Below are 70207 nucleotides of genomic sequence, written 5' to 3' on the forward strand. Positions count from 1 at the left end.
AGCGGTTGCTCTGAGGGGTGGGGGAGAGGCAGCCCCTCCCCTTAATTAAAAAACAACACAAGCCCATGGGGCGAACTGCCCCCACTTCCCTCTGTCCGCCCATAGCGTACATTCTTACCTCGCCCGTCTCCTTTCTCAGACCTGCTGCGTACGTTTGTTTCTCTCACGCCTCCGTTTTATCCTCTCAACAGCCCTGTGAGGTAGGCCAGGCTCCGAGGAGCTCACGGTGGCGCGCGCGAGTCGTCCGTTTTATTTTTCACAACATCCCCCCTGTGAGGTGGGTTAGGGCGAGAGAGAGAGAAGGACTCCAAGCGATGCTCGCAACAGCCCTGTGAGGTAGGCCCTGCTCTGAGGGTCTCGTGGTGGTGTGCGTGAGTCTTCTTATTTTCACATCTCCCCCGTGCAGTAGGCTAGCGTGAGAGAGGAGGACTCCAAGTGAGTCTTGCAACAGCCCTGTGAAGTAACTTTAGGCTGAGAAAGACTGGCCTGAAGTCCCGTCCCCCCGCAGTATGGGGAGTTGGCCTTGTGAAGGGCTTCCCCCCACCCCTCCACAAGTGCTTTAATATATTCCCCATATTAGGATCTTAAGATCAGACCCCTGGTCCATCTAGTCCAGTGTCCTCTCGCACACAGCGGCTGGCCAGTTGCTCTGGAAGGCCAACAGACAGGACATAGAAGCCAAAACATCCCCCTGATATTGCCTCCTAGGCATTAGCATTCACAGGTTGACTGGCTCTGGAGGTGGAGGTTCTCCTTCCATTTATCCTTATTTGTTTAAAACGTTTATTTAACAGCCTTTCGGCTTTCTGGAATGCAAGGTGGCTTACAATATAAACAGAACAAAACTCATTAAAATACATTAAAAACCATGAATTAAAATCACAACTTACGACTACCAGTAAGTAGAAAAACTAACCAAACCTATGGGTCTATGTCTGTAGAGACCTGGCAAGCTAGGGAACTGTATAACAATACTATTTTGTATGATTATTTCCATGATAAACAGTCTTGGAGCACCTGAAAGACTCAGGTTATTGGGACATTGGTTTTGGTAGATTTGGAGTCCACCATATGTGTGTAGTGTTATTCTAGTAGATATGTGTACACATGGATGCAGTTGGTAGATGGTGTACCTGTCAATGGAGGGTAAGGCTTATGTCATGAACTTTGTATGGACCTTTCCAGCCCATCTAACAAAGTGGTTCTGGCTTACAAAAAGCATATGCGCAATGAGCGTGTTAGTGTTTGAGGTATAAGATTGTTTATGTAGTAAGCTTGAATGTTTGAAGTGTGTGTGCTGGGGACAGGGGTGCATGTTCATTCTGTATAGAGCACTACATCAAACATACCATCTGTGAGTGGAAGACGTTGGCACTGTTGTTGCTGATGGTGTCCAGTGAAGTCTCCGGAACCACAGAGGGGAAATGGTTAAGTTTCTGTGGGGAAAGTTTGAGGCTTCGGTGGCTTGCATACCTTGTTAGTTTCCCAGGATGCCAGGCCAGCCATTTTAATCCTACTAGCTAATCACATATCCACTTGCTTTCCTCCTTCTGTTCACCTGCATCATTTTTTCTGCAGACCTTGAGCAAGACTTTGAAAACCTGAATATTAATAATGGACTTAACTATGCAAAGAGAAAATATAGCAAATCTTTTATGTTTGCAGAATTCTTTTAAACTGTAACGGGTGAATATGCTTAGAAGTCCCATATTAGAAAAGTCCATTTTCAGATATACAGTTAATCCAGTTTAGTCTCCTGACTGTCTCAATATTATATCACCTGTTTGAGAAATACAGGATACGTTTCAGTCTTGCAAGGAGTCCCCATAAGCTACTATCTCTCAACAAAATGTATTAGTCTACCTGCCCATGCATACTTGTGCAGCACATGACCATTTGAAGAGACAGCAAGAGCCCTATCATCTGTCACTTCCCAAAATCATGCCTGGAGGCGATTCTTACTCATGGGTGGCTGTTCCAAAGCCAGGGTTGGAGCCTTAAGTAATACTTAAATAGTGGCAAAGGAGTACTTACTAGGAGTGATCTGACAAGGTGAAATATTCCCTCCTGTAATTAGGGTGCATTTGATTAAGTAAAACAGAGATGGTGGGGTTTTCCCCCCTCCGGGGTTTGATTTAGAGTCTCACTGAAATCAGTGGCTTTAAGTGGGCATAACTTTATGTAGGATTGGGCTGTCTCATAAGATTAGGGAATGTTATGGTTTAAGATTATACCTGGCCCATTTCCCCCTACTGTCTTCCTCAGATTAATAGGGTCCGCCCTTCCCTTACAATTTGGCAGTGTTTATCTCCCCCATTGTACCAGTAAGCTGTCTGTTGTGTTTGATGAATGTTAAAGGAATGTGTTCATGTATTTTGGCCAAGGAAACTTCCCTTCTGTTTTTATGAAGCTTCCTGCCTGTTATGTTTCTCAGAGGGTCATTAAAGAAGTAAATGAAGACCATGCCTACAGAACAGTTGGTATGGGATCATTAAATGACTGTCGTTGCAGAGATGCAGCAGAATGCATGGCTCTGCTCATTGCATCCTTGCTCAAGTCCATTGGTTGGGGCTTGCCTCCTTCCAGTTGGGAAGTATGCTCAGAGCAGTGACTTGTGCATAAAAATCCCTTGGCTATCAGATGTTTGGGCAATACTGGCCTAAAGCACCCGCAGTCTTGATACTGATCCTTGAGATCCAGGTAATTGCTAAACGAAAGGCAAGATATTAATTGCTCCGTCTGGAGTACTCTCTGAAACAAAACTTTGTTTTTGGTCTTTCTTTCTTTTTTAAAATGGACTGCAACTCTCAGTTTTCGGATCCCTCCTTGCTGATGAATAAACCACTGCCACAGTTGCTTGCCAGATGCTTCCTGTCTGCTTTAGTCTGAGATGGGTTAAGTTAAAAGTTTAGTACAAGCTGGAATACACAAAATGGGTGATGGTGTGTAGAAAAAAAAGTTAATGTTGCCTGTGGGCACATAAGTGGGAATTGTGGCCTGGCCGGGAATGATTTATGTCAACTGCTAGCTGCTAAACAGGCATGATTAGATTGGACAAAGACATTGGCTCAGGTTATACCCACAGCGGCTGGAGAAATAAATCTGTTTCTGGGCTGTATTCCTTCAGCCTGCAGGCACATGGAATGGTTTTGTACGTTGGCTGTTGTTTATCTGAACAAGGCCGGTGTGGCCATATTACAGGAACGAATGGACACGCTTGTATCTGACATTCCACTGAGCTGCATGCCTTCCACCCCTCGTGTGAGGCTTCATCCTGGAAGGACAGTTGGGAGCCTGTGTGCAGCCATCAATGAGTGCTGCATAAATCTCTTGCGAGAGGCAAATGCAGAGCTGAGGTGGAGGTCGTTGTGCTTGCTGTGCTGCAGAGCCTGGCTTTTATGGGCTCGGAGCCTGGCAAAAATTAGAACTTCAGTTCCCAGCCTGCGAGGTTCAGCAGTCGCTCTCTGCCCCTCGGCCTCGCGGTGCTGATGTTACAAGCTTTTTGGTTTCGGAATGAGTCATGAGTCATTGGAGCTCACTCCTCCTCTAATGTTAAATGTTTTGCAAAGTAACAGCTGAAGCAGGAGGGCCTCAAAGTGTGTGGGTGGAAGAACGCTGGCTAGAATAGTTCCCTAATTGATGCTCTGGGCAGCCATTTCTTCAGAAAGGGAAAATTGAAGCAGCGAGGTCCTGTAAGTGTGCTGATGTGTCAGGCAGCTCCTGGCAACTCAATCCTAACCTTTCTACATCACCTCATCCTTTTCCCCCTGCAGTGAGAATTTACACTGGAAATACTGATGGTGTAATTCACACCAAGCCTTGGTGCCTCCCTGCTAGGGTTGCCAGCTCAGGGATGGGAAATACCTGGAGATTTGGGGGGTGGAGACAGGGGAGGGCAGGGAAGGATCTCAGTGGAGTTCAAGGCCATAGAGTCACCCTCCAAAGCAGCCATCTTCTCTTCTCCAGGGGAAATTAATCTTGGTAATTCGGAGATCAAGTGTAACAGCGGGAGGTCTACAGGTGCCACCCGGAGGCTGGCAACTCTATTCCCTGCCCCTAATCTTTCCTGTAAGATTTCCCAGTTCAGTTTACCCATCGGCATGTCTATGTGAAGAAGTGAGCTGTGATTTACGAAAATTCATACTGGGATAAAGGCTATTAGTCTTCCTTGTTTTATTTTGCTTCGGCTACCCCTTTGCAGCACCTCATCAGCCAGGCTGCCTGGTGGTGGGACTGGCTGGACTCCAGCAGGGTCTTCTTCACGCCCATTTCTGAAGCTGTGAGAGTTAAGTCAGGGGGAGCATCCTAATGTGGAACTCTGCTGTAGACTCCCCCCCCCCAGTGCCGGATTTACTTATAAGCTAAACAAGCTATAGCTTAGGGCCCCACTCTCTTGCCCCCCCCCCCAAATTTTTTTAAAGGAAATAATAATTATTTCAGTATTAATATACTTAATTGTATTTCAGTTCAACAATTACTTTGATAAAATACATATTTTGTTATGTGCAAATAGCTTTAGATACCTTTTAGGTCCATAAATTACCATATAGCATATATTCAACACAAAAAACAGCGACAATGGACAGCTGGACATATAAAGGGCCCCATTACCTTCAATAGCTTAGGGCCTCATCAAACCTAAATCCGGCCCTGCCCCCCCACCCCATGATTCCTTGAAATATCCCTCCCTCACAAATGCTAATTTTTTCATACAATGTACTTGTAATTCAGCATCCTTGGGTAACAGCCAGTGCTTGCTTTAAAAGTAATAGCTTTTGCTTTCATGGGGTTTCTTTTTCCATTTCACATTCCATTTAAGATTCCATTGTTTACTTTCAAATGTACTAGTTCTCTAATGCTTTTTATATTTTATCTATGATTACTATTGTTACACTCTTCCTCCTCAGTATTGTGGTCTGTTAAATCCTGCATTGTTCACTGATTCTTTTCCTCTCTAGGAAACAGAAAGTGCTTCAGGACGAATTTACTTCAACTAGTTTAATTGCTTTTGGCTGCTGCCTCTTCTGTTTTTTTTAGTTAGAGTTTTCTCCCCTGTTGATTTGATTGGGTAGGACCAGTCTACTTTTACATGTCCTGTACAGCACTTTTTAAAGGCACTTCCTTAAAATTGCTTTCTGAATCCAGCCAAAGCTCCATTCAAACTCATTTCTGTATGTGGCAAGCCGGGAGGACAGAAGGAAGGAGAGAGCCGCCTCTGGTTGTTTCCAGCATTCGGTGCACATTTGAGCAGGCTATGAGACAGGCAGCAGGAGACACTGATTTGCCATTCTGTCATACACAATCTTGTAAAAGAAGAAGATAATAACGCTTAGCATTTATATTGCTCTTTAGAGCATTCAAAGCACTCAGTGAAGTTTCTCAGTCATTTTTTCAACAGTGCTATAAAGGTAGGGTAATAGCATTACCCCAATTATGCCTGTCGGAGAACAGTTTGCTTGAGTGGCTACGTAACTCTGCCCCACCTCCAGCTTATTTCTTTTTGACTGTCTCTCAGTGGGAGGGAAATGTGAATGAGGTTCATGCTTTGCAGAACACCATGACACGGGAGGAGGAGAATGGGCTCAGCTTTCGGGGGCTAGAATTACTGACTGAACTTCTCTCATCGCCTGTGAAAGCTTTAAGGTGCCGCAAGACTGACTCTGCACCTGCATTGTGTGAGATAGAAACCATCTGGAATTCCTTGCTTTGGCAGCAAGGACAGCAACCTTTGAATTTGGATTTTTGTAAAGAAGCTTTTCAAGATGAAGAAAACATCAATTTCTTGTAGTGGGTAGAAGGAAAGGGACCTCCTGTGAGCGATATTATTTTCACAAGACAGTTTGAAATAGTGGAGGAGGAGCGCTCTCCTTCAGGTGAGAACGGAGGCCTTGTTAGACTGAAGTTCCTGTTGTGGCAGCCATTAACTTGACTGTAGGAACAGGCAGTTGAATGAGTTGGTTTCACTTCTGAGGCCTGACTTCCCTTCTGCATGTTTACAGAAGGCATGTCTGAAAATATCTGAGGCTGTTGAGCGGCAGTTAGAAAAAGCTCAGTGTTAAACCCAGATTAGATCTGTTTGCTTTGCAGCTTGCACAGGGGAAGAGGTGAGCTTACCTGCCCAGAGATCATTGTTTGTGTCAGGAACTAGGATGTGGGTGTGCTTAACAGGAATAGGGCTGGCGGCAGGACTGGGCAGAAGCAGCCCTTCAGTTGGGGGCCGGGGCTTGGTGAAAAGTTGCAGAACAGCCTTGAGCACCAGAAAGATAATCAAGGTGAGGGCTTGGAGCAATATATGCAGCAGGTTCAGGTGTGATGGGCAAAGGTACATTGGAAGGTGAAAGCTGCTGAGCAGAAAAATGTAAGGCAGGAACTAGGAACAGGAAGACAGATGCAGATGATTCCCGTAAAGTTGGGGCTGGCACTCGGCTGCTCCTAGGCTGAATCTGGTCAGTGCAGGGCTGTGTGTATTAATGTCTCTTGGAGCTTTTTTATAACTTTCCAGCTAGGCTTTTTTTGCCAACAGGACTGGAGCTCAGTATAGAAAGGGGGTGCATGGGTAGCAATGGGATGGATGAAGGAGGTAACTGCCAGTCAACCACATAGATCCTCTAGTGCTTCCGGTCAAAATCTGGAAACCGTCGAGGACTCTTAGGAGGTTCCTAGTCTCAGCTAGTTCTCGGAAGCCATCCTTACACTGGTAGAATTTAAGAAGATGCAGGGGAAAGTTGTAGCAGGAGCCGCACTCTGAGCCACTGGAGTACCAGCCAGGTGTGTGACCCTCTTCCCAGCCTAGAGGTAGTCTTTTTCGTTTACAGCCTGCCTTTCTTCCAGGCAGCTCAAAGGTTCCCAGGGGATCTCAGATCCAGGCTCTGATCTTACTCAGCCTACCATTCACACTATGTCATCTTCTCAGAAGACCCTGTGGAGTTTCACACCCCCTTTTTTGAATGGCAAGAACATCAGTAGTCCAGAGAGCAATCTTCAAACCACAGAACAGAGATCAATCTTCAAAAAGAAGATGCGGCAACTACAGACATTTATTTACAACGACAAACCAGTTAGGGTGCTAATTACTAATGACCAATTGGAAAGCATATTCTTCCCTTGGGGTTGAGCTGTTTATTAGTTAAGAGTCCTGCATAAAGCCTGTGAATGTTAATTGTAGGAGGAGGTGGGTTTTGCAGAGTGGTTGAGGAATGCCTGTGCCTTGCCTTCTGCTGATGGACAGTGTGTTTGTCATGGTTAAAAAACATTACCCAGGCCTGGATGGTCAGGCTAGAGTGATCCCGTCAGATCTCAGAAGCTCAGCAGGGTTGGCCTTGGTTAGTAACTCGATGAGAGACCACCAAGGAATGCCAGGGGCGTGGCGCAGAGGCAGACAATGGCAAGTCTCTTGCCTTGAAAACCCTACCGGGTTGCCATAATTTGGCTGCGACTTGATGGCACTTGACACACAAAAAACAAACATTGCTTTCTGATGTATATTAAGGTGAAAGTATCTCTAAACCTCAGAAAGATGGCTTTCTACAAACTTTTGTGCTTTTAATTTGATTCAAGCATGAGAAAGTTGCCCATGCAGCCTAATTTAGCTGTATGCAGCAATAGCTTGTGGCTAGTTCTATCCAAGCCTTTGTGATGCCTGCAGAACAAGAAACACAGGACAGGAGAGAAGATATTTTACTTGAACCAGCTAGTGTAGAAATCTATGTTGCTGGGTTTGAAGTTGCACAAGTCTTGTCTTTAGGTAGCATGTTCTAAATAATAAAAGTGGGGTGTTTGATGCTTTAGTCAACTGTGTTGGTCTTCAACACCCAGAAAGTTGTGAATGCTATCTATCTAGTACATTTTTATCCCAACCTTCCTCCTAGAAGCTCAAAGCACCATGGTTTGCTCTTCCTTATTTTATCTTTGCAATAAACCTACGAGGTAGGTTGGGCTGAGAGAGAGAGTGACTGACCCAGGGTAACCCAGAAAACTTCAGGGCAATGTGGAGATTTGAACTCAGATCCCCTTTATAGTAGGTCAACACTCTAACCACTACACCACACTGGTTGTCTGCCTTCCCTTTGTCTGGAAGGATGTTGAGCCGAAGGGCCCGTTCTAATGTTTCTTTTCATGTCTTCCAGTGCCTTCGTGAAGCTAGGAAATGGCGGTGATGGGGATCACATGCCAAAGTGCTCCAGCCCCAACCGTTGGGCACCCGAAGGAGCTGGCCATGGGTCAAGGGCCTCAGGAGACAGTGATCAAGAAAAAGAGCAGCGTTTGCAAAGTCGACAGCCTGGAGAAGAAAGTGCTCCAGGGGCCATGGAAGATCTTGAGTGATGTGATTGCCAAAGGAACAGCCAAGGAAGACAGCGGGGAAGGAAGCTTGGCCTCAGTCTCCATCATTGCCCAAGCAGAGTGTAAGCATGGAATGGCAGCTGAGTGGCATTAAAACCAGTCTCTTTTTAGAACGGCAAAGGAACAGAGCTGGTTTTCTCACTTCAGAAGTTTGCCAGAGGAGTTGGGGTCCCGTAGCACAGCTGTTGGCCAAACTGAAGGGAAAGCACGCTGGATAAATTAGTTCAGTAGACCAACTGCCCCATGAATGCTATTGCCTTTCACCCCATCCTCCTCACCACCTTGGCTGTTCCTCCCTCTGTGTAGTTGAGAAGCCCCAAGCACATAGAGTAAATGCACTGAATGGTGCAACCAGAGTTGCCTTTAGGCATACCTGAGAACTGTGACAGCTCTGTATTGTGCTCCTGTCTGCAGGTTGCAAATGGCTTTTAAAATGCTCTCAGATTCAGGTGAAGCAGCCTGCCACATAGTTTGGGTGAGTGTGCTGTTCAGGAGGAAATGAGTCCGACCCTGCCCCCCTCCCGAGCATGCAGAACCATTTGATAATTCTCTGGATTCTATATAATCTTTTTTCACTGATGAACATAACATCTTCAAGTGTTTGTTGTGCAGTACATTGGTAGCCTTTGAGATTTACAATAAGACAAGAGTCCTGACAACACCTGCTACAGCAGTTTGAAAATAAGCTTACTCCACATTCATAAGAACAGAAGAAAGGCCCTGCTGGATCGGACCAGTGGTCCATCTGGTCTGGCATCTTGTCTCACACAGTGAGCAACCAGGCCTTCCCCTGAAGCTGCCTCCTAGCACTTGTATTCAAGAGGTTTGCTGCCTCTGAATTTGAAGGTTCCCTTTAGTCACCATGGCTGGTAGCAGCTGATAGACGCGTCCTCCAAGAATCTTTCTAATCCCGTTTTAAAGCTGTCTATGCTTGTAGCCATCACTACGTTCTCTGGCAGTGAATTCCACATTTTAATCACTCACTATGATTAAATTCCAGTTATGGAATGCTTTGTTTACATTCATTCTGGTTCCTCATTTTCATTATTTCATTAAAACTGTGGTTTGAGTTTGTTTTGTTTGCAGAATACTTGCAGGTCTTTTTGTGTGTGTGTGTGTGTGGGGGGGGTCTCTTAGGAGTCCAATCCTGGTTTTTTTTAGTAGTGACAATAATTTGTGTGATGACGTGGTGTGATTACATGGTGGTGTTATTACTTTCTTACTCTGTTCCCATATTGTTTTCTTTCCTGTAGGTGAGAACAGCCAAGAGTTCAGCCCCACTTTTTCCGGGAGGCCTTTTATTGCTTGTAAACGATACAGGTAACAAGCAGGTCTGGGCTATCCGGCGGATTGTTTCAGGAGGTTCCCACATTTCAGTTATGCCTCTTTTGTAGCTTTGTATGCACACAGAGGCAGGCATGGGGCCTGGCTTTTCTGGCCTGCTCCCTCCTAGGTCTCAGGACTAGGGAGGCTAATTGATCTGGTCTTAAAAGGTCTGTAGCTCTGGTTGAAGACCTCCCGGGGCACCATGAGGGGCAGTTGGCTGTAGCCCAGGCTGCCTGGGTTCTGTAGCCGCCCCACTCCGTGGCATGGACAAAAGGAGGGTCAACAGGTAGCCTGGAGCCCTTAGATTCTTCCTCTTGGGGTTCCAGCAGGCAGGTTCCCTCTGCTTGAAGCTGGCTCTGTACTGGGGTGTGCTGTCACACTGTTCCTCTGCTGCCATCACAAGGGAGTGTGGAGCTGTGCTGTGGCAGGGCATGTGGCAGCTGCAAGGTCTGGGAAGGGCCTCTAAAGGTGTGCTAGAGGCCTCCACGCTTCCCAGGCAAGTTAATGTGGGAAGAATACCCTGAGGGTAGGGCTTTTCAAAATGGTGGTTCTGATTGATGGAAAGGAAGAAAAAGATGGGGGGGGGGGGAATTCAAGGTCATGGTCTGGAGTGGAAAACATACCTTGACTCCAAGAAGCCGCTCTATAGAGTCCTTCTACCCATTCATTTTGTACCTGAGTTCCAACAGTAAAATATAAAAATATAGGGCTTTGTTTCCAGTTCTGTTTCATAAAGTGTTTCTCCCCCACCTGTGCTTGTCAACCCTGATGTTTACTGTGGGGCTTCCTTTATGAATTGATCCCTTTCAATCAGGTCTCACAAAGAGAAGTGATGACATGGCTGGCAACAAAGAATGGGGAAAGACTTCAGCCTCTTTTGTAGACATGACAGTGGAGCTGAAAGGAAGGCTCTGCCGTTATCAGAACGAAACCTTTGGCTCCAGCCTGTTATGGACTTTATAAAATGGAATTTAGATTAATTTTCAGCCCCTAAGCTTCCTTTTCCTGTGATTTTGTTTTTCAGTGATGCTGTTCTGGTATATTCTGCCTTGTAGTTTAAGTTCAGCTGCAGAGGGGATGCTCTTTTGTTGTTGTTGGGCCTTTTAAGATTAAATACCTGAGTAAACTCTTCTTTGTCAGCCGATCTTGCAGTCTCGATCAGATCCCTAACAATGTGGCCCATGCAACGGAGGGGAAAATGGCTCCAGCCTATCGGAGGGCCATGCATCGTGGCAAAGCACGGAAGAATCGGAAGAAGAAAAAGGCCCGCCTTTTGACACCCGCTGCCCCGACTCAGAATCCAAGAACTCCAGAGCAAGAGAGCTGCGTGCCTGTCCCAGTGCAGGTGTGGTGTCCTTGTTGCTTCCTATATGTCTTAAGTCTAGAATACAGATTCTCTCGTCTTTGGGCCAAGCTTGACATTACAGTTTTAACAGATTGAGTCTGGGCTCCCCGACCCGACTTTCAGATTGTCACATCAGCAGCTAGGAACTAATTTTCCCAATGTGCAGATCAGGATCACAACATGGGGGCAGGAGGGGCGCCATTCCTCCCTCCCCATGTTTTTTTGCTGAGCTGAAATGGCCCGGGGGTGTGTGTGTCTGGTTTTCCTTTTAGGGGTTGCACTGTAACCCTGCTGTATATGTGCCCCCCCCCCCACCTCACCCATGAGGCAAAGAGCACCTTCCTGGGTCCATTTTTGGTCAACAAAACCATGCGGGGATGGGGGTGAAAATTCGTAATGTCTAATTTGGCCCTGAATGGTTGCAGGCAACGCAACGGCTCCCTGCACCCCCACTACTGCCCTGGGGTCTTTTGCCAGCCCTGGATGTTTCCATGGCTCAGTATGATGAGGTATATGGGCGTTAGACGCATCAACAGAGCAGGCGGTGGCTCGGATAAGCGGTCCTTTCCATGGATGGAAGGGATTTCTATCTGCAAAGCATGACTTGCTCGCTTCCCCCCCACACTGTGGCACCAAATACTGCTCTTGGGAGATGGGGTAGGGCTCCCTGAAACAACTTGGGGGGTGAGGAATTGGAAGCCTGTTGTGGAAAGAAGCAGCTGGTGAAAATCATCCACTCTGTCTGCAGAAATTCTCCAACCTGGTTTTTTTCAGCTGCCTTCTTCATTGTGTGCTTGTCCAATGGCTGGCAGCAAGTCTCAGACACACTTACTTGGGTGTAAATTTTCATGAGATCAAGGGTAGGGTTAGAGAAGTCTTGGGGATCTGCTTTGCTGATTTCCTTAAAAAAGGGGGGGCATCTGGCACTTGGGAAGTAGTAATGCGCATTCAGTCTAGTGCACAGCTGGCTTAAATTTTTTGGGGGTGGGGGGACTTTCTCCATCCCTGTCAGTGGGGTTGTGTTTTGAGGAAGAGTTTTCTGCTCGGCAACCTCTTTCCCTTTTCTCTTAGGAGGATGACTCCCAGCTGGGCACCTTCTTCAGCAGCAGTTCGTGGCGTTCGGAGTCATGCAAGGATTTGGCCTGTGACCGCGACCCTTCTGAGAAGCCCAGCCACGTCCTCCCTCCTGGCAAGCAGCACTTGCTGAAGGAACGTGGCAAGCTAGAACTGTACAAGCTGATCAGCCCCGCTCAGTGCCTGGACCACGTCTGGAAGTGCCACGCTCAGGACAATTTAGTCCGTCTGACAGAGACCCTGGGCTTGAGTTATGGCAAGTTGCCCCCATCTTTTCGTGACCGTGGTGACTGGCTTCCTGCCTTGAGACTTGGCCCTCTGGGGACATATCTCTTTGATGACCTTTTGCGTGCCGACAGTGAGCGTCACCTGTCTTGTCTGAGCTTGGAGCAGAGCTCCAAATGCAACTGGCAGTCCTCAAAAGCCAATTCAGACAAGCTGTCTGTAGAGGAATTCCTGGTGGACGCGTTGAAGGAGAGCGTCATTCATGGAGAGCCGAGAAACTTGGCTGGCTTGGCCAAGACTTGGAAAGGAGGTGGATCAGGTTCCAAGGAGATAGATGGGAATGAAGGTGTGCTGCTTATAGAGGTGAGTTTCTGGAACCAGGTACTAGTGCTGCCAACTATGTACTCCTTGGAGCAAGTTACGCAGCTCGGTATGGAAAGTAGAGACATACACCTGTAAATTCCCTGGGGCCAGTTTTACATGGTTACTTCAAACTCACTTGTATTACTTAGTGCAACTTTCTTGAACAACAGCAGTTCAGACAAGCAGTGCCGCTTGCGCGTGTGGCTCCTTCCCTGGCTAGAAAGTAAACGACCACCACCCAAAAACCTCAAATACAAAAGCATCTGGTATGTTTAAGCAAAATCTGGTGTTCTTTTTTTTATGTGCTAGATTTCATCAGACAAGGTGTATGTGTTGGGAGGGGGCCGGCAGATTCATACATGCTACTTCCTTTGTGTTCAGCCTCCAGTGGGTGTAGTCGAAGAAGAGCTGTTGTACACAATATGTCTGTATTCTCTCCTTTATTTTATGAAGCTCTTCGCTTGTCTTAACTGCTGCAGAGAGAGGCAAAATAAGTGCTCTTTTATCAAGAAACAGACCTCAGTTCTTGTATGGTTCATTCACATGTGAATGTTACTATAACACAACTGTTTGGTGGGGTTTTTTGTTTTTTGCTTTTTCTTGCCTACTTTTTCTCCAGAAGCCAAGTAAGAGCTATGTTTATGTGATTATACTGTTTTTATGCCCCCCCCCCACACACAGTTTTTCCATATGGACCCAGGGGTGCTTAGAAAAATGAAAACCAGTCAGTTAACTAATACACATAAGCAGTAACAGAAGGACAAAATCTCCTTTGAGAACTTAGCCAGTTATAGAAAAGGTCATCTTGAAAACAGCCTTGCATAATTCCTGGAAACACGGCAAAGCAGAAGCCATTCTAATGTCTTCCGGGAGGCTGTGGCGTAATGAAGGAGCTGCAATAGAGAGAGACTGTGAACAAGCGGAGGCCAGTCTTAACCGCCAGTGTGAGGGGAGAGCTAGCAGACTCTGACTGGAAAGGTGGAGAAGCCACACGGGTTCATATGGGAAGAGGAGGTTCTCCAAGTCCTAGGTCAAAAAGGGCTTTAGAGGTAAACACTGGTGCCTTGAGTTGAACCCAGCACCTTATTGGCAGCCAATGCAGTGGTCTTAGCTCTGGCTAACTCCAGTCAACAGATGTGCTACCGCATTTTACTCCAATCACTGTCTTTGGATTGTTTTCAGGGGCAGCCACCTGCAGAGTGTGTTACAGTAGTCTAGGCTTGAGAGATTACAGTAGCACGAATCAGTATAGGCCGGTCAGCTTTTTTATCCAAAACAGTAGAGCAGGGATGGGGAACCTCAGGCCCGGGGGCCGTATGCGGCCCCCGAGGACATTTTCTGCGGCCCTCGGGAGCTCTGGGGCCGGGTGTGTGTGGGGGGGAGGCGTGGAGGTTGGGGCCTGGTCGCTTGGGGCCGGCTTGCACAGGTGTGTGTGTGTGGGGGGGGAAGGCTTTTCTTCTTTTTCTGTCACTCTCCTTTCTCTCCCTCTTTTTCTGTCTTTGTCTCTCTCCCTCCATCCTTTTCTTTCTTTCTCCCCCTCCCTCCATTTCTTTCTCCCTTTCTCCCTCTTTTCCCCTCCCTCCCTTTTCCTCTTTCTCTGTTTTCTTTCCTTCCTCCCTTCCTTCCCTGTGGATTGGCTGCCTCCTGGCGCCTCATTTGCTCAGGCCTACCGCTGGCTGCCCTCCCGCCTGGAAGGGGGGAGGACGAGGGAGCAGGGGCGCCCTCCAGGCCTTCTCTGTGTGGTCTTCCCTGGGGTTGCCAACCTCAAGGTGGTGGCTGGAGACCTGGAAACCGTAGTCTCTCCCCCCCCGCCGGAGATCTACACCTGGTTATGGCCCCCGAATAATGTTGTAAATGCGCAAATGGCCCTTAGCAGGAAAAAGGCTCCCCACCCCTGCAGTAGAGCAAATATCCATGCAAGAGGAAGCCACTCTTGGCAAATGACCTGCTGAGGGTGGGGCCGCACAACCATTTGCACCTTTTTTACACTTAGTGGGGAAAGGAGAAGGACGGTGCTCTTGGGTATATAAATAGTGCAGCAACAGTAAGCTGTATCCTCTTGAACAGCTGAAACATGATCACCTTTTTACTGTTCGGAGGCCAGAGCCTTTTGAAGCCAGCCTTCAAAAAGCTGCCTCCTGTGTCACAGGAGTTAAATGAAAATTGAAATTTGCAAGATGGAAAAAGAGTGTCGGGGGGTGGCCCATGGTGGATCTGCCTTTGGAGGCGGGAGATGGGACTAAGTGGTTTCTATCCCAGGGGTCCCCAGCCTTTTTGAGCTTGTGGGCAACTGTGGGGTTTTGGGACAGTGTGATGGGTGCAGCCACAAAATGGCTGCCAGAAGAGGTGGAGCCATCCACAAAATGGCTGCCATAGCTTACCTTCTTTCACACAGTGCAGATCCTTGTGCTTTGGTGGAAACTTCTGCCAAAGCAACATTTTAAAAAATCTGCACAACCAATCAGAAGCCTTGCTAGGTCTTGCCCGCTTTCTGAAAACACTTGGTGGGCGCCAGGAAAGGTGTTTGTGGGTGCCATGGGCACCATATTGAGGACCCCTGTTCTAGTGTATATCAGCAGATGATATGTGCTTAGATTTCATGTATAAAAACCCCTATAATGGGACCTTTTCTTCCCCCCACCCCCAAAGCTGATTTTATACCTTCAAGGGAAGCCCCACATTAAGTGTGTACTCCAGTTTAGAGGTTACCGTTGCCTGGATTAATGTAGCAAGATCAGAGTGTGAAAGGGGAAGTAACTTACATACCCAATGGAGGAAAACTCGCAGCAACCACTCTGATCTGTTGTTTCAAAAGCAAGGCTGTCCAGGAGCACCCTTAAGCTCTTCACTCAGCTGGATAGGAATAGTTTCCCCCAGTGTGTGTGTAAAGTGCCGTCAAGTCGCAGCCGACTTATGGCAACCCCTTTTGGGAGTTTTCATGGCAAGAGACTAACAGAGGTGGTTTGCCAGTGCCTTCCTCTGCACAGCAACCCTGGTATTCACCGGTGGTCTCCCATCCAAATACTAACCAGGCCTGACCCTGCTTAGCTTCTGAGATCTGAAGAGATCAGGCTAGCCTGGGCCATCCAGGTCAGGGCATCCCTTCCAATAAAGTTGCATAAATCCATCCCCCATCCCAATTGACTCCTGCATTTCCTACTGGCATCACCTTTATCTTGTGTGGCTTCTGTCGTGGCATGTTCCTGCTCATCCATTGGACCTCAGCACCCAGATGGAGAGAGCCCTGCTTCTAGAAGCCCCTCTAGAGAAGGTCTGGGCTGAATGTCGTCAGCATACTGATGACACTCCGCTCCGAAGCTTCTTTTGCTTTGTGCTTGTTTCAAATCTTGTTTTTCTTTTCCCACCAGAAACTCAAAGCAGTGGACTATGAGTACCGTGAAGAGGTTCACTGGTCCAAGTGCCACGGTTTGCTTGGCATGGGATCTTTTGGAGAGGTGTACAAAGTCGAGGACAAGCAGACAGGGTTTCAGTGTGCAGCCAAAAAGGTAGGCAAATGTGTTTGCGCTGGAGCGTTTGTACCTGAGGCCAAAGGGAGAGTGAAATCGAAAGGGGGAACCGGAAGTCCTCCCCTTTTCTTTGGAACTGCTGAGGGCCGGGCTGTTGCTGGCTCTGAGTTTGCTGGAACTTGTTTGCTACTGATCTCAAGGTCAAGACAGAAGGCGTTGCTGTGGATGTGCCAAACAGTGAAACCTCTGCCTTGTGTGGGCGGTGGGTGCAGCAGGTTATGTGCTGGAAGGAATGCTACTCTGGAAAGTCCAAAACAATGGCCTGTGGGGTGTGTTTTCTGTCTGCCTTTCTGTCTGTCTGCCTGCCTGCCTGCCTTCCTTCCATGCACTTTGTAGCACCAAATGGGATATTTTGATTATTGGAGATAACCTTTGAAATATTAAAATGTTCACTAATAGTGGCAGAAGATGATGCAGGCTGCTGTCTGTTTGGCACTGTGGTGATGGGACGTTCTTGGTTGATCTGTTTGTATTCAGCACTTCCTTCGAGGCACCCATGATGTCGCTGGGTGGTTGCCTGCCCAGTTATTGTCCAGGTTCCAGCCTGCTTAGAAATGGAAACAGGAATGTTCAGAGCATGATTATTAATGGCATCTATGCCACTTGAATTTGGAGAAACAGATTGACAAGACAGAGAGACTGAAATTGTGTTTCACTGGTGTGCCAGTATGTGGAGTTACTCCTAGTAACCTGAAGTCTTTATTCACTGTTCTGTCCCCAGATGCATTCTTCCACGCTCTGTATGCTCCTCCATTTCTTCCAGTTTCATGCTCTGAGCCAAGCAAACTTTGATGGGGGCAGGCATCCAAGTGACTCATATTTTCCTCATCTTCAGCAGACTGTGCTTGGCTGGTTTCTGTCTAGCTCTTCTCTTGTTCCTAGCAAACCTGCCATGGTAAATAAAAAAGAGACAGTCATACACAGGGTGAATTTTCAAATGTCTGTGTTGAAGGAGCCACGGTAATTTAATTTGGCCTAATGAGTTAGCTTGTGGGGTGTTTCCTGCAACTCACTGTCTTGGTGACTACATTTTATACTGAAGGCCTGCAAGGAGAGGTTGGACTGGCCTGTTGAAACCAGATTCTCACCGCTCCCCACCCCCAAAAAAGCACTTCTTACCGAGTTTGGTCGTCTAGGCTCCTTTTGATGTCTTCCAAAGGTTTGTATTCCTTCCTTTCTGCCCAGTCAGAGCTACCAAGGTGGCTCAGTTAGGGTTCTTTTTAGGCCCACTACCCACCATTACGTCAGATCCTGATTGTTCTGTTTTCTGCTTGGACCTGTGTCCTTCAGTTCTCCTCACTCTCAGCTGGCTTCTTGGCTTTCCCAGCATGCTTTTCTTCCCATTGCATCTGTTCTGCTTGATGTGTGAGCATTTTTGACCATCTCTTTCCACTAGCCACTTCTTTTTTTCCTTCTCCGCCTAGCTTTTCCTCCAGCATCTGACTCTTGTGTCTCTTCTCCCCCTTGGGATTTCTTTCTCATCTGCTTTGACTGGTGTCTCTGCCCATTAGCTTCCCTCTGAGCATCTCAGTGTGCCAGACCTTGGAGTCTCTGCCCACCCACAAAGCTCCTTGTCTTCCTGGACCCTGCATTAAGGGTTGTTGTGGTTTTTGTCTCCTTCAGAGAAGCGGTTCTGGACAGAGGTTTGGACTATGTCAGGGGGCGGCAAACTCATTAGTCAACAGAGCCAAATATGTAAGCTCCTGACCCTTCGAACCAGAAATCACCACAGAGTCATATAGAATCCAAGCAGATGGCTTTTACTGGTCAAAAAGGCAATACAGTGCATACAGGGAACTATGGCAGCTATGAGAGTCTCACTAGCTGAACGATAATATAAAGCAGTAAATGGCGGGAGATTACAAAGCATCAGCAACGCATAAACAGAGTACACTTTCCCAGGAGTAGCATTCCCAGGCCTTGGTATGTGTGGTCGACCTTGAGGCTAGACAGTACAGCACAGACACAGAAACAATACTGAAACCGAGATAGCAGCCTGGCATCCTGCTCCCCTTAAGGCCCCCTCCCAGTCTGTAAGGGGGCTGGTCTTGCCGGGTAGGCAGTGTGAAAGGTATTGACGAGTTTGGGGGCGGAGACATCTCGTGCGCGAACCCATTCGTCGTAGGCAGGGGGGAAGTGTTTCCAACGGACTAAGTACTGTAGGTTTCCATGGTGAATACGAGAGTCAAGGATTTTGGAGACCTCGAAGTGCTCCTCCCCCCCCACCATAATGGGCTGTTCGGGAGGCGGATCGGGATGCCATTGTGGAGAAGCAGTATGGGGCTTCAGGAGGCTAATGTGGAAAACGGGATGCACACGCCTCAGGGTTTTGGGGAGAGCTAGCTCCACTGTGACAGGATTGATGATCCGTGTGATGGGGAATGGGCCAATGAATTTAGCATTGAGCTTAGGGCACGGACGGGTGGAACGTAGATTTTTAGTGGAAAGGTAGACCATTTTACCCACTCGCAGGTCACCCCCGGGGGAACGATGTTTGTCGGCTTGTGCTTTGTATTTGCGCTTGGCTCGATCGAGATTGCTAACGAGCCAGGGCCAGGTGGTACGGAGGGTGTGTGCCCAGGAGGCAACGTCAGGGTCTCCCTCCCCCTCCCCATTATTTCCGGGAGTAACAGGACTAAAATCCTGTCCATACACTGCATAGAATGGGCTAAAACCTGTAGATTGATGTACAGCATTATTGTAGGCATATTCTGCAAAAGGTAATAGTTCCACCCAGTTATCTTGGTGGTAGTTGACATAACAGCGTAAATAACATTCAAGTACAGCATTAACACGTTCAGTTTGACCATCTGTTTGAGGATGGTATGCAGTAGACAATCCCTGTTCTATCCCCACCAACTTGAGAAATGCTTTCCAAAACTTAGAAACAAAACCACTGCCGCGGTCACAGATTATTTTGCGCGGAAACGAATGTAACCTGAAGATATGTGTCACGAAGAGGCGGGCCAATTTTTGAGCAGAGGGGATCCCTGCGCATGGGACTAAATGGATTTGTTTGGAAAACAAATCAGTAACAACCCATAAGACAGTTTTTCCCCCGCTGAGAGGGAGATCAGTCATAAAGTCCATAGCAATCACTTCCCATGGTCTGTTGGGTATTTCCAGAGGTTGCAGTAGACCTGGGGGTTTGCCCTGTGATCGTTTCATTGTGGCGCAAACAGGACAGCTGCGAATAAAAGAATCAACATCGGACCGCATTCCCCCCCACCAAAATTGTCTGCGCAATAAGTGGAGAGTCTTTAGGAATCCAAAGTGTCCAGCTGTTTTTACTCCATGAGCTAAGTGCAAAACGTCTTTTCGGAGTGCTTTGGGTACATATAATTTTGAGTCTTTGTACCAAGAGCCCCCCTGTTCTATTACACCAGGGGGTAGGGAGTGATTAGATCGTTCTAAAAGGCAGTGGTCCCGAAGGGTATTCAACAAGGATTCGGGGATGGGAACCTTGGCGGGTACCCCCTCCCCCGCTACAGTGGTCTTAGGAACTGTTATGGGGGTAGTGCTTACGTGCGGTGGTGCGCAGATTGCAGGCGGCAGGGCAGCCGGTGGGGTTGGAGGGGTGGAATCGGTTCGTTGGTGTTGTGGGGGCGGCTGGGTAGCTGATCGGGTTGGAGGAGCTGGGGAGCTGGATCTGGGGTGCTGTTGCTGAGATCGAGTTTGTACGGCCAGTACAGGAAGGGCTCCCCTTTGCGTAGGGGTGAACAGAGAGTCGGTTGGCCTCTCAAGTTTTATCGGGTATTGCGGCAACCGGGAGAGGGCATCTGCGAGAACGTTTTGTTTCCCAGGAACATGCTTTAGGACGAAACGAAACTGAGCGAAGAATTCCGCCCAACGTTGTTGTTTCGCTGATAGTTTATGGGACCCCGTGAGGGCAGCTAGATTCTTGTGATCGGTCCAAACCTCGAAGGGGATTTTGGACCCTTCTAAGAATTGTCTCCATAGAGTCAATGCATGGTGAACGGCCGCTGCCTCTTTCTCCCAAATGGGCCAGTTCAATTGTGCGTGCGCAAATTTTCTCGAAAAGTACGCGCAAGGGTGAAGGAGACCATCCGGACCTTTCTGGAGGAGGGCCCCTCCCATAGCTACATCGGAGGCATCGACTTGCACAATAAACATTTGGTTTGGGTCCGGGTGCTGTAGTACGGGTTCGGATGTGAAGAGGCGTTTGAGGGCTACAAACGCGGCTTGGCATTGATCAGTCCACAGGATTTTTGCGGAGGGTGAGGTAGCCGCGTTTGCTTTCCCTTTGGTTTTTAGGAGATCAGTGATGGGTAGGGCCACTTGGGCGAAGTTAGGGATGAACCCTCGATAAAAGTTCGCAAACCCCAGAAACTGTTGTACTTGTTTGCGGTTGGTGGGGGGAGTCCAATCGAGAACGGCTTGGACTTTGACAGGGTCCATGCGAAGACCTTGGTGGGAGATTACGTATCCTAAAAATGTGAGCTGGTTTTGATGAAACTCGCATTTAGCCAGTTTTGCAAAGAGTTGGTGGTCGCGCAGGCGCTGCAGAACCTCTCGGACCAGAATTACATGCTCTTCCATGGTTTTTGAATAAATAAGAATGTCATCTAAATAAACCACCACCCCGCGATACAGTAAGTCATGAAGGATTTCGTTGATAAGACCCCCGGGGCCCCTTTTAACCCGAACGGCATTACGAGGAATTCATACATTCCGAAACAGCTAGAGAAGGCAGTGAGGTGCTCATCCCCTTCTCGGATGCGGACTCGGTAGTAAGCTTCTACCAAGTCTAACTTGGAGAATACCCGGCCCTCCTGTAACTGTCCCAAAATATCAGAAATTAATGGGATAGGATAGGCGTTGGTTTGGGTAATCGCATTGAGTTTTCTGAAGTCAATGCATAGACGAAGGTCGCCCTCCTTCTTTCGGACGAAAAACGCGGGGGCCGAGTTCGGGGCATTCGATGGGCGAATGAACCCTCTGGCGAGGTTTTTGTCTAGGAAGTCCCGGAGGACAGTGCGCTCGGAAGCGCTCATAGGGTAAATTTTGCTTTTGGTTAAAGTGCAGTCCTTGACCACCTCAATTGCACAGTCCGAGATCCGGTGGGGGGGCAAGGCATCACATTCTTTAAGGTCGAAGACATCCGCAAAGTCCCGATATACGTTAGGTAGGATTGGAGGTGCTGGAACCTCGGAGGTTAATGCTGGGACGGGTGGATATAACAGCGCGAAGTTCTGCCGGTGTTGGTCGCACATGGGACTAGCGAAGGAGATAGTGTTTGTTTCCCAGTTAATACTGGGACAATGTCCTTTAATCCAGTTAATACCCAAGACTACTTCAAATCGGATAGGGGCTATAGTGAAGTCTATTTGCTCCCAGTGGGAGCCAATTCCCATTGCCACCCCTATGGTGCGGTGATCGACTGGACCTCCCTGGAAATGGCTCCCGTCCATTTGGGCGAATTGGACAGGGGCGGGTAAAGCCTCAGATTCGGCTTTGAGTGCAGCAAAGGTGGCTTCGCTTATGAGAGTGCGACAGCAACCGGAGTCGATGAGTGCTTTAACGGGTAGTTGGGGGCCACCGTTAAGGTGTTGTAAAACTGCATCCACGTAGACGGTGGAGTCCACTTCTTTGATCTTGGTAGGAGCATTCGGTTTAGCAGGAGGATCTGCAGAGGTCTGTGGAGACGCTCCACTCACCACAGACCGGAGCCGTTTTTTGACAAGTCGAGGGGAGATTCCAGGTTTAAGGCTGGAGAATGCCATGGGTTTTCCTCATCCGAAGAGGGAAAGTTGTCCCCCAATGGGGCACTTGTAATCCGAGACCCGGCGGGGTCGTTTGTAGTAGGCAGGGAGGCTGGGTCTCCAGCATGGAGTGCAGAGGGTGTGGGTCTTCCCGGAGCTGCGCTGCGGGTGGCCGCGGTGCCTCTGCGTGGTGGACGACCTCTGGCTCGGGTTATCGTGTTGGGACGAAATAATTCAGGGCGGTGCGGGCAAACAGCTGCAAAGTGGCCCATTTCTCCGCAAGTAAGACAGGCGCCTCTCTGAAATCGGGCTTCACGTTCCTGAGGCGGACGTGGAGGATTTCGTGGAACGGGAGGTGGTGCCTTGGATTGGGGCTTTTGGGTGCCTTTTTCCTTGTGCTTTTGACGGACTAGGGAAATAAAGCGTCGGCGGCTTTCCACTTCCTCGGCCAATAGAATCCAATCTTCAAGGGTATTGGGATCACCCCGCATGTACGACCAGTTCAGAACATCAGGGTGTAAGGCTTCCCTGAAATGGTGAATCAAGGTGGCTTCGGGCCAACCCACAATTTTACTTGCCAGCCGTTGAAATTCATCGGCAAATTCTCGAACTGGAGCAGAGCCTTGTCTTAGTTGTAAGAGTTCCGATTTGGCTCGTTCCCCCAGAAAGGGGTCTTCAAACCTCCTTCTCAGAGCAGTCATGAAGTTGTTGAGGGAACGTATAGCACGAGAGCGGGTGTCGAACTGGAGAACCATCCAGTCAGCTGCTTTACCTGTGAGAAGGGAAGCTACATAGCGCACCCGGCTATCCTCCGTGGGGAAAAGTTGTCCTTGTTCTCGCATATAACTGTCCACTTGATGCAAGAAACAAGGCAGAGTCTCGAGAGATCCGTCGTACGTAGTTTTCAATTTGAGTTGCTTCCAAGGACCGGGCGCAGGTTGACCCGGTTGCACGGGTGGTCCGGGTGGAGGAACAACGGGAGCTCCGGGAGGCAGGAGTGGAGCGGGCACATTAGCGGGTGGCTGGGCGGGCACCCCCTGACCCGGTATCGGAACGGGCTGAGCCTGGGCTATCAGGGTTTGCTGTAATTGCCTGTTATCCTGAAGCATACGCTCCATTAGCTCTTGGAGTTGATCAACACGGTCTGAGAGCTCTCGATTCTGGGCTCGTAAGAGGTGAACATCCTCGCTTGGGCCCCCAGTAAGATGAGGTTTACTGGTCCGGAAGCTCGTGGCCCATTGAGAGCTGTCTCCATATAGATCTTCGTCCTCAGACTCCCCTGAGTCTCGGCGTCGGTCAGCCAGGCGGCGTGCGCGTTGGGTCGTGCGCGACGGGACAAACGCCGGGGAAAAAGACAGACCTGATAGCCCCTGTACAGTGTCCTTGGGGCGAGTACCCATTTTCGCCCGATCCCTATCCCTTGCTGCTGCCGCCTTAGCTGCTTCAGCAGCTTCTTTATCTTTGGCGACCTTAGCCGCTTCGGCGGCTTCCTTATCCGCAAGAACTTTGGCGTTCTCAAGTCTCAGGGCAGCCTCCGCCGTAACGCGCGGTAAAAGTTCCGTTTCCGGGAGTGTGAGTATGGGGTCGGGTTCCCCGCCCAGCAATGGTTGTATTCGAACCGCCAGTGCTGGCGCATCGGCTCCAAAAGTCGAGGTCAAAGATTGAGCCAAGGTGGCTACCGGGGTGTCCTTTGTACATTCCACAAGGAGAAGAGCGGTGCGAATAGCGATCCGCTTGGCTTCAGCTTGACAGCTGGGCGCATCAGGTATTAGGGAAAAACCCTCTGGCGGGGCTCCTGCTATGGCGGAACTAGAGGAAAGAGTCTCTTGAGAAATTAAATTGTCCAAAAGTCCAGTTAGTACTTGTAAATCCTCAGTTGCCAACCGGGCATCGTCCAGTAATTGATCCAAGTCTTGAAGATCTAAACGAGTATCAGTATCTTCCGACGTCAACATCCAGAGAATCCCTTTTAGAGATCGCCACTGTTCCTGTACCAGTCCCCTCAAGCGGCAAACCTCTAGGGTAGTCCTAAAAAGTTCAGCGACTATGTCCTGTAACAGGGTGGGATCCTTCCGAGAGGAATCCAGGGTAGTAGGTCACTCGGAGAGCCTCCCAGCTCCCATCCAAGTGGCAGGCGAACCCCCCTGGGCTCCAGCCTGACTAGGAGTACAATGAAGAAGGTGAAAGGGGATAGCTGCCGCTGAGCCACGGCCCCTCCCCATGGCCCTCCAGGGTCTCAGGCAGGGTTCTTTCCCATCACCTTCTTGCCCGGTCCCTTTAACTGGAACAGCCGGGGGTTGAAGCCGGCGCTTCCCGCTGCCTGGCCAAACGCGCCCGGCCGGAGCACTACCCAGGCCAGCGGGCCACCGTGCGAACTCCGCTGAAACTTGGAGCCGGGCTGGGTGTCCGGCCGGGGCTCCGCTAGACCCCCCCTGCCCCCAGGGCTCTCGGCACCGCTCCAGCGCCGCACAGCCCCGACTTCCTGCGCCCCTTGGCTAAATTTAGACCGGGGGGCACCACCGAGGGGCCTGTCCGGCGCCCCCTCCAGCCCAGCCAGCGGCCATGCGCCCTGGCACGTCCCCGCTGGCGCTGCCCTCCTGAGCTCGGCCCGGCGGTTCCGGGGCTCACCGTGCTTGCCGTAGTAGTTCTCCTCGCTGCCACCTCCTCCTCCTCAACGCCTCGGCCGCCGCCGCCAGCCAAAACTAGCGGGAAAAATCCCGCCCGCTGATTGGCTGCCGCCGCCCGCCTTGGCGCCACCGGCCCTGGAGCGCCGTGTGCAAAACTCGGCCGCGCTGTGAGGGGAGGGAAAGGGGAGGAGGAGGAGGAGGGCACTTTCCAGAGCCGCACTCAAGGGGCCAAAGAGCCGCATGCGACCACTGGACTATGTGATGTGCAGGTCATTTTTTTGAAGCCTGTGATTTTTATGTCAAAGCCACTATTTTCTAAACTAATGAGAGCTATGTATAACTACAAACACTTGAACCATTGGCCTCTGTTCTTGTTTCTTCAGGTGCGTGTTGAACACTTTCGTGCAGAGGAGTTGACAACATGCACCGGAGTGACCCATGCCAAAATCCTCCCCTTGTATGGAGCAGTGAAGGAAGGCCCATGGGTTACGATTTTTATAGAGCTAATGGAAGGTATGTGAACAAAGTTGTCAGCAACTCAAGGCCCTCAATGAGTCTCCTGGCCTCACTGTAATTCAAATCAGTCAATGCTCAAGTGACCCATGGCCAATAAAAAAAGCCAGTCAAGGTCTGTACTGATTCCTTGTCCTAGAACAGAGGTCGGCAAACTCATTAGTCAACAGAGCCAAATATCAACAGTACAACGATTGAGATTTCTTTTGAGAGCCAAACGCCTTTTAACAACCATTCATGCGCGGGAGGTTTTGCCTTGGATTTGCCGCTTTCTAGATGCACAATTTCCCCATCTGCCTTCTCAAAACTCTGCAGGGGGGCTTATTGTTGAGTTTTGAGAATCTGGATGAGGAAAATGTGCATCTGAGTGGCAAATCCAAGGCAAAACCTCCCATTCATAAATGGTTTTTCGCCTCACCTACCTGCCTGGTCCCTTTAACCGGAGATGCCGGGGGGGGGGGGTTGAATCTGGGACCTTCTGCGCGCCAAGCAGAGGCTCTGCCGCTGAGCCATGGCCCCTCCCCATGACCCTCCAGGGTCTCAGGGGGAGGTCTTTCCCATCACCTTCTTGCCCGGTCCCTTTAACTGGAACAGCCGGGGGTTGAAGCTGGCGCTTCCCACCACCTGGCCAAACGCGCCCGGCCGGAGCACTACCAAGGCCGGTGGGCCACCACGCGAACTCTGCTGAAACTTGGAGCCGGGCTAGGCGTCCGGCCGGGACGCCGCCAGACCCCCCCCCTTGCCCCCGGGGCTCTCGGCGCCGCTCCAGCGCCACCCAGCCCCGACTTCCTGCGCCCCTTGGGTAATTAAGACCGTGGGGTGCCACCGAGGGACCTGTCCGGCGCCCCTTCCAGCCCAGCCAGCGGCCATGCGCCCTGGCACATCCCCGCCGGCACTGCCCTCTTGAGCTCGGCCCGGCGTTTCCGGGGTTCACCGTGCTTGCCATAGTAGTTCTCCTCGCCGCCGCTGCCTCCTCCTCAACGCCTCGGCCGCCGCCGCCAGCCAAAACCAGCGGGAAAAATCCCGCCCGCTGATTGGCTGCCGCTGCCCGCCTTGGCGCCACCAGCCCTCGAGCGCCGCGTGCAAAACCCGGCCGCGCTGTGAGGGAAGGGAAAGGGGGGGAGGAGTAGGAGGGCGCTTTCCAGAGCTGCACTCAAGGGGCCAAAGAGCCGACCACTGTCCTAGAAGGTCAGCTACCCTTTTGAAGTGACAGCTGTTCTAGCCAATGGCTCTGTCCTCTATTTTCTCCTAAAACCCAAGGTTGATGTCTCCGCTTCACTTTTGATATTTTTCACTCCAAATTTAAGGTGGGGACTTGAAATCTTTAGTGGTGCAAAAACCAAATGTTCTCCCAGTTTGCTTTTCATCTGAAAAGTAACGATGAATGCAGAGGGGGGCTCTGCTTGTCTCTTGCTGTCACACTGAACTTCAAAAGCAAATGCATCCAAAGCGCAAGGGGAAATTGGACACCATTCTTTCCTGCTCTCCACCTCCAAGTTCAGGAGAAGGTACCAGGCCTCCTGTGCTGCACTGAGCTTAGCAGGTACCTTCCGTGTGGTGCTCTGCTTCGAAGACCTTCCCCTGAGCTCAGAGCTGAAGAGAAGGCCCCCCCTCGCTGCTGCTTGCCCATCTTCTGCCCCTCCCCATGGCCCACTTTCACATCAGCTGCTGCCTGTACCCTTTCCCCTCACTCCTTTCTATTCTAGGTAGCCAGGGCTGAGTGCATGCCACCACCTCCTTTCTTCCCAGCATGCACCAGTGCTCTGCCCTCTGTATAGAGTGTGCATATGCACACACGTGCGCTCTCGCACACACACACACACATGTACCCTGCTCCAACAGCTTGGGCTTCAAGAGATGCAAAGGCACTTGTGGCAGGAAAGGCAACTTGTCGGCTGAGCACTGGATTGTGCTGGGAAGGGAAAGATGCCACAGCTCAGTTCGTGTAGGTGGTCCCAGGAAAGTCTTTTCATGCTCACCAGCGGCATTAGGGGCACTTGCCAAGGCAAGAAGATTTGTAGATCCTGTTTTTGTAGTTTAGATGGCGTTATGCTTCAGCTGCAGGAGTCTTGGTCTGTGTGTGGATTTGTGTTTGCATCATTTTTTCCTTTAACGTGACAAGGGTTTTGAGGTTTTTGATATAGATTTTTTGCAGCCTTGAGCAGATTGTGATGAATCCTTCTCTGCAGGTGGGTCACTTGGCCATCTGCTCAAGCAATGTGGTTACTTGCCAGAGGACAGAGCCCTGGATTATTTGGCTCAAGTGCTGGAAGGCTTGGCGTACCTTCACACTCTCAACATTCTCCATGGTGATGTAAAAGGTAGGCATCTTGTTAGCTAACTCTGGGATGGCAGAGAGTTTGCACCAGAATTGATTGGCTCCTGCAGATACTTAGGTGAATTTTTAAATTCTAGCCTAACTTTTTATTTGACATATTAATTTTCTGTATAGGGTGGTGGTATGGAGCTTCAATGTGTCATGTGAGCCCCCATCTACTAAGAGATTAAAGCTCAGAAACTGGCTGACCTCTTCACTGGAAAGCTAGGCCTTTGTCAATGTGACCGACCTGAGTTTTGAGTTGTCCTTTTTCTTGCCAGCCGACAATGTCCTCTTATCCAGTGACAGAAGCCGTGCTGTTCTCTGTGATTTTGGCCATGCAGCTCACCTTCAGCCAGATGGCACGGAAAAGTATTTGGTGACAGGTAAGTCATGATCCGACAGAAGTCGCTTTCAGATAGCCGGCTCAAGGTTGACTCAGCCTTCCATCCTTCCGAGGTCGGTAAAATGAGTACCCAGCTTGCTGGGGGTAAAGGGAAGATGACTGGGGAAGGCACTGGCAAACCACCCCGCAAACAAAGTCTGCCTAGAAAACGTCGGGATGTGACATCACCCCATGGGTCAGGAATGACCCGGTGCTTGCACAGGGGACCTTTACCTTTAAGTCATGACAGATTCTTCAAAACATTGGAAGGTCCCTCCCTCGAAACCCAAGTTTGGACTGCTCCTCACGTTATGTTTTTGAGCACACAAAGCCAGCTTTGAAAACCAATATTTTAGGGGCTGGCAGCCTGCCCACCTTGCCTGTGGCTACTCCTGTATGAGAGAGAAAGGTAGCTGTCGCATGCCGCTATGTTTTCCATAGTGTTATATTTAGGCATTCTAAGCACCATGTGTAGCCCATGCTTAAAAAAAATTTTTTTTGACACTCAGGCAGTCCATTGTAGGTAGCATGTATAAATTATGCAAATAGACTTATTTCACATAAGTTATTTTGGTTTCACTAGTTGTGGGAGAGGGAAGGACAGCAATGCCGTGGCACTTCCTGCTGTGCTTGAGGCCATTTATGCTTGGTTATTAGCAGAGTGATCCAAGCGGAACTGCCCTGCAGCATTTTTTTAGTTATTTATGATTTTTCCTCCCTTCAGGGGTCACTCCGCGGTCACCACACACTTGTCCTGTATTTCCAGGAACCTTTTTTGTGGCATTTAAAATTTTTGCCTCAATTTCAAAGGGAAGTTAATTGAGGCAATTCCTCTGAATAACTGCAACTCTGGGGTTATCTTCCTCACCCCCTCCCGCCCCCATTCCCGGTTCTCCTCCCAGTCCTCCTCCTCCTTCCCAGCAATGAAACTGCAGAAAGCAAGGTTGCTGTTCGGATTCACGTGTCACCAGCAGCTGTGTTCCCCCCTTTTTTTGGTGTTATTTATTGATAAAATGCTACATTTGCTAATATTTTAGCATTTTATCAGTAAATAGCACCAGAAAAGAAAAACTTCCATTGCGTCTCCCTGGTGAAGGCTTCCCACCCCATGGCCACTGCTGCATTGGTTCTCCTCCTCCTTCTGTCGCCTCCCAGTCCCTCGACTCCTCATGCTACTCCTCAGCTTGCACCGCCCACCCTTGCTGGCTCTCTTCTCGCTCTGGGGGCGCCGCGGTGCCCATGTGAGACCAGAGGCAGGCAGGCAGGAGGGGTCAGGAGAAGCAGAGCAGGGGCTCTGAAACTGATGGCACTTGTGTGAATCTGAAAAGCAGCCAGGAAAAGTTTCAGCAGTGAGGGGTAAGATCTGGGAGCAGATTGGGGTGGGGAGGTCTACGATTTTCCTTTAGTTGCGCATCTTCGTTTTGTTCTTGCCTTTTTTTGTTTTTTTAAAAAATATTCTTCTTACAAAGTCTTCTTTCCATGGCTACTGTGTTTTTTAAAAAAATCAAATGCAAGAATCCTGTGGCGGGGCTGACCGGGGCTGGTGACATTAAAAACAACACTTCCAGCCAATTACACATAGTAGTGTTTTCAGGGGTGGGGCACTCTGATGGTCCGCATTTTAGCTGATGATTTCTTCATTTCAGAAATTTACTCCTGGAAATATTAGATTTGATCTTTATTACAGTCAATGACCAGCACAACTCCTGGAAATTCTTCTGGGCTATAAGCCCCCATGCATAGGGTTTTGATAATTTGGATCAGAAAACTGTGCAGCTAGAGAGCAGCAAACCCAATGCCAACTTCCCCTGCATAAATAGCTTGAGTCTCTTAGCCACCAGACTCCAGGTACTCTGAGGGCCAAACCACTCAATACGTTGTGAACAGACCTGACTTGCTTTCTCTGTAGCAGTGCAGCAGTTGTCGTTTTCAGATCTGCAGGCCTGGTTCAGCTTGGTACTGTGTTATGGGGGAGGAGGGGCTGTTTTCTTAAGCCGAAACAGCCATGGGGAACCTTCCTTCTGCCCCATTTTGGAGCAACACGTGCAGTATTCTGTGCACATGCTGCTCTGAAGTGGGACATAAATACCTTCCGGTGCTGTTTTGGCTTGGAAAAACAGCGTGGAGGGGATGCAGGAACCCCTCCTCCCCAGGTTGTTAACAAACCTATTGTGTAGTTTGGCCCTGGAAGCTGAATTCTCATTGGCATCGCTCCTGACAAGTAGACCTAGGCAAGATTCTTCCCACACAGGACTGAGGCAGGTTAGTTTCTCTTATGATGCCGCCTGCAGCCGCATAAAATCCATTGGCCCTGCGGTGCCAGCAATCTTGAGTTGAGAGGAGCGGGCAGGCATGTTTTCTTCTAACCCAGTAAGGCTCCCCTTGCAGCTTGGCCGAGCGGTGGCATTTGCAGCCTCCCACTTGTGAGCGCCCGAAACAGCTGCTGCCTTTTAGCCAGGAGCCTGAGAACGTTTTCAGCTGGGAAGGCTGCCCTCTCTGCTGATGGTGGTAGTTTGCACACTTATTTATTTATTTTAAATAATCGGCACCCCACCTGTCTTCTTTATTCAAGACAGCTTTTGGGTATTAATTAAAACATCACAGGTTAAAACCAAATAAAATAAGAACACCAAATACCCCCCTTAAGAGATGCCTGCTGTTTCATATCCCATCAGAGAAGCCCTGGGAAATAAACAAGACTTGAAGCACCTCCTGAAGCTTTCCAGAAGCTCTCCAATGAGGGGGCTCCCCTCACCTCTTCAGGGAGCCTGTTCCCCACAGTGGGGCTTTGATGGGAAAGGCCCGAGCTCTGGTTGATGCCTGGCAGGTGACCTTTAAGGGGGGAGCAGCAGGTGGCAGCAAAGGAACACATGGAGGGTTGGCGGCTGTCCTTCGGATATGTGGGCCCTCAGCCTGTGAAGGGCTTTTAAGGTTATAACCTTGAATTGAACAAACCGGTGGTCAATATAGCTGTTTCTAAAATGGGCAAGGTATGTTCCCCCCAGCTAGTCCCTGATAATAATCAGGCTGCTGTGTTCTGGATCAGCTGCAGTTTCCGAGTTGTCTTCAAGGGAAGTCCAACACAGAGCATGTTACAGTAATCCAACAGTGAGGTTACAAAAGCATGGATTTGTGTGGCCAGATCAGCTGAGTCTAAGAAAGGAGAGAGTTGGCAAGCCAGATGTAGCTGATAGAAGGCAGCTGAGAAGCCCCGCCTTGTTGCACTTTGATAGTGCGCACACGCAGCCTTCCTGTGGTGGGAGCCCCTCAGACAGCACGGTGCTTTGTGTTGGTCGCATATTCTTTCATCCAAACAGCTGGCAGCGGTCTTCGCATTTTATCCTTGCAGTAGTCCTTTAAGAGAGTGACTGCCTCAAAGTCACCCACACCCATGAGCTTCATAACTGAGTGGGGATTTTTATGCTTGATTTATGATTTTCATTGTTGCACTGGTTTTAAATTTGTGAGCAGCCCTAGAGGATCAGTATATAAATTCTGTAAATAAATAAGCGCACACTGCTTCGTTCCTCTATTGGAGGAGGCCTTGCTCCTTTTCTGAACTGTCTATGAGCGCTTGCTTCCACGCAGCAGGCTCCACCAGGTCCTTAGACAGCAGCTCTCCCCTGTTGCCTTTCTAGGAGATCACGTTCTTGGCACGGAGACCCACCTGGCCCCTGAGGTGGTGATGGGAAAGCGCTGTGACTCGAAGGTGGATGTCTGGAGCAGTTGCTGCATGATGCTGCATCTGCTGAATGGGTGTCACCCTTGGACCCGGTACTTCAATCACCCTCTGTGCCTCAAGGTAAGCACTTCTTTGCAAGCCTGATGCGAATCCCAGGCTGATGGATAGGCCTGTCTAAGCATGGTACGTACGTGGGCAGAGATTTGGGGGCACCAGGAGCCCTGAGATGCAGATAATTACTTATTTCATTGCTTGGTATGTTTGTGTCTGAGCGCTGTTCGAAATGCTGGCTCTTTCCTTTCAGTATCTAAATAGGTTGGGGTCAGGGTACTTGAAGGACCCCCTTCCCATTATCCAGCCTACCAGTTAAGATCCTCTTCCCGAGACTTGCTCTCTGCATCTCCCACCTGTGGAGGTGAGGTGGACAGTGACTAGAGACAGGGTACTTTCAGTGGTGGCCCCTTGGCAGTGGAATGCCGTCCCTCTTGAGACCCGCCTGTTGCCAGGCCCAAACATTTCTTTTTACCCAGATTTGGAAACTGGAGCCGCAAGGCCGCAGAATGTAAGAGCTCTGCTTCTAAGTAGCATGCAAAAGGTATGCAAGAGAGGTACAATGACACATTCACAACAACAATAATTGGTGATAACCCAGCTTTCTTGCTATGCTGATTTAACACCATGGTGTTACCTGTCTGGAATTTGTCAGTCCTACCTGAATTTCAGCCATTAGGGGTCTTCCTTAGCTCTGCTACCTGAAATTATTTATTTATTGGATTTTTATCCTTCCCTTTCCCAACTGAGGCTGGGCTCAGGGTGGCTCACATCAGAACAACATCAACAATTTTCCAATTAAAATACAGTGCATTGTAATAATAACAATAAACTAATTAAAAGCCTATGATATATCGTAAACATTTAACAAATTAAAACCAGAAAAGTCCAGATGGCGCCTTTCAAATTAGTACTGGTGGCAGAATAGCCAGGTGAGAAGGCAGAATAGGCAGAAGTAAGGATGGAGCAGGGAGGCCAGCTGTGATGGAGCCGCTGCTAGCCTCAACTGTAGGCCTGGCGGAACATCTTTGTCTTGCAGAATCCTTCAACCGGCGATGCCACAGATTGAACTAGAGACCTTCTGTGTGCTACACATATGCTCTGCAACTGAACTATGGAGCCTCCCTGGGAAGATGGCTTGAATTGTAGTTGGGAGGAAATGAATAATCAGAGAAGACATTTGTGGGAGGGGAAAAAAAGGAAAGATATCTTCAGAATAAATGAAGAAAAGTGACCTGTGGGTGGAATGCTGAAGCCACAAAAAAGGTTTGGGTAGGGGGTGATAGAGCATGTCAGTAGACAAGTGTCTTGAAGACCAACTTGACCTGTGACGCTCAATGTGCCCCAGACATGCACTGAGTAGATAGAAGGCTTGAGTGCAGGTATCCCGTGATCCGTTTTCTTGATCTGGTAGGCCATACATGCTTCTAACCTTTCCCTAATCTGTGTCTTACAGATAGCCAAAGAACCACCCCCTCTGAGAGAAATCCCACCCTCCTGTCACCCATTCACTGCGGATGTGATCAAGGCAGGCCTGCAGAAGAAGCCCCAGAAGCGGGCTGGTGCTGCAGAGCTGAGAGTGAAGGCTTGTGTGGCTTTGGAACAGGGTGAGCCCATGCGAGCGACGGGCAACCGCTGTCTGCCTTTTGCTGGGTGCGGAAGCCTGCTTGTGTCTGCGTGGCCACGCTCCTCGCTGAGCCCCCCGCCAAGTCCTTGTGCTGTTGGCCTTCATGGCCGCAGGGTCTTGTGGTGGGAATCTGAACATGGGGAGAGCGGGAATGGCCTTGATGGTGTCCCAAGAGAGTTCTTTTGTTCTCTCCACAATGTGATGGAGTAACTTCCCTGTGCGGATGATGTTCCCTCTGTTATAAACTGCGTTTGTGAAGAATTGTGATTATTCTGGAATGTAGAAGCTCTAAAGGTAAAGGTCCCCTGTGCAAGCACCAGGTCATTCCTGACCCATGGGGTGACGTCACATCCCGACGTTTCCTAGGCAGACTTTGTTTATGGGGTGGTTTGCCAGTGCCTTCCCCAGTCATCTTCCCTCTACTGTCCTACAAATTGACAGCACCCGCATATTTTTAGCCAATAGCTGTGGCTTCATTTCTTATAGAATTGACTGTGGGGCTCAGAGAAGGCTGAGGTTTTGCATAACTTTGTGGCTCGGGGGAAGTTGTTCATAATTCTGCATATTCATTATAGATAAATGGCTGAAAATTCCTCATGATTTGATGGCAGCAGCGGTTTTTGTTTATTCTGATGGTTCAGATATCCTTTAGATCCTCGGAACAGAAAATGTCTTTGTGCTGACCCTTGATACAGATAATTTTAAATTTTAAAAAAGAATATTGCAGTGATATTATGTGGCTTGCTACTAATGGCAGTTCAGATCTCCCGAGCGCCCCGGGCAGTCCCCTGCCTCCCTGTCCTGCCACCTGCACCTGTGACTACGCAGGCCACCTGGAAGCAGCTGTACAGCCTATCTGTGTATTATGCAGAATGAGAGAGCGCACAAATTCTGTCCTGTACACCTTCAGGCTGCCATGGAGAATGGGGATTATTTTGGATGCTGCACCATAACGTCTTCCCTGCCGGCAGTAAACTGGCACATCGGGCCAGCTTTCGTGTACTTTTAAAAAGGCTTCTTTTAAAGAGTGGGAGGTCTCCCCCAGTGAAGTGAGCAGAAGGGACCACAGGCAAAAGAGGTGTAAATTAGGCAGGTGAAAAGAGCATTTGAGGAGTGTATTGCTAAAAGCGTCAAGATAAACAACAAACATTTCTTTAAATGTATCCAGTCTGGGATACATTTTGGTCACGTCATGAGATGACAAGTCACTGGAAAAGACAGTCATGCTAGGAAAAGTTGAGGGCAGCAGGAAAAGAGGAAGACCCAACAGGAGATGGATTGACTCAATAAAGGAAACCCCAGCCTTCAATTTGCTAGATCTGAGTAAGGTTGTCAAGGATAGGACATTTTGGAGGACTTTCATTGATAGGGTCGCCATGAGTTGGAGGCGACTTGACGGCACTTAACACACACGCACAGTCTGGGACTTTTCTGTTTAGAAAAGAGATGACTAAAGGAGAGAACCTGGTAGGTATTTATAAAATAATGCCTGGGGTGGAGCAAGTGGACAAAAAGAACTGCTCTCCCTTTACCAAAAAAACAAGCGCTCTAGGGTGACCACCCACTGAAACTGATGGACAATAGATTCAGGATGGACAGAAGGAAAAAACTTCTTAACACAAGTGATTAAAATGTGGAATTCGTTGTCAGAGGAGGTAGTGATGGCCACTGGCATAGACCCCTTTAAAATGGGATAGACAGATTCATGAAGCATAGGTCTATCAGTGGCTACTGGCTGTGGTGACTAAAGGGAACCTCCCAGGGCCAGGAGGCAACATTAGAGCAAGGCCTGTTGTTGGACCTCCAGATGAACTGGTTGGCCACTGCGTGACAGGAGGGTGCTGGACTAGATGGGCCCTTACTGGTCTGATCCAGTAGGACTCTTCTGATGTTCTTCTGAAGGCCTCAGCCTCTGGGCCCTGTTGTTGGCCCTCCAGAGGAGCTGGTGGACCACTGTGTCAGACAGGGCTAGGTGGACCCTCATGGTCTGGTCCAGCAGGGCTCTCCTGATGTTCTTAATAGTTTGGCCCTTGGAAGAAGAAGAAGAAGAAGAGTTAGTTTTTATATGCCGACTTTCTCTACCACTTAAGGCAGAATCAAACCGGCTTACAATCACCTTCCCTTCCCCACAACAGACACCCTGTGAGGTAGGTGGGGCTGAGAGAGTGTGACTTGCCCAGCTGGCTTTGTATGTAGGAGCGGGGAAACAAATCCAGTTCATCAGATTAGTGTCCGCGGCTCATGTGGAGGAGTGGGGAATCAAACCCGGTTCTCCAGATCAGACTCCACCGCTCCAAACCACTGCTCTTAACCACTACACCACGCTCCCCTCTTCCCCTCTCCTTGCAGGTGAAAGTTACTTCCATAATTCTTTCCCCTCATTCTGCATAATATGAAGATTACTACTTAGTCCTGCCAAAAGTTTTACTTCTTCATTTCTACAGAAATGGGAAGTGTAACAAACTTCTGTTCCAAATTCACTGCCAGCATTTTGCCAAAAGTTAAAAGGAAGAATGGAGGAAATTTCCTGTACCTGTCATGGAGTGAAATAGGTTTATTAGGGGGCCAAAAAGAGGGGGGGAAAAGAATCTGGCTCTGTCTTTGGAAACCCTTCACATTCTAAGTTGTGCTGCTCCCCCCACCCCCGTCCCAGTGATCGAGCTTTGTGCCTCTTGTATTTTAGTGGGAGGCCTGAAGAGCCCCTGGAGAGGAGAGTACAGAGAACCCCGACACCTCCCGTGGGCACAAGGCCCCAGTCTCCCAGACCACCCGCAAGCAGCTGGGCTAACACCCAAGACTTCCGGGAGCCCCCAGCCATTTGCCAGAAGTCCCAGCTCACCCCTGTATCATCAGGAGCCGGCAGAGAAGACCCCGTCCACCTCCCTGAGTCCACACAAGGAATGGTCCCAGCCGTGGGATTCTACTGCAGTCAGCATCAAGCGAGGCAACTGGCGAGACTGGCAGACGGCCACTTTGGAACAGGAGTTCCAACAGCTGGAACTTGGTAATGATGGAGCTGCGTGCGGGTTTTCTTCTCTCCGAATGTCCCCCTGTTCGCCTGCTTCTTGCCTGACCTCCTGCTGGTGCCCCCACCCCCCTTTGCTGGATTGTTCCTTCCAGAGCAATCTCCTGTTGACCTTTTCCTGCCCTTTGGCTAGTTTCCAGGATGACAGGAGGGAGGGGGAGAGGCATCTTGAAGGGACAAATGGGAGAGTTTGCTGGAGCTTTCCTGTTTGGCCAATGGCTGCAATGCATTTTGCATTGCATTTTTGCTAGGCTTGCTGCAGTCCCAATGTGGATTGCAACAACCTGTAGAGAAGGGAAGGTAGAAGTGGGGGCAGAAAGTTAGAGTGGCCAATAGGATTTGTTAGGGACAACACTGCTCTTTCGCCAATCACAGAAGGCGTTTTTTGCCTGGATTTCTTTCAAATTTGCGGTCTGGTTCTAGCAGACCCCATTTCGGGCAGAGGTTTGAGAGAGTTCAGTGCAAAGTTTGGCTTTGGCTGCTGCTCATTCCTCAATTTTATGTGCCCCCAAAGAGGGTGCCCCCATCTTCCATTGGAAACAATTGAAAACTCCAGTGGGTACATAGGGACATCCCTTTTGGGGGCCCATAAAACTGAATCTCTCTGACCCAAACATCACCAAACCTGAGGGTTCTTCTAAGGAGAGTCACCTGCAACCATGCTGCAAATTTGGTGCCTCTACCTTGAAAAACAGCCCAAGACCCCCGAAAAAATTATCCATAGACTTTAATAGAAGCCAAAAATTTTCAGATATTGGGGGGGGGGGGAGCCGAAAAAACCTTTTTACCGGTATGGATATTCAGCTTTTTTCAGCTTTTCCAAAAAAAATATTGGGTCCAATAAACTCAAATTCGAAAAATACCCCCCTCTTCCAAATTTAAAACTATACCATCAGGCAGCAACTTTGGTCTGGATTAAGGATTGGATAATACATCCAAACAATAAGAGCAGTAAATTAGAACAAACTGACTGGCAAGTGGGACCATATCAAATTTTATGGGGGGGAAATCCCAAAAAAACAGTTGGAAGAAAAAAGAGATCACCCTGTTGTGGACAACATGATCACTGTGTGGAAGAAATTAAAATCAAGACTAAGTCCCAATCCTCCGCTAATGATGGCACCATTCAGTGCTTATGGTTCTATAATGGATAGAAAAAAGTATGGATCTATAAGATATGGTGACATAATAAAAAAAGATGAAACATTCAAAACATTAATGGAAATTCAGGAAGATCACCCACAGATATCTTGGATGACATATCATCAATTAATATCGAGATTTAAGGAGGACTGTACAGTCAGTGGTAAAATCAGAAGAGAGACGGAATTTGAACAATTAATGAGTAAACCACTACAACATTTTTTTGGAAAGATCTATAAACTCTTAATATCGTTTGATACAGAGGAAGAACAGGTTAAAGTATGCCAAATTAAATGGATGGAGAACTTAAATGAAACGATAACGATAGAAGAATGGGAACAGATCTTCCAGAAAAATTCTAAGTTTACTTTATTCAGAGCCAGGCTGGATTTCCCCCACTCTTTGCATGGAAGCAGATGGATCAGGTGGGGAGGATGGCAATAGGAAGAGGCAGAAACAAATAGCTGTTGTGGGCCTTCGGCTCCTCTCTCCAACGCTGGTTCTATCTCTGTTCCCCACAGAACTGGTTCTGAACAGCCTGGCTCATCCCTTCTCTCTGGAGGAGCAGGAGCAGATCCTCTCGTGCCTCAGCCTGGACAGTCCCCTCCTGTCAGAGGCCAGCGACAAGGCAAGTACGCGGGCAGGGGAGAGGCCAGGGCGGGGCAACTCTTGGAGGCTGGGCCCTGACTGGGATCCCAGGAAACGCCTTGTGGCTCTGAGGTGGGGGGATATTTTAGTACCTGAGTCATGCAGGCATTGATCCTCTCACCAACATCTAAAAGATTTGTTCATGCAAGCAAGGTCCAGCGGCCATGTGCTGGATACACCCAGAAGGGATTCAAGGCTGGGGAAGCACCGGCGGCAGCCCCCCCCCAAACACCTGCCCCCGTCATACAGCCTGGGGGCTTTGAGACCCCCACCTTCCCACACTTTTTACTTCTCTCCTTCATTGGCTGCCAGTGGACTTGACTGAGGGCCAGAGGACACCGAGGGCTGCTGGCATTGACCCACGGGTGCATTCACACATGCTGAATAATGCACTTTCAATCCATTTTCAATGCAGTTTAGAGACCCTTTGCAAGTGGGTTTTCCCATTTCACACAGTAAAATCAAATTAAAAAGTGCATGGAAATTGGATTGAAAGTGTGTTATTCAGCATGTGTGACAGTCCCCCAGGTTTCCCCCAGCAGGCCTGCTTCCAGCTTCGGCCATCTCCCTTTTTGCTGACTCTCCTGGCCTCTTCCCAGGTGTCTGTGCCTCTCCAGGCAGCCATCCCCCCAGAGCTACTGGTTCTGCTGCTTATGTGAGTGCTTAGCCTGGGCTGGGGATGTTCCCAGGCATGGTTTGCTGTCATTTCTTCAGCCCTTGAGCAACCCTGTAAGCAAATCCAGGCCTGATGTGAGTGTAGGGGTTATCCTAGGAAATAAGTCCAGGGCACAGGGACTTATGTGAGAGTGGGCCCCCCATATAGGAGAATGATAGTGGGGGTGCATCTTCCTGTCTTGAGAAGATGGCAGCAGTGAGAGAAATGGCGTTGGCAGGAATACCCCCTTTCTGCAGACTGACGCCCTGCCCTGTCACCACTCTCTTTATCTGGCTCTCTCGTCATCCTTTGTTGCTTGCATCTTTCAACAGGGAGGAAGGCAGAATAGTTGGGGTTAACCCTGAAGACCTTTTCTTCCTTGCATCAACTAGGCATATATCCCAAGAATAAATCCCTTTTTTCTTGCCTCTCCAAGTAGGGATCGTCTTCGCCACTTCCTCCCTCCCTCCATTTCCAGCCCTCCCTGCATCTCCTCCTTGCCCCTCCCCCATAGCCATTCATTCTCATTCACTCTGTATGCAAAAAAGACATGAATGTTATGAACTGTGGGGCTTTGTCATACTGCTGCCTCTTTGGCTCAGAATTACCCCTCCCTAGAGGTGGGGATATGTAGATATTAGCCCGTTCTCCAGGGGGTGGGCTGGGGGATTGCTAACAAGTGAAACAAAGAATGCTGGGTAACCCCTCTGAGTCACTCTGTGTGCCAGTGGAGAAATGGAGTTGCTTTTGCTTCCTGGCTCTCTAGGGCTCAATGAAAGCATGGTCTCTCAGCCTGAAGGACACCATGAGTTCTGGGGTGCATTCATGGAGCAGCCAGCCGAATGGGCACAGCTACAGCTGGAACAGCTGGCTTCATCGCAGCATACCGATGGAGACCCCCCCGTCTTTGGATGGTAGGACCTGTTCCCTGGTGAAAAACAGCCAGATATATAAGGGGCTTCTTTCGATATATGTGTGTGTGCGTGTGCCGTCAAGTCGCAGCCAACTTATGGTGACCCCCAATATAATGTTTCTTATGCTGTTTGGTTCCATCTTGTAGCTGGGTTAATAATTAACAACTGATGGGATTATTGAATCATTATTACATTGTTACAATAAGACAGCATTAAATTGGGAAAAAAATCACTTTACATCTCTGACCAGTCTATCATATTTGAAAAGCAGTTGAGCGCTCTCTTGGCTACACCCCAATTCCCTCATAGCCCCAGTTCCTGGGATTCCTTGTGAGGAGACAAAGCCTGTTCAGTTGCTTTTCAAGTAGCTCATGTTGAACCCCCACGACTTCAGAAACAAAACTAACTGCGATTAGTGTCATGGTCTGGACATGGGTTGCTCCACTAGCTAAGGCTAGTAAGGGTCTGTCAGCAAAGGATCTGCAGTCAGCTGGTTTCTTAACCGCAGTTAGTCTTCAGTATACTTTTGCCTGATAAGTGAACGGAGCCATCCTGGCTCATCTGCAGCGCAGCCCTTGAGTACTTCCCAGGAACGAAGCTAGCGCTAGTTGAGGCAAACCAGGGTTTGAGGCATCATCTGCAAACTGGAGCCAAGCTTTGCAGACTAACTGTACTTGCAGTAAACCACGGATTTGTGCTTTCTGTGCTGAGCCAATGTTGGACTCTGCTTAGGTGATCTCCTTCCCCCCTGGCTTCCTTGCCAGAATGGAGCCGTCCTCTGGGCTTGTCTTAGGCATGGTGCCCCCCCCCCCGCAGTGCTCTAGTATCCAGTGAGGCTTCTCTCCCCCCCTCCACAGCCGGCAGCTCCTCAGAAAGGCCCTTCCCCGTGCCATGTCTCTAAGGCCGGGCAGCCTCCTTGGGGCTCTTGAATGCCCTGCGATATCTCCAGACAACATAAGGCAAAGGGGGCAGATGACCCCACAAGCTTGGGGCCCTCTCAGAGCCTGCCCCAGGGGGGGTGACTGCTGTCACCTGCTGCTGTGGCATGTGTCTCCGTGCAGACCCTTTCCTGAGTGGAGCTGCCGCCGCCGGGGGTGATGTGTCTGTGTCCCTGCCTGGGGTGGTGAGAGACAGGAAGCTTGGGTATGCATCCCATTATTCAAAAACTGTCTCCTTATACAGTTACTATGTACCCACAAAGGGTGGGGGGAGAAATACAGGCTGCCAAATAATGTGTTATGCATCAGCCCCCTCCCCCCCCCAGATCTGATCTACTTCTGGACCACTTTTGCTTCCTCGTTTTCTGCTCCCTTTTCTTTTTCTGTCATCAAACTCGGTCACCCTGCCTTGCGCTTTCTTCCTGTGTCTTGCCCAGATACGGTCTGCGGTCTGCCAGGAGGTCTCTGCGCTGTGCTCCGCCTGCCTGCAGACTCTTCAGAAGGTGGCAGCAGGGAAGGCTGGCTCTGAATGACTCTGGCCAGGCCTGATTCAGATACAGGTGTGCACTTAAGAAGCCCTGGGTGTCTAGTTAGCTTTCCTGTAACTGATCATTTCTCTCCCGACAAAGAAGTACACCTCAGCAGCGTGTTTGGCTCATTTTGGGGATAGTACATAAGTAACGGAGAATCTTTGCTTCCGTTTATCTTTCTGTTTCATCATAAATATTTGCATCTATAACACTGACTTGAAAGAATATAACCCTGTAGATAATTAAAGGAGAGCAGTTGATCGAGTTCATTCAAATGTCTTACCCCAAGATAAGCAAGTCACAAACAAAGAGCCCCTTCTAAGAAACTGATAATCAGTTTAGACCCCCATATTTATAGGCTTTTGAGATCATCTTCCAGCAGTAGCTAGCTGTCCCACTTAATAAAGGTGTACATTCTTTGCTAACTACTGTGCTATAACTTCCAGCTCCATACAAATTTACCTATTGTCATAGACCAACTCAATAAATATAGAACTACATTAGAAATAATGATTGCAAGTTTTCATCGTTATGATTATCTGTTGACCCTCAGCCCATACCAGTCTTCGAGTGGTTTCATGTCTGTATTTAGTGGAACATTCTTGCTGTCCTTGGTCGCTTCTCACACCTGGGCCCCAACACATACCCATGGATATGGGTTAGACTGTTTCTAATCTACTGAATTAGCCTGTTACTCCTTCCTTCCTTCCTTGTATCACTCCAAGACTGTTGTGTTCTGGGTCTCTGGACTCCATTAGGCCTGTTTGGCTGAGAGACCAGGCCAGCCCCACCTCTGGCCTGCAGAAGTATCCTCCATTATTTTTTAGTCAAGCCTGGCTACGTTTCCCCTATATTCCTGGACGTATTCATAACAGGGTGCTCTTCTTTCCACATCCATTCTTTCTTCCTCCGTTTAAAGAACTGGGCCTGGGGACTGGATCACTCATGCCACCAGTGGACAGCCCAAGAGGTGAGTTCCTCCCTTGGGGCTCCGTGTTTGATCTCAGACTGTTTCTGTTTTCAGGGGTGAAAATTGAGATCCACTTGCTCAGTGGGGAGTCTCTCCATATCCGTGAATTCCGTGGAGCCAAGGTGGGGCACATTGCAACCGGGATCAGCAGCCAGGTGAGATTTGTGCCGCTGCAGGCAGGCTCGTCTGCTGGAAAACGGGGCAGTTGGGGAGGAGTGAGTCCACAGGGGAGGGGGCCGCCCCTCTCTCCCTGTCCTGGTTGCTGCTGGGCTGGGCTGCCAGTGGGCCACATGGGGTTGTGCAAGTGGTGAGATTCGCCTTCGGTGCCTGCGACGGGGTCGTCTTTTGTTTTTTGCTTTCGCAGATCCCAGCCTCTACGTTCAGTTTCCTCACCAAAGAAGGCCAGCCAGTTCACTGTGACATGGAAGTCCCTGATTCAGGCATTGAGCTCCAGTGCGTTCTGGCTCCCAACTGCAGCTCTGGCTGGAAGTGGCGAGTCAGGCGGGGGCAGCTGGAGACCCGCCCGCAGGACTGCTGCCATCTTACCCTTCCTTTGTGACATCGACCCCCCTGCAGCCAGGAGGGCTAATGGCAGGTCAATCAGCGCCAGTGGCACTTTAGCTAGGATTGCAGACTCACTTCCTTGTTTGCTTTTTGACTGCATCTAGCCCGCTTGCATAGGAGAGGGGAGCGCCAGAGAACAGGCATGAAATGGCTGAAATGGTGTTCCGGGAAGCTGCTGGAAGGGCAGAATCACTCTGTGGTTTCCCAGGCAGGCATCTGGTTTGCTGACTCCCTCATCTTCTACCTGTCCCAAGGAAAATTGCGAAGACCTGATCTGTGGGAATCAGAAAACCCTCTTATCCCCTGGAAATAGAAAATATTTTACAGTAAGCTCTTCTGGAGGTCAGAATCTGGTAGGTGGGATGTCACGGTCACTCGTGTGATGCCGGGCTTGGAGTGCTGGCCTTGGTGGGCAGGGCCTGGGTTCAGATCCCTGCTCTAAAGCTCATTGGGTGGTCTTTGGGCAGTTGCCCTGGCCCAGCCTTACCTACATTACTGGGTGGTTCTGAGGATAAAATAGAGGGGGTGATCTAGGAGTCTGAGCTCCTCTCGAAGACAGCATGACACATACGTTATGGATAGATTCTCTGGCACTTAGTTTCCCTAGCTAGGCAATGCGAGTCACTGATTTCAAGTTTGTTCTAATAGCTGCGGCAACCCAAATGGCCCATTTCAGCCTGAGCTTATCAGAGCTTGGAAACTAAGCAGGGTTGGCCCTGGTTAGTATTTGGATGGGAAGACTGGGGTTGCTATGCTGCAGAAGGCAATTGCAAACCACCTCTGCTTATCTCTTGCCTTGAAAATCCTGATGGCACTTAATTGTTATAACTATAATGGTTTAACTCTCCTTTGCTTCCGCGTGTGAGACTTTCCTTCTCTGGGGTGGAGCTGATCTCAACTGAACTCTTGTGGAAATCAAACCTATGCAGTAATCATTCAGCAATAAAAATACACTGCAGTTCCCTTCCTTTGTCCTGGAGCTGTGCAACAGGTACAGGACATTCTCCTGTCAAGGGAAGGTGGCACTATTAAAATGCCTCTTGTGTGCAAGAGTTTGTTCAGTGTGATGACTCTTCAATTTGCCAGGCACTCTTTTGGAAGTGCAGTCCTCTTGTCTGTGGTTGCCCTGCCCTCGTTCTCTCAGTATTTCGGGGGGGGGGGAGACTTTCCTAGCCGGGCTGCCTTGCCCACGGCCAGAGCTCACCAGATGATTTCACCAGCCTAAGTGGCGGAGCAGCTAGAAAAAGCCAGTTGCTCCCTGTGTTTACCATGCAGCAGATCATTAATTTTGCCCTCATTGCTCTGCGGTCCCTGAAACAACAGAACTAGCATACAGATGGTGTCGGGGCACGAAGATCCATGTATTAGTTATTCTGTTGAACCCACCATGGATGGTGAGCAGCAGAGCTCCCACAGCAAGGAACAAACCCAGGTGTGAGAACCCTCCACCACTCAAATCACTTCACCTGGCTCTCCTCAGCATGCATGGCAAGAGAGGCAGGAGACATGACGGGGTGGACTGGCCACAATATGTTGGGGGGGTCTACAAAGTGGACATGATGTGAACAGAATGTGGCTGTGCTTCTCTTTTGGTTTGACCTTGAGGAGATAGTCTCTGAAAATAGAGGTAGTTTCATGAAAAGGGAATCCATAAATGTCGTTTGGTGTAAGAAAATTGCAAAAATGCCATTAATCCAGATCACTCAATAATGCTTGGAGGCTGGAGCAAGGCAACAGCAAGGGCTTGAAAGACAATGCCGCGTGACGGCTCCAACCAAGGCTGGCTCCACCCCCGAACTCCTGAAGGGGAGACAGGGACTCCCTGAGCTGGAGCCATGTGACAGGAGGCCATGGAACAGCACAGTCCTATGACTGAAGGGGGGCGGGTTGTCAAGGCCAGGAACGGTGAGCAGCAGGTATATCACAGTATATCTTGGGAAGGGCAATTTGTAAAGTGAATACCTAGGCAGTTTTGGATGGTATTAGAGTTTCCTGCCACGTAAGAGCAACCTTCCATCTCCACTATCATAATGGCGGGAATCAGCGCCTGTTTCCTGTGCATTGGGTTGGAGGGAGGTCTTGGGGTTTCTCTAACTCCCAAGAGCAAAGGGCAACCAGGGGGTTCCACCCCTGTGGGCTCACTGGCATTCACAAAGCAGGCCCCTGGAAAAGCAGAAGGTGGTGGACGAAATGCCTCTGCCCAGTGAGCAGGCAGCTAGCAGTCTTGCCACAGAACCACAAGTCACCGTTTGCATCTAAAGAACGCATTTATTATCATCTCTTGTCTTCAACTCGCTTTGGATTAAATGCAATTCACATAACCATATATAAAAATAATGTATACAAAGTAGCAATCAGGTAGGGCTTTTGTGATTCTTTCCCTACATGATTCAAGGCATTTTTAAAAACATAAGTTGCACATTCAATTCTCCTTCTAGCACCCGTCCCACTCCACCCCCACCCCCCACCCCAGCATGGAGCGATGCATCTGTGTGGAAGGGTGCTGCTATGGTGGACATTTTTAGTTGCGTTTTAAATTAGAGCAGAAAAGCAATGGAGAAGCGTAAGCTGCAAATGGAGGCTTCTGAACAAGTGTGCTTTAGGCCTAACGCCAGGTGAGGAGATGGAAGCAGTGGGGGGGGGGGCGGCGCTTGTCTTAAACCGTTGAGCATTTGAGTTCAATGGATCAGAAGGGTGGGGGGTATGTATGAGCAGCAGTATGCACTCACTGCTGCAACAAATGCAGTTTTGCTGCATGGTATTGCATGCCAATATCCTCTGCTGGCTCAGTGGCCTGGGTCTGTGCCAGGGGGTGGATGGTCTGAACACAGCAGCTTGGCTGTGTTGTTCTGCCCACCTGCCAGAGGATGGGTGTGGTAGTGGCCGGCCCCCAAGTCTCCCTCCTACTCTCATACACAAACTGGATACGAGAAAAGGTATGATCCTCCACCAGAGCGTGGGGCCCAGTTTTTGCAGGCAAGTGCCTGGCTGCATGCCCTGCTGCCCGGAATCTTTTGATGAGGAGGGCACGGCCCCATGAGGTCTGTGTGGAACAGGATTGAACACATGAAGCTGCTTTATACTGAACCAGACCCTCGGTCCATCCAAGTCAGTATTGTCTACTCAGACTTGCATCGGCTCTCCAGGGCCTCAGGCGGAGGTCTTTCACCTCACCTTTAACTGGAGATTTTGGGGATTGAACCTGGGATCTTCTGCATGCCAAGCAGATGCTCTACCACTGAGCCACGGCCCCTCCCCAACAGGATTGCCAAAGCTCTTCAGGTGCCTGTTAGGATTGCTCTCATACTTGCAACAAACAGGACTGCCTGCCTCATAAGTACGGCATATTTGAAATGGAAAGCCCTTCTGGCAACTGGGTTACATGAGTGGATATGTGAACAGCATGGAGAATGCAGCAGCAGATTTAATCCATCCTTGGGATGGCCCATCGTGACTCCTGGAAGTTAATTGCAGTGTGCGCTATGTAAATATGAGCACTCCTTGGCTACTCAGAGGAAAGTCCTCAAGTGCACAGATTCCCCCCAAGGGGCGCCTGCTCAGAACCCTCCCTGCAAAGTGGAAGAAAAGCACCGGTGGACAAGCCACAGAAAGAGTGACACCCTGTGGCCGGAGAAAGAACAGCAACTCCAGTACCCAGTTTGATTGTCTCAAAGCTTTTAAGCTTTCTTGCATCACAGCAAGATGTTTTTTTTAAAGTGCCTAAGGAACACCCCCGTCGATGACTAAAATCCTGAGATGCTGTAGCAGTGACCAGGCCCGCTTCCTGGGGCTGAAGAACTCTGCCATAACAGGAGGCCAGAATTTTGCGTTCTCCAGCTTTCACTCCAAAAGTGGCTGCACTCCATCCAAGACTTACACAGAGCATCACCAAGTGCAGTCCCCCTGGCTGCAGTCAGCCTCGGAAGGGCAGTAATCCAATTTAATTGCAGCCGATTGGATGTACAACTGCCATTTTGTGAAGGCAAGAAAGAAAAAAAAAAGGGCAGGTTTATAAAAGCGCCAGGTGGGACAGAGGCTAGATAATAGCCCAATGAGAGCTCTGTGCTGTAACATCAGACATCCTCAGCTCTGTGGAAACTGCAGGCCCGCTGTGAGTGTGGGCTGTTAAATGCTGCCAATGGGGAAGGACAGACAGGCTCTCTGTTGGCGGGGCCGATGGCCACAGCACCTTTGAGAAAGAGAAGTGCCTCCAGAGCTGGGAGCTGCCTTCCCCGGCCCCCAGAAGAGGCTCAAATGCACAGCTCAGAGGAGCCTGAGGAGCGGCACGCCTGGCGAACAAGCTCTGTGATGAGGGCCTCAGCATTCGCATCTTCATCAAACACAACCTTTCACGGCCCATGGTAAGACCTGCCAGCAAGATCCCCACAATTTCTCTAGGGACTGTAAGATGACAGCAGGATCATGATTTTGCAAACCAAGATAGGAAAAGGAAGCAGAGCAGGCTGGGTAGAAAGGTGGAGAGAGAGGGAGGAGCCAGCATGTCAGGTAACTGTCCTCCCTGGCAGGGGGGGCAGTAGCCATGTAGTTCCCTGGCTGTGGAAGGTGGGTGGTGCTGCTGCTGGGGGCTGGAGCTGCCTTCTGACCGCTCTGCTGGACTGTGGCACACAGCAGATCCCCCGGCCCTGATTCCATTCCAGGTCAGTCCAATGAGGCCAAGAACACAGTTTGAAGGAAACCCATGTTGATCCAGTGGACAGTGAGATGAGCAGAGCTTGTGTGTGTGTGTATGAGTGGGAGGGCTGTGTGTGGGCAAAAGCCCACAAATGGCTTCAGAAGCTGCAGAGGATGCAGAAGTGGGCAGAGGAGGTGGACTGTCCTGCCCCGAACCCCTTCAGCCCATGGCGAGAGACGCTTTTGGCCCAGGCCCGCTGGCTGTGAACCCCTCGCCCTGAGGCTAGGAGAGCTGGCTGTTCTCCATCCACGGCCGTCACAGCGAGATGTCGGCGGTCACCTGCAGCGTTTGTCCGACGATCCGTTTCCTGCCACTGTGCCGACCAGTGTCCCCCCGCCGGTACGGCTGGCTCCGCAGGCCTGCCACAAGAGAAACCAGAGAGAAGGCTCAGTGCCTTTGACTGTGTGCATGTTCGTGTGTTTAGCAATAACACACGTATTGATGTCACTCCCTCCGCCTAGACTTTCTACCCTGCAGAACGTGTCCAAGTCCTTTGGGACAGGAGGCCAAATGTCCCCGCCGGACTGAGACCTCCCATGCAAACGAATTCTCTCCCTCTGCCCACTCCATAGTTGGTGCTTCATACTCTGCTGCTCGCTGTGTCTTGTCAGATACCAAGAGCTCAGGAAACGCAGACCTGCAAGAGGTCCGGCACATTTAAGCTGAGAAGCAAGCTTGGAGGCCACCAACAAGAAGGGGGGGGCTGTTTCACCCCTTTCATTCCTGTTTCTACTCCAAATTGTTGCCCCCCCCCAAGCTGCTTACCCTCCCACTGGGGAAAAGATACTGGGATCCCCCCCACAAACACACCAGACCTAGGGGTGAGGGGATGAATGGAAAGGGCTAAGCAGCTGCCAAAGCAGCTTTTCAGTTAAAGGAAAAGTCAGGGGAAAGAAACACCCAACTGCATACAAGGTGGTCTTTGGCCCCAGGGCAGACCTTTTTTATGGATTAAACAGGAGGCACACACCACTCCCAGGCACAAAACCATTTGTTTTTAGCGTACATAAAATTAAATTTGCCTGCTGCCTTCAGAGGAGTCCTTGCTATTTCCTGCATGAGCTACTGACTGGGATGTACCTCCTGCTTAGAAGCAAACTCAGAGCAGACACTCTCAGAGAGTGAGAACGGGCAGCATCCTCTGAGGGCCTTGCAGAACACTGAGCCGTTGGGGAAGGGGGCAGACACATGTGGGGGGGAAACAGCTAAACCTACACACAGCCCACTGCTATGGCCCTAAAACAGACTGGGGACCTCCATTGGTTGTTAACTAAACAGCATCTGATTATTGACAAGAGGTTTCATCTACTTGCGCCCTTAGGCCAGGAAGCCCCCCATTCAAATCTCTGCTCGTTTACCAAGGAAGGTGGGAGCGATATGTGCTGCCCTGAGCTCCTTGGAGGAGAAAAATGTATGAAAGGAAGAAAGAAAACGTGAGACAAACTGACTGATCTTTGGGCACCTGGACACGGTCTGTCTCTGTGTTGCCTACCACACAGGGTTGTTGTAAGGGTAAAACAGGAAGTGTGGGGCAGATCCTCATACTTCCAGCCAGAATTTAGAACTGCAAAGTAAATCTTCAGGTCATGCAGGGGTTGTCCCAGAATTGGAGCGGGTGGGTCCCCCCAACCACGCTTCTCCCTCTCCCTGCTAAATCTGGCTCCCGCCTGCAAGGTGGCTGTTACCTAGAGCCCCGGTCTACAGCGGGCTCTCTTCGTTGAAGCTGGCGTCGCAGAAGAGGCGAGACGAGCGCTTGCCCGTCCGAGCAGTGAAAGGTACGGTCTTCAGTGCTGGATGAAGAAGAGTTCCCAGAAAAGCAGCAGAAACCGAGGAGGGTGAGAGGAAGAGGGCAGGAGAGAGAAGAGGAAGAGCAGCCAGGAAATGAGGCACCACAGTGAACAAAGCCATCTCTACAAAGAGGCACTGGAAGGTCTGGAACAGCACAGCTGCATTACAAGCCATGGATCTATCCCAGCAACCCCCGCCCAGGGGTCTGCGTATTGTATTTTGGTGTGGGGGATTCTATTAAAATGGTGTAACAGCCATTCCATCCCCACGGGAGTGTCGTTTGGGGGGTAAGAATCTAAGGATCTCGGCTTGAACGCTCCATTAGAAATCCTTAACCTTCCCATCCCCCAGAACCAGAGTTTGGGGACCAAATGGTGATTAAAGCACATTTGAGTCTGAGGCACAGCTGAGAGTCCTGGGCATGATAGCAGGCAGTGTGTGGAGCCGATTAGAAAGAGACGGCACCCCCAGCAGTTGGGAAAAGCACACAAGAGAGCAGGCCTGGCTGGAACAGAGGGGAAACTGCCAGGTTGCTCCCAGAAGCCTGAGACATGTTGGTTGGCCAGGGCAGAGAAGAAGAAGAAGAGCTGGTTTCATCTGCTGACTTTCTCTAACACTTAAGGTAGAATCAAGCCAGCTTACAATTCCCTTCCCTTCCCTACAACAGATACCCTGTGAGGTAGGTGGGACTGAGAGAGTGTGACTAGCCCAAGGGCACCCAACTTGGCTTCATGTGGAGGAGTGGGGAAACAAATCCAGTTCACCAGATTAGCCTCCGCCACTCACGTGGAGGAGTGGGGAATCAAACCTGGTTCTCCAGATCAGAGCTGACAGCCCTCCCCAGGGTCAAGGGTAACAGCTCCAAAGTGAAGCCCGTCACTGTCCCAAAGGAGAATTTGCAAGGGCAGATAAGCACACTGTGCAGTTTTGAAAAGAAAGTACTTTATTATTCCTTTTTCTTCAAGGGAACCTTATGATGGGTGGATTTAGCAGAATGGAACATTTGAACATAAATAGTAATGGACCAGTTAGCAGGTGGCTGATGAGAAAGTCCACAACCTTCAGTCACGGAAACTAGGAACACAGCCCAGCCACATTGGATATTGCTAAAAAACAAACCACCCCTTTGCTCCCAGTACCTGTAGGATGCACAGACGTTTGGGAACCAAATCCTAGCTAGTTGAGAGTCTCCGAGTGCCCCTAACCACACATGGAGGGAGGCTGGCCGTGGCCTTGAACTATGCAGCGAAACCCACCGTTACCACTCCTCTTGCTCCCCCCAAGAAACCCAGGAGATCGCAGTGCAAGGAGCTGAAGTTAGAAAGGATCCCCTTCCTCACTCAACCAGATGCTTCCAAGCCCAGTGGCAAAAGAAACGGCCTCCCTCACCCAGGACTGGTTCTCCGTCCAAGCCACTGAGGAAGGTGTCGATGTGCCACCCCACAGGGGCTTCGCTTGCTCCCAGCCGTCACTGGCATGGGAGGGAGATGGCACCCCCTTCATGGGCCCATGCCCCCATTGGAAAGGTGCAAGCCAAACCCCCATGGCATCAGGTGGCTGTTCCTTGTTTCGGGCCACAAGGTACCTCTGACCGGCCTGGCCCTCACCTGTGATGATGTCCTCGATGGCTCCGTCCTTCCCCTCGTAAATGATGGGCTCTTTCACCAGCTGTTTCTTCTTCAGCTCGGCTATGAGGTCCATCTGTTGCCGCTTGGCCTTGTGGGTGGGAGACTGCCGAGGGCGAGAGAGGACTGCCTTGGTGATGCTGGCACCTCTTCATGTTCTGTCTGTGGGACTGCCCCCCATGTATGGCAGCTGTCCAAGCACTTGCACACACAAGGGGCCTAACACTGAGGCTGGGTGCCCCAGACCCTTAATTATTATAACCCACTATCCCCAAGGGCCCAGGACAAGAGAAGAAAAATCTTCTTTTCTCTCCAACTAATACAGTGGGTACAAATCAACTAAAACAGCCACTGTATTAAAAAATATTTAGCATTACATTGCTAAAACCTTAGTCAACAACTGCATTTAACGCACCCTTTAAGAAGGGGATGGCAGACGAGTGCTTCAAGTCCAGCCTAAACGAGAAGGAAGGCCAAAAATTAGCTTAGGCACAACCGCCAATCCTTCTGTGCCCTCCCTTGGTCTTGGGCTGGTCAGAGCCAGGGGCACCGGGCATCTCTCGCTGGCTGTAGCCATAAAAGCCTCTAGATTTCAGAACTCCCGATGCTGAGTCTGGTTGCCAACTGGATTTTTTTTACCCCTCAGAGGCATAACTGTTTATCTAGTTTGTGTGGTTCTTAAGATAAAAGCTTCAGGACCAGAAGATCTCAGGAACTGCAAAAGAGCTGGGGGCAAACTTGGTCTTGGTCGATGGACCTCTATGTGCTGACCTTCTTGCTACCAGAAAATTGACATAAGGACTATTGATCCCATTTGGTTCGCTCCCCAAACTGAATACAATTGCAAAACAGAGGCTCTCTTGCTACTGAGGGAAACGGGGGAAGACCCCGGGCTCTGAAAAGGGGCAAAAGGGAGTGATTACAAACCTTTGGTGCTGATTGTTCCTCTTTCCTGGAGGAGCCCACTTCCTCCTCCTGTTTGGCAGCTGCTTCCTGCTTCCTCCATAGCTGGATGTCCTCTTCTGCTTTCTGGGGGGTGGGAAATGACACTGAACCATCATCACTGACACAGAACTTAGGTATTTTCTTACTGCAAATGTGTTCCTGCAGATTCATTTCTTGGTATTGGCAGAAAAATATATTTGCAGGAAGGGGGGTAAATAAAGGATAGAGTCTGTTTCCCTTAAGGAGGGAAATGCCGAAAACCTGTGCATATTCTTTGCCTGAGATTCCATCCGCAGCTACCGCAGCTAGAAGACCACTAATGCTGATAGTGGTCCTCTATCAGTGGGGGGAGGGAAGACGGAATGGCATACCCGATCTCATCAGATCTCGGAAACGAAGCAGGGTCCGTACTTGGAATGGAGACCACCAAGGAAGAATCTGCAGAGGCAGGCCATGGCAAACCACCTCTGCTTCTCCCTTGCCTTGAAGGCCCTTGCTGGGGTCGCCATTAAGTTAGCTGTGACTTGACAGCACTTGACACACATGCACATCAGTGGTGGGAGGGAAGAGAAAGAAGCAATTGTGTGTGGGGGGTGGGATTTGCCTGTTCCTGGCTCTGCAGCTGCACTACAAAAAGGAAGTAAACAGGGTGGGGGGAGGCGGCACATAGCATGTTGAAGCAAAGATAAACCTGAGTCTAGTGATAAATTGGAGTTTTGTGGCTCCTTGAAGACTAACTATATTTTACTCCAGCAGAATCTTTTGTGGATTAGTGTGACAAAGTAGGCTCTAGTCCACAAAAGCTTCCATTGGAATGAAATGCTGATACATCTTTAAGGTGCCACAAAACTTTCACAAGTACTTCTTTTCTTAAAATTATCATCACCTAGTATTATCACCTAGTGCTGTCATTATGACATAAGATATCCTAAGAGTAGCTTGCAGGCATTTCCCCACTAAATCATTTAGTAATGTCAATAATCTGATGAACTTAAAAGAGAATGGCAGTCTCCCATTCATATGTTGCAAAAGGCGGTATTCTCATTTTTATTAATGCTAATGGAAGAATTGTTATTATTAACAATGCTTAGCATTTGTATAGCATCTTTCAGGAGCTCAAAATGCTTTATTATCTCATAAATCCTCACAACAGCCCTGCAGAGCAGACTGGCTGCAGCTGTGGGATGGAGACAAAGAAAGCAGCTTGTCTAAAGCCACCCTGTAAATTTGTGATTCAGGAGTTGACCAAAGACATCTCAGCTCTTTGCTGCTTGGCCATACCAGATCAGAAGCAGGTCTCTTTCCTATTTTCCCCCAGCTGTCAAGTAACAGCTGATGTATGGCGACCCTGTAGGGTTTTCAAGGCAAGGGGCGATGGGAGGTGGTTTGCCATTGCCGGCCTCTGTGTCACAGCCATGGTATTCCTGGAAGGTCTCCCACCCAAATACTCACCAAGGTCAGGTCTGAGAGCGTGTGACAGGCCCAAGTTCACCCAGCAAGCTTCCATAGCGCAAGTGGGGATTTGAACCTGGGTTTCCCAGGTCGTAGTCCAACACCTTAACCACTACACCATGCTGGCTCTCTTACCTTATAGGCCTTGACAAAGCGTATGAACGTTGGGAAGAACATAGTGGGAGGGGTGGTCTTGGGGTTTTCCCCAAAGTACTCCACTGTTGACTCGTAGGCCTCCTGCAGGTGAAGAAAAAGTCCACAGAATTGCACCACAATTGTATCAAAAGACTTCCTTCCTTTGTTCTGCTGGATACTGAGGCTAGCCAACTCCAGTTTGGGGAATTCCTGGAGATCTGGGGCAGTGGCTGGGGACAAGATGGAGATCTGTGGGGTTGTGATTGACAGAATATGCAAGTCTGTTCATATTAGCTATGACAGGTGGATTTAGATTCAGGGGATCTAAGTGTCAAGCTAAGCTGATGTAATAACCTGGAAAGCCCCTAGAAGGCCTGAGACTGAGTTAATGAGTTGCACCTGTAGGGTGACTCAGCCTGAAGGTAATGAGTTGCACCTGGAGCCTGTAACACTAATTGCTGCCTGGAGATGGCATCTGTATATAAGTATTTGACTCCATGAGTCTAATGTCGGGAGATAGTGTGTGTATAGCACTGTGAATAAACAACTGCATTTTCTACAAGCTCTACTGGTACTGGTGGTTATTCCTGGGCATTGGCACAATCCGCCAGCTCCCGCAACAGTGATATCACTAGGACTTCTCCTAGGCTCTATGGTAGACCACCTTTGGAAGTTGCCATTTCCTCCAAGGGAAGTGATAGCTGTAGTCTGGAGAACAGTCATTATTCTGGGAGAACTCCAGGACTTTTCCACCTGGAAAGTTGTCAACCCTAATGCAGAATCTCAGCCAACAGATGTTTGAGCGACATTATTAGAGAATCTTGGGGGGCTGAAATATACTTCCAGGCCTCTGTTCAGAGAATAAAGTGGTCCTCAAGAAAAGATGGTGGTGTTGTTTTAGGTCTCAAACTCCTCCTTAGGCTTCCCATCCCAAGTGCCTTTACTCTTGGAAGAGACCTCTCCACCTCTCCCTCACCTGTGCTGTTTTGCTGTCTGCCTGGAGCTTCTCCATCACTTCTGTGTTGGCCTTAAGGAAGTCTTTGAGCACAGCACTGTCGTCTTGGCGCATGAACTCTTTACGTGTGAGCTCCATGCCCCGCTGCAGACCACGCACATCTTGCAGGACGCTGTCCAGTGACACTACAGAGGGAGGAAAAAGGGAAACAAGACAAGTTCAGCTTGGCTCACAAGCTCCAGTCCCCTGCAGGGACTCCCTTGAGGGAGCTCAGAGGTCGCTTTGGAGGGTAGGTGCCAGGCTGCTGGAGGGGCAACGGGGGTGGGGGGGTGGGGGGGCGAACAAAATTCCAGGGGTCCATATGGATCAGATTCTCTGAAACCCCAGCTTTCCTCTCCCCTTATATGTCTGCAATGGAAGGGGCTGGAGGCTTACTTTTTATAAATTCAGAGACCCTGGTACATGTATTTATTATAATGTATGAATGTACTGATATTCTAGTGCCAATAAAAAACGGAAGGCCTCCTGCGGCAGGGGCAGGAAATGGCCTCTTTAGGGACAATCTCAGGGAAAATCCAGGGACTCGGCTGATGCGCTTCCTCTCTGTGGAGAACATGATTGACTTCTCATATCTCCCCGATCTTCCTTCCTCATTAAGCATCTATACCCTGCATTTTTGTTTTGGGTGAGCAGAAATATTTTAAAACATTTTTTTAGTTAAGTGCTTTTGAAGGAGAGATGGATGCCTCACTCACTTCATTCAGTGAGGCATATTCCCAGATAATTTAATTTACAGTGAACTTCAATATTCTGAATAGGTCCCTTGGCTGGCGAGTCTTTCTGATTCTGCTTGCTCTCTTTCTTTTTGCACTTCATTCAATTGCAGTCTGCACAGTATAAATCATGTTAAGTAAAATCTATAACAATCTTGCCCCTTTTCCTTCAATGTTTCTCTCCTAATGAACAACTATTATTCTCTTTATGGTATCAAGAACCCAAGTGATTTGCTTTGTTGTGATATTTGGCTTGAATCAGGGTCATACGGAAAGAATCAAGCCAACAATGATTACCTGGGCACAAACAATTGGTCACTCTATTTCCTTGAAAAGTTGGGAAAGACTTTGGTCAAGAGACATTAAAAAGATTCTTTCCCAATCGATAAGGGAAAATATCTACAAAATGATTTACAGATGGTACTTGACACCGAAAAAATTGTCTGCAATGTACAGTACAATGTCACCAAACTGCTGGAAATGTCAGGGAAAAGTTGGCTCATTTCATCATGTTTGGTGGCTTTGTGATAAAGCTAAAAACTTTTGGGATATGATATACAATGAGCTAAGGTTAATTCTACAACAAAACATCCCTAAAACGTCAGAGATGATGTTGTTAAGCATTATACCGGACCACATTATAACACAACGGACTTTTTTACTCTATGCCACCACAGCTGCGAGAATGGTATACGCAGCTAAATGGAAAATGTCTGAAATACCGGACAGAACTGATTGGATTCATAAAATGTTTGAACTAGCAGAAATGACAAAATTGACTGAGTTAATAAATCAAAAAGATAATGATGAATTTGTTGAGTGGGAGGCGTGGATTGTTTATTGCAAAAATGAATTTAATGTGCAAAATGTTAAAGGTTACAACTTAGACTAGGTTAATTTTCTTGTTTCTATTTTTCTTTCTTTTTTAATAACTAGAAGGTTTTACAAAAAAAATTTTTTATAAAGAATTAGAAAATAATTGCTAAGAGGATTACGAAGATAAGTTAGAGATAGAAGAAGGAAGAGGGGAAGTCAAAGCAGGGGAAGATAATTGTTATATATATGTTAGTCTTAATTGAGAATGAGAAAAGATTGAAAGGTAATGTTAATTGATTGTATCTAATGTATGAAAAAACAATAAAAAAATTATTAAAAAAAAAGAATCAGGGTCATACGGGGGAGGGCACTGTTGCTCCCAGCGCCAGCCGCTGTGGAAGAATGTGGCCCTCCGTACGATTCCCTGCTCTCTCCTGCCCACAACCCACTGGCTGGCACACCTGTCCCTGCCTTGTCCAGGAAGTGCAGTTCACTGGCAAAGTTAACAAGCTCTGGATATTTCTCCTGGATCACCCGCACGATGTAATGAAGCAGCGTCTGCTTCCGGTTGGTTGACTTCATGTCTAGGAGCTACACAGAGAGAGAGAGAGAGAGAGAGAGAGAGAGAGAACGGTCAGACTGGGGAAATCATGAAGTGCCAGCCCATCACAGCCGAGCACCAGAGTCACTGCCTCCACCACACCTGGGACGGAGCGCTAATCCGCATCCAGCCCACCCTATATTGAGGCATCTTTTCTGAAGGGCCCAGTGGACACCGGCTGTTAGAGGTGAGAGGAGGGGGTTTCCAGGACCCAGAACAAAGACCCCACCCACCTCCCGGGTGGAGCTCCAGAGACGCCATCACTGAGCTCAGCTCCCCAGATAGATATTACATCAAATTTGTATTAATTTTTCAGGTTTTGAACTCTTTAGGGACAACAAGGCTTTTTTTGGGGGGGGGGGAAGACCTGTGGTTAGCCGCTGCAAGCCCATGGGCTACAACAAGATAAATAACATCAAATAGATTGTAACAGCTGGTAACATCTTCCTCCAGTTATGGCTTCCCAATTCCCACCAAGACCCTTAGAATTATAGAAACATAGAGTTGGAAGGGACCGCCAGGGTCATGTAGTCCAACCCCCTGCACAAGGCAGGAAATTCACAACTACCTCCCCCGCCCACACCCTAAATGACTCCCGCTCCATGCCCAGAAGACGACAAAAAACAAAACAAAAAACCCCTCCAGGATCACTGGCCAATTTGGCCTGGAGGAAAATTCCTTCCTGACCCCAAGGTGGCGATTGGCATTACCCTGGGCATGTAAGAAAGGGCCAAGAGAGCCAAGCACTGACGCCACCCTTCCTGCCCTCCTTCTCATGACCTGCCTAAGGTCACAGAATGAGCATTGCTGACATATGGCCACCTAGCCTCTGCTTAAAACCTCCCAAGAAGGGAGAGCCCACCCCCACCCCCCGAGGAAGCCCGTTCCACTGAGGAACTGTCAGGAAGTTCTTGCAGCAGGACAACTGACATGTAAACCACAGCTCTAGCAACACTTGCGCAGGGCAGGTGCAAGGTGTGTTGTCTCCCCAGATAAGGAGCACCAGCTCCCTCTGGAACGAACGGGGCTTGGACCTGGTCAGCAACAGGGTGAGCCCAGGAGGGGGCGCGGGTCCTCTTCCACACTGCCAATGGCTGGGAGTGAGCAGAGCCCTCCCCCCCAGCGCTTCGACACCCTCCTCACTGTGGCCCCAGAAACAGAGGCCTTGGGGGTCTTGGCCCAAGGACCAGCTCTGTGCTCGTGGGGCCTGTGGGCAATCAGTGGCTCCTTTGGAAGCAGGGGGAGAAATTCTTCCCCACACTCACTCCCAGGGGCTCTTGGAAAGGGCTTACAGAAGGACACGTGCAGGAAGGATCCTTCCTGGGGCCCTGGATTGTGCCCCCTCCCATGTTAGAATGCAGCGGCTCCCACATATGGAAAGAGGGTCTATCTCAGGCTATTCGGAAGGTTTCCCCCTCATGCTTCCGTCATTTTGCAAAATATGCAAAATGTAATTGTCCAGGAAGGCATTCTTGTAGGGGGGAGCAGAACTGTGGTGTGGTGGTTCAGCTTGGGAGGTGACCTTTATTGGGGATACTCTTGTTTTTCCTTCCAGTCCTTCAATCCCAGCCCCACTGCATGAGGTTGTTTTACCAGGAATCTTTGCGGTTAATCTCAAATGTTATTGACTGAATAGTTCTATCCTACTTGTAATCCGCCTTGAGTCTCAGTGAGAAAGGCGGGCTATCAACAAAAACAGATAAACTGCAGAGCCAACACGCTACATTTCTGGTTTCTCAATTGATAAAGGATTCGCCATGGTGACAGATGAACGGCACACCGATTGTCAGATTGTGGGGAGCTGTCGTCGGAGAAGGGCTGTTGCCAGCGTTCCTGGCTTGGGGGCTTTCCTGTCTGGCCACTCTTGGGAACAGGATGCTGGATACGAGGGTCTGGTGCAGCAGCGATACTCTTATCTTCTACCCACAGAGGAAAGCTGGTAGAACTTCTGAAATCAAATTCCTGGCCGGACCATTCCCATTGTAGAAAGGAACTCCAGGGGATGTTCGTAGACTCCCCCTGGCTCCCTGCTGTTAAGCATGAGGTCACTGCAGCCATCGTGAGTGGTTGCCAAGGCCACCCCCACCGCTTCCCAAAGGGCTGTGTGACTTGACCCCACTTACTGCATCAAGGCTCTGCAACCGGAACCCATAAGCCGCTCCCCGTTTGCTGCTGTTCAGGTAATTCCCGAATGCCAGGACAATCTGCAGAGAGAGGGGCAGGCGGTCAACATTAACTGTGCTGCTGGCAACCCACTGATGGGCCCAGAACTCATGGAGGAAAAGAAGCACGGACAGAGATGTGGGATTCCTTTTCTTAATCTTCTACAGATGCAGTAGGGAAACCCCTTAAGAATAGGACATATTTGCTTTCAAAATGGACACGAGAGAATGTCTAGTGTTACCATTAAACAATCTTGTTAAAGTCTTCTCTCGGAGAACTTTCTGAAGTGAAAGGTGAGTTTATCCAACACACCTATCATGAAGTATACCACTGGATGCAAAACAATAATCGTGGGTTGCTTATTCTTCTTAATTGGGGTAACTGCCTTACAGCAGAAGACAAACCAAAGTATAAAGAGCAGGGATCAGCGCTTGCTCTAGCCAAAGCACCAGGAGTGACAGGGGATTGTGGCATTGTTGGCCAGAGGTAGGAGGGCCTTCCTCTTTCTCCCAGACTAAATTGGTACTTACTCCTTGGATCAACAGAGTACAGAATAACCCATTATCAAGTCTCTAGCCAAGTCAGCAACTTCCCAAACTGCAAACCAATGCACATTAGTGCACTATGAGACAACTGCTAGTGTGCCTCCTGAAATAAATTCCTTAATTAAATAAAGAAAGGTGAATCCAAAGGAGCCACCTCCAAAGGAGCCACCTGCCCATTGCCTCTCTGCATGCCCTGACTTTGCATCTTTCTTATCAGTCTTTGGTGAGGCACAGATTATTCTGCAGCTTCTCTGCAGTGAAGTATGATTGAATCATTCAGCATCTCCTGATGCAGAGAGGCAACAGAATTAACAGCCCTCAGAGGAGGATGCCTGTTGCATCTCTGCATAACTCACTACTTTGGAATCTCCTGCTTCTGATCAGGTGACATTCACAAATTCGTGACAAACACAAAGGGTGAGATGCTTGAAGACGGGTCATTCTGACTGTGACACGCTAGAAATCTTTTCTGAATTTAAGAGAGAAGTGTGGACCTCCAATTTTAATTCAGAAAAATGAATGTTTAGGATACTTATTTCTTTAGAAAAATGTCATGTTGTCACTCCAGAGACCTGCTGATTATTGAGGCTTGACGTGACCCGAAAGGATGACCCTTGTGCTGACTGTGGGCACCCACCCTTGTTCACAGGGAAACTCACCTCCAGAATCTGACGCAGTTTGGTCGAAGACCTCAGTGACATGGACCCAGCAATGACGGAATTCAGCTGCTGTAGACGGGAAAGAGTGGTGTGTGTGTGTGAGAGGGGGTGTCTATCATCCGATTTTCTGCTTCCTTCAACACCGTCTGTCCCCAATTCTATATCGATTTTCTAATTTTTTTGCTGTCTTCCTGTCTATTGTTCCAGCAGACTTACACTAAAGACTTACACTCACAGCAGCACAGTTTCAAAATAGCACTCTGAAAAATGCAGGCCCGCTTCACCCTAAACTGGGGAACCAAAACAATTAAACACCGGCCGGGGGCTGTTTACAAGGGACACAACAGAGCAAAGCAAAACCACTGAAAAGGCCCTCCTCTCTCCCTCCCTCCCTCCCTCCCTCCCTCCAACAGAAGCCCACCTAACTTTCAAAAGGGGGACCCATAGAAGGGCAGGTTTGTAGGGGAGAAGGTCTCAGGTCCAAGACCATCTAGAGGTCAACACCAACACTTTGGCCCTGGATGGCCCCGGTTAGCCTAATCTCGACAGATCTCAGAAGCTACGCAGGATTGACCTTGGTTACTACTTGGATTGGAGGTCAGTATTTGGATGGAAGGCCACCAAGGGAGTCCAGGGTTGCTACCCAGAGGCAGGCAATGGCAAACCACCTCAGATCTTGGAAGCTAAGCAGGATCAGCCCTAGTTAGTACTTGGATGGGAGACCGCTGAGGAAGTCCAGGGTTGCTTCCCAGAGGCAGGCAATGGAAACCACCTCTGTTTGCCTCTTGCCTTAAAAACCCTACTGGGTTGCTATAAGTTGGCTGCAACTTGACAGCACTTTCTACCAACACTTTGAATTATGCCTGAGAACAAGTAGGGTCATCAACCTCCAGGTGTCTCCTGGAAGTCTCCTGGAATAACAACCGATCTCCAGACTAGACAGGTCAGTTCCCCTGGAGGAGACAGCAGCTTTGGAGAGTGGAGATCCCTATGGGAGCTCCTCCCCACTGAGCTCCCCACCCCCACTCCAAACTCTGCCTTCCTCAGGCACGGCCTTATTTTTCTCCTATTCCAAAGCATCATGATTTCAGTCAACAGCTCTCTTAAGAGCTATTAATATTCCTAGATCAATAGTAGGAACTCCTAAAATTTCTCCATTAGCTTCAGCTAATAAAGTGAGATCTGACTCATGAAAACTTAAGCTGGAATAACTTTCATTTGTCTTTAAGGTGCCACTGGATTTCTGTTTTGTGCTGTAGTGACTGAGTGACACGGCCACCTCTCCAGAGTTAATCTTCCTAGCTGTACCACAGATGATCGTGCAAAGGTCCTGTGCACAGGCAAACCGCCAGCCCCTTTGGAATGCATTCTCCTGCTTCTAAACATGCTCTTGAAGGGTCCTGCTGCCTCCTGGAGGCAGAACTGCAGACAGGGTGAGCCTGGAGACGCACCTGCCCTCAGCATGGGCCGGCTCTCGGCACTTCGGCTCAGTCTGTGGCTCACAGCCACGGCCCCACATGTGGGAATCATGGTGGCGGTTCCAGCACGACCTTGGGGATTCTCACCTGTTTTGAGGGTGTCCCAGGGGCCCGGTGAGTGGTGTGGTTTTATTTAAACTGCAATTCGATTTTGCGTACTTAATTTTATCAAGCTGCTTTGAGTCTCCCATAAATAAACAGTCGTAACTAATTTCCACACTCAGGGCACACTTGCAGTTCTACACACCTTCAAATGTTCGCCCTACTCAGATAGAATACTTATACTCTGAAGCTGTTGTCTAAAAACTCCCCACTGGCTGTTGCTTCCCATTATAACGTGTGCCTGATTTTCACCTTTCTTCACCAGATATGTTTCATTTATTTTATTTAGCACATTTTTATCCTGCCTTTCCTCTTAGGAATTCAAAGTAGTATACAGTGTCCTCTCCTCCTTCATTTCATCTTCACAGCAACCCTGTGAGGTTGGCTAGTCAGAGAGAGTGGCATTGGCACAAGATCACCTAGCGAGCAGAGAGCCAGCAGGGTGTAGTTGTTAAGAACGGTGGACTCTAATCTGGAGAACTGGGTTTGATTTCCCACTCTTCCACATGAGCAGGGGACTCTAATCTGGAGAACTGGGTTCAATCCCCACTCCTCCACATGAAGCCTGCTGGGTGACCTTGAGCTAGTCACAGTTCTCTCTGAACTCTCTCAGCCCCACCTATCTCACAAGGTGTCTGTTGGGAGAGGAAGAGAAAGTTGGCATATAAAAAACCAACTCTTCTTTTTCTTCTTCTTCAGAGTGTAGATTCGAACCCAGGTCACTCAGATCTTAGCCTGACACCCTAATCATGCCAGCTCTCTGTTTATTGGGTAAGGCTGCAAGCATACGGCCAAAGAGAAGCTGCAAGAGCGGCATTCTGTCCGGCCTCCTGCCCCCGCTAAGCCTTTGAACAAACTGAGAAACAGGCTTTTTGTCTACTCTGTTGCAAACCGTACAGTTATTCCTTACTGAAACTAAAGTATTGCATGTTAGGCTAGAATTGTTGTTTTTAAATCACCAGTGAATTGCATTTTGAATGTTTTTATTGAATTGTATTTTATAATATTTTAACGGTTGTTAGCCACCCTGAGCCCAGCTTTGGCCTTTTAGAAGCTCAAAAATAAATAAATAAATAAATAAATATGTCAAGGGTCTATATATTATTTGTTATGTGATGCCCATTTTGTTGGAATAGGCAATGTCTGGTGTACAGAGAAGAAGACCCTGCAGGGGGAAGCAAGAGAGCAACTGGAGAGGATTGCGAGGTCAGCACCCTCTCTCCTGGTTAAGGGCCATTCCTTGTCTGTCTCCAGATTGCTGCTTGTAGGGCAGTACCCTCCTTCATCTCAGAAGTTCCACACTTTGTCTCTCTCTCTCAGCTAGTGATGCAGTTAGGACACTACGTCTGTCCTCTTCACTATCAAGTGTGTTTGTTCCTGAATAAAGCTTTATCTACACATTAACCAGGTTGTGCACCTTTGCTGTGTTAATTACTCTGCCAACACATCTGCACACCTGTCCAGGTTGTACCGAACAGAGGTGGCTCCATCACCCCCTGGAGCTACCCATCTCTGTCACTTACCGGCATGAGGAGTTGCACGGTGTCTCCGAAGTTGCCCAAGAAGGTCATGATGCTCATGCGTTCCGCCAGGCGGGGGATCTTGCTGAACTTGATCATGAACAGGTCCTCATCCGACAGCTCCTCCAGGGGCCGCTGCTCCTTCTCGTACTTGCGGATCATGCTCAGTTCGTATTCCATGGGGATGAAGCGCATCAGCAGCTCCAGGAAGTCAAGGCTCAGGGACTGGAGGTCGTAGCTGCAGAGGAAAGAAAACAGGCTGCCTGGAGACGCTCGTTTCTGAACCAACGTTCTGGACCAACGACGGCCAGGAGGAAGGAAAGGCCCAAAGGTGCTGCCAGGGCCCCCGGATCTTGCCTTCCTCCTAGGTGGTGGAGGCGCAGGGCAAGGAGAACAGGCAGTGAGTGAGAGGCTTCACTGCCAGCCACCACAGGTCGGGACGGTGTCCCTGCGGTGCTGGCAACGCTGCTGGAGCCGGCCTGGGGCTCAAGCGACAACGAGGCAGGGCTCAAGGGTGCCAAGGAGTGCAAAACACACTTGCGCCCTTACCCTGTGCCACCACCTTCCGCGCACTGTGGTGCCTGAGCAGCCCTTTGTGTCACTTGGGAGAGGAAGCCCCTCTGCCTGAGGAAGTGCTTCCTGCAACTAAAGCCCTGGCCTAGCGGGCTCCAGCGGTGACACGGAACTGACACACACCTGTCCCCCCATTCCACAAAGAGGAAACCAAAGGCAGCCTTTAATTTCCAGGAAGAGAACTGCTGGGGGTTCGAGCCTGCCTGGAAGTACGGCAGTTTGCACTGGAAGGCAAGACGGTCTGATTCATATTTCAACAGAAACGTGTCAAGTGATGGAGCTAGGTGGGAAGTAGGGCCACGATTCCCTTGTGATTGGCAGCTGTTTGTGGCTCAACTTGAACCTGGTTCTTCAAGTCTGTAATGTATGGGGAGAGGCCTCTACTCAAGACCCTGGGGACCTGGGAGTAACTGACTAGATGGACTCAGTGTAAGACAGTTCCACGTGCCCAGAGATCAGGGAGATACGGAGCCTCTGAAAACTGCCTGTGCGGCAATCCTCTTCAGACAACATATTCAGGAAGAAAACAACATGCAGAAGAACAGGAATAAGTGCCCTGAACCAGCCTACATGTGATCGCTCGAATGTGAGCATGACGCCTATCCATGATACACATGGAGACCCCATCCCCGTGATTGGCAACATTAGAAAAAGGGCTGTGTTCATGTTCCAATGATCATATCAGGCAGGGCCCAATGTGCTTGGTCCTAGTCCCATTCTACCCCTGAAGCATTTGGGTATTTTATTTTTACTCCATTTTTTTTTTGCAGACTGTATTCTCCCGAGATGCCTTCCTTGGGGAGGGCTAGTGCTGGCATGAAGCGCTCACTCTAGGCTGAGCTGAACACCCCAAATCAAGAATGAGCCTATCCTGGTTGCTGGATACTTTTAGAGGTTGCTTCTCATGAAGGCACTGGGTTTATGAAAGCTGAGGCAGTTCTTGACATTGTTCACTATACACAGTCCAGAGTGTGGCATTCTCAACCTTCCACTCTGGTTTCATTGCATTGTTTGTATAGAAATACTGTCCTTATTTCCACTGTTGTCCTTATTGGCTTATTATAATTGCATACTCCCATCTCAAGTTTCAGTAAGAAAAGCAGACTATAAATAAATCTGGTTTCATTTCCTTTTCAATGCCCTGGACAGCCAGGAAGGCTTAGAGAGCACTGGATTGTCCCGTTTCTCAGCAGGCTGCTGTGGGTTCTCAGCCTGCCCATCTGATTCACTGGGCACCTCCCTAACCTCTTGCAGGTCAGCTCAACCCTTGGCTTTTCAGCCTTTCAGCCAGGGACAGAGTTCTGTTTTCTCCACCTGTCGTCTGCCCTCTTCTACTCGTGCTGCTGGAAAACTGAGTTGAGGGAGAAAATCTGCCACTCACGTCTGGATGGCCTTGCAGATCCCGTCCATGGTAAGACCTCCCTTGCGGAGCGTGATGGCCAAGTTCTTGGCCCGGTTGCACTCGATCAGGGTCACTTTGCTGGGGGCCTTTTGGGATGTCTTTGCCTTCAAGCTGCTGAGCTCCAGACCAGGGCCTTGAGCCTTGGTTTTGAACTGTTCCTCAAAGTCATTCATGTCCAGCTCCTGCATTGAGAAGAAGGTGAACACTGTAACAGTGTGTGATGGATGAGCGGGAAAAGATATTGGGAAAAGGGGAGGGTAGAACTCAGGATGGAGCTGGGGAGTCCCTACCTGAAGGACCTTCTCATCATTGAGATCATTGAAGACTGTCCCGTTGATCTGGTTCGGCTTCAGAGCCACCCAGTTGAAGGTGGGCATGCGGAACTTGGTCTGTATTGGCTTCTTTATTTTGACAGCTTCAAGGGAAACGAAGGAAGGGTTGTGAGAGTTTGTTCATAGTAAAATATCTTAGTGAATTCCCCTCCTCCCCCAATCCCAGTCTTCTCTTTGACCAGGGCCCTTCAACAGATTTTGGTGCAGACGGAAGGAGAGATCCACAGCTGAGATCAATCGAATGAAGCATCTGGCGGGAGCTTAGCAACAGCAAAGGCCAACGCCAGCCCTTCAAGGCCCTCAAATATCTGGAGCCAGTACAGCCCACATGGCACATAATGGCTGAATGTGGACTGGACTGATCGGGATTCCATGTCCCACTTAGCCATGAATGCCACTGGGGGATGGAGGGCAGGTCACGCTCGCTCCACCTGGCCAACTCACAGGGCTGTTCTGAGAATAAAATGAGATAATCCGCCCCCTGTCATATGTGCCACCACGAGGAAGCGCAGAGTGCAGACACCCAACTCTCCCTATTCCAGATTTATAATCGGGAATGAAGCAGGGCCAATCCGAGGTATTTTGATGCCCCGGGCCATGACCCCCCACCTCCTGGGCCCATGCTGTGCCTGACACATGGCTGGTGGCAGCGCAAGTCCAGGAGAGGAAGCCGCCCTCCCCTCGGCTGGGAATGAGCTGGGTCCGTGCAACACATCAGCTCCCTCCTTTGCATGCTGCCCCAAGCAGAGAACCAGCCCTGGGTGCAGGCCAGAAATCCCCAAGAATCCCTTGATTTGGAGATCCACAGACTGGAGGGACTGGAGGGATTTCGACGGTCATTTTCTGCTTAGGCTTATTTTCATAATGGTTGCTAAGAACTTGGACAACAGTTTGTGAACTGGAGGTGGGGGAGGGATATCAGAAAGCAGCTGGGAGACAATCAGTGAATATTGGGGGACTTCGTGTGGGGCTGGACTGCCCCTTCCCCACTTCCAAAGCGGCTCCTGTCCCCATGTCTGACCTCAGCAACCATCTTCCTTCTGCTTGTTCCCACCACCCCAGTCAATGCCCCCAAACTCAATACTGGAACTGGGGAAATTGAAACAAATGTGCAAAATGACACAAACTTCAGCAATGCGTGCAATAAAGATAAGCGGGCATCATTTACCTAAAAGGAAGTTTTTTTTCATAGTACTGAATTCTGTTCCCTCATCATAAATTCAACTCACCTGAACTAACTGCAGGTACGTTTGCCCCTCCAGACACTGGGAGGGGCGGAGGAGGTGGAGGAGCGGAGCTGTCTGCCGGAAGGAGGGGTGGTGGTGGTGGTGGTGGAGGAGGGGGCATAGTTCCCACGACAGGAAGTGGAGGAGCAGGTGGAGGTTCAACAGCCCCAGGAAGGGGTGGGGCTGGTGGGGGAGGAGGCTGGACATCCGCTGGAGCACCAGGAAGAACCACGATGCTGGTATCTTTGGCGAAAGGCAAGGGTGGGGGTGGGGGAATTTCTGGAGCTGCAGCTGGAACCGGGGACGTGGACGGGGAAGGAAAATCTGGAAAGGAAAGCGAGAGAAAATGACGGCTGCCTCCTCAACCAGTTCAATGGAAGCTGGTATTCTCAACAGAGAAAGAAGAAGAGCAAAGCAAATTCATAAGTCTTTTACAAAGGAAAACAAGTGGTTCTGTTTTGTATACCGAAGTAATTTCTGCATGGAGGGTACAGTTTTCTCCGCAAATGTCCCTAGACTGAAAAATCATCAGAGCGCTCACAACTCTGGCTGGGCTGTACCATTTCACAATACAGGAAACGGGCTCCATATTAGAATGCTTCTATCTCTATCTGTATATAAAAGAGTCTCTCTACATTGTTAGAGGGCAAGTCCAAGTCATCTCCTGATTCTTCTGAGTGTATACTGAGTTATTTTTACGCAAGGAAGCGTTCAAAAATGTGATTCCCTCACTTGCTCCTTAAAGTGGTGGAGGCCAGCAAGAAGTGGCAGAGCCCAGCAAGAGAGGTAAGACCACATTGCTGCCACATGAGAGACGGACACAGAAGCCACGGGAGGATACCTGTGCTGGTTGATGAAGGTGCGTCAATAGTGATTGACGAGACAGTTGTGGTCTCCACCGTGACGGGGATGACCTCGATGCTAACAATGATGTCCCCATCTGGTCCACGCAGGATGCGGATCAGCCCTTTGTCCTCAAGCTCCTCCAGCCTACGCTGTAAGGCCGGGTGCTGCGGGGGCTCTGCGGGCTGCTGCAATTGGAACAACGAAGGGCTCCGCGAACTGTTTGGTTTGCCAACTGGCTCCTTCTTGTTCTGCGAAGGACAGTTATGATTAAAAGCATAAGATCTGGGGTGTAGTACCTAAGTCGATTTGAGTAGATTCTGGTCTCTGAGCTCAATTCAGGCTAGAAATCGTATTCTTCTATGTTTAAAAGTAAAGTCTGAGATTCTCCAGATTCAGACAAGTGCCCCTTGGATTTTATGCCGTGCCCCTAGCTAAACATCGCACTGTTTCTAAGCCCTGCCGCAGGTTCCTGTCCAGCACACATTCACTGGAAGTTCCCTGCTGAAATTTACAATTCTCAGATGCACAGGGGCCTGATTTGGATCAGGACCATGGTCCCCGGGGAGAGGGGGTTTCTGCCTCCCACCATGCCATATTCCTAACCTGAAACAGCCCCGGGGAGCTGGTATTTGCACATAGGGGAAATACACAGGTACTGGCAGCTACACCCAAGAATCCTCAATTGGGCAAACAGTGGCTCCTGTTTCACATCAGGAAAACAGTATAACGAGGAAAGGCTTAAACCCCCTCTTCCCACCCTCCTAATCCCCTGTGCATCTGGGAGTTAAGTTTCAACACAGAACTCCCAGCACTCATTTGGAGCTTGTGCATGAGAAGAGCTTCTCTGGGGGCAGTACTCTGTGAGCAGGGCTGCTTTTAAAGCACATTTTTGTACATACAGTGGTTATGTGATTGTCACTTGCATGTATTCTCCTTGTGTGTGTGTGTGCACACATGTGCTTTGTTGCTCAGAGTCATGTTCCAGGACATTTAAGAAGTCTACAGAGATGACTAAATGACTAAACTAAGGCTATTAAGAACATAGGAACTTAAGAAAAGCCCTGCTGGATCAGACTAAGGGTCATTAAGTCCAACAGTCTGGAGAGAGAGGACAGGGAGAAGTTTTTCTCCCTCTCCCATAATACTAGAACGCGAGGTCATCAGTTGAAGCTGGAGGGTGACAGATTCATAACAGATAAAAGGAAGTATTTTTTCACACAACGCATAGTTAAATTGTGGAACTCCCTGCCCCAGGATGTGGTGATGGCTGCCAGCTTGGGGGGCTTTAAGAGGGGAGTGGACATATTCATGGAGGAAAGGGGTGATTTTCTTTTATGTTACAATGCTACATGGGTTCAGGCTTGGGGCCTACTATGTCTTGTTATAAAACTATAAATGGTTGAGACAGCAAACAGCCCTTTTACAATTTACATCCTAAGAAATTGTGTGGCGTTTATGCAGGGCTGTTTTCCTTGCAGTCACCCCCGCCAATTGCTTTGGGGTTCCTTTTGATTATGCAGGGCCTTTCCTGACTGCCAGAGGTCGCCTCGTGCTCCCTGGGCATTTCTGCATGTTTTGCTTGTGTTTTCCGGATGCTGGTTTAGTCGGGGAGGGTGTGTCAAAAGCCCGATAAATAAATAAATAAATGCATAACCAAAATGAAGCCCCAAAGCAGTCAGCGGGGGGTGACCACGGAGAAACAGCCCTGCATAAATGGCCACTGTTATCTTTTTGGCACCAAGTTAGAACTTTTGTTACACATCCATTAATTTGATTGCCGATTTGTTTTTATCGCCTCTTATAATTTTTTCTGCTTGCTTCAACAGATTTTAATTGCATTTTGCTGTTTCCTTTTAATATTTTAATCCACCCTGAAGGCTAGACAGGAGAGAAGGTATGATAAAACTGCTTAAAATATATACATAAAGACATTCCTATGTATTAAAACCTGTGTTTGTGTGGGCTTCCCAGAAACATTTAGCTAGCCAGTACTTGAAATAGGATGCTGTACCCGATGGCCCCACTCAGGCCAGATCCAGCAGGGATCTTCTCACTCTATTTTGGGATCCATCCCACCCACAATCCTCCAGGGTCCAGCGTCCTCAGTCATCGCACCTGCTCGTCCTCTGCCAGCCGCACCCTCAGGGTCTCCAGCTCATGCCGTGCCTGGCACAGATGCTTTTCCAGCTCCGCAATCTTGGCCATGGACTCGTTCTCTGCCTCCTGGAGTTTGTCTGTAAGCTGTGAAGAGAAGCACAGTGCTGAGAGTGAACCACGAGAAGGGCTGGGATGTAAAAGGGCAACAAAATAATCCAAAGGAGGCCAGGGGGCAAGAGGGAGCAGCTCCCCCTGCCCAAACGATTCCTGGACATGGTGGGCTTTGTGTATGGGGGCTGCAGGGATGGGACCTGGAAGCGTTGGAGTCTTTCTCCGTCTTGGGACCTTCCCCAACCATCAAGCCACCTCTGCAACACCCCTCCTGACCTTCACTTCAGTCTCCCAAGGCAGACTGCCCTGCCAGTTCCCTCACCTGCCCCACTTCCTCTTGCAAGTCCTCCACGTGCTCAAGGACAGCGTTCTTGGTCTCTGTGTCTTCCAGCAGAGCGCTCACATCAAAGATATTGTCCAGGTAGGCTTGGATCTGCACCTGAAGCTTATCACTCTCTGTATAGCGCAGCTTCTGCGGAGTCAGAATGGGGGAAGAGCTCAACGTTAAAAGCAGGACCAAAGTGACCTTCTTTTGGCTTTGGATGTCATGAATGTTGAGATGCACATGCCAAGATCTGTGGCTACCCAACCATCTGTTTGGCTACTGGCATGTACCTCTGGGGGCAATGCCCCCCAAACACCTAGGAAATTGGTTGATCAAAATATTTTCCAGCACTGAAACAGATGCATAAATAACAAAGGGATGTTTGTAATCATTTACCTATCACATTTGAAACACCGTTTTTTCTTAACAGGCTTGGGAGAAACGTATGTGGGGATTTTGTCCTCACAACCGCCTTACAAAGGCAGTCAAGCTGAGACACAATGACAGGCCCAAGGGCCGCAGATGAGCTGCAC

The 70207-nt window shown here is 49.3% G+C and overlaps 2 protein-coding genes across 2 annotated transcripts in view; one reads left to right on the forward strand and one right to left on the reverse strand.

Moving 5' to 3' along the window:
• The first annotated feature begins 8146 nt into the window (after positions 1 to 8146).
• MAP3K14 (mitogen-activated protein kinase kinase kinase 14) lies at positions 8147 to 42507 on the forward strand. The gene is made up of 15 exons (XM_056864712.1): positions 8147 to 8402; positions 9594 to 9660; positions 10807 to 11011; positions 12083 to 12673; positions 16042 to 16179; positions 24934 to 25063; positions 27253 to 27384; positions 27662 to 27766; positions 31404 to 31567; positions 32955 to 33105; positions 35809 to 36129; positions 37815 to 37921; positions 39363 to 39510; positions 42003 to 42103; positions 42313 to 42507. Exons 1-15 carry the CDS (start codon positions 8147 to 8149, stop codon positions 42505 to 42507), a joined length of 2811 nt encoding a protein of 936 aa, XP_056720690.1.
• Positions 42508 to 47446: 4939 nt separating this feature from the next.
• Positions 47447 to 70207, reverse strand: part of FMNL1 (formin like 1) — a 91876-nt gene continuing 69115 nt past the window's right edge. The window contains 15 exon segments of the mRNA XM_056863320.1: positions 47447 to 47564; positions 50601 to 50724; positions 51546 to 51647; positions 53151 to 53252; positions 54127 to 54290; positions 56156 to 56285; positions 58419 to 58499; positions 59663 to 59731; positions 62766 to 63000; positions 64717 to 64919; positions 65028 to 65152; positions 66299 to 66619; positions 67137 to 67389; positions 69257 to 69382; positions 69672 to 69821. Of these exon segments, the coding sequence (XP_056719298.1) occupies positions 47461 to 47564; positions 50601 to 50724; positions 51546 to 51647; positions 53151 to 53252; positions 54127 to 54290; positions 56156 to 56285; positions 58419 to 58499; positions 59663 to 59731; positions 62766 to 63000; positions 64717 to 64919; positions 65028 to 65152; positions 66299 to 66619; positions 67137 to 67389; positions 69257 to 69382; positions 69672 to 69821 (2289 nt within the window). The 3' untranslated portion in view covers positions 47447 to 47460.

This window comes from Euleptes europaea, chromosome 18 (genome assembly GCF_029931775.1).
Source record: "Euleptes europaea isolate rEulEur1 chromosome 18, rEulEur1.hap1, whole genome shotgun sequence".
Classification (NCBI taxonomy): Eukaryota; Metazoa; Chordata; class Lepidosauria; order Squamata; family Sphaerodactylidae; genus Euleptes; species Euleptes europaea.

What these genes read in the sequence shown, in the direction of transcription:
- MAP3K14 (XM_056864712.1), top strand. Translation starts at nt 8,147, where the DNA reads ATGGCGGTGATGGGGATCACATGCCAAAGTGCTCCAGCCCCAACCGTT. An exon ending in ATTGCTTGTAAACGATACAG is followed by an intron (nt 9,661 to 10,806) that starts GTAACAAGCAGG and finishes CTTCTTTGTCAG; the next exon opens with CCGATCTTGCAGTCTCGATC. An exon ending in GCGTGCCTGTCCCAGTGCAG is followed by an intron (nt 11,012 to 12,082) that starts GTGTGGTGTCCT and finishes CTTTTCTCTTAG; the next exon opens with GAGGATGACTCCCAGCTGGG.